The sequence below is a fragment of the Triturus cristatus genome, chromosome 6, assembly GCF_964204655.1.
Source record: "Triturus cristatus chromosome 6, aTriCri1.1, whole genome shotgun sequence".
In the NCBI taxonomy this organism is placed as follows: domain Eukaryota; kingdom Metazoa; phylum Chordata; class Amphibia; order Caudata; family Salamandridae; genus Triturus; species Triturus cristatus.
In genome coordinates, this window is record NC_140589.1 from 1,728,893,831 (window position 1) to 1,728,965,919 (window position 72,089).

The following is a 72,089-nucleotide window of genomic DNA, read 5'->3' on the forward strand; positions in this document are numbered from 1 at the left end:
TACTTTTTTGTGTTTTTGTGTTTTTGTGCTGCATTTATTCATCTGATAGTGAGTTCTACTTTGTATATTGTGTTTCACTCTCGTTTCACTGTTTTGTTCTGTTTTGTCCTGTTGTTTAATTGTGTTATGTTGCTTTGTGTATGTATTGACTTATGTTGTATAGATTTGGCAAAAAATACTACTAAATATCCAGCTGAAAGCAGCGCATGCCTTTAAAGATCCAGTGACAATTAAAGACTTCCCACTCTCTAAGGGGCATATCATCAAGGGCTTTATCTCCGCTTTTCTGTCTTTAAAAGCCAGAAAAGCGGAGATAAAACCAACGCCCTATCAGCAAGAGGGTGCTAACATGCGTATTCGCATGTTAGCACCCTTTTACACTACGCCCACCTTTGTATCTCTAATGAGATGCAAAGTGGGCGTTCCTGACATGCAATACATGTCAGGAGAGCAATAACGCGTCTTTGTGCTATCAGCAAGGATGCCCTTGCATTTTAGCAGACGTTAGTTTTTGGAGAAAACTGCTGTTTTCTCCAAAAACTAACATCTGCTAAAATCCTGACTAAGCCACCCCTAACATTGGGGGTGGATTATGCTGATACAACCACAGGGTCGTTTCAGCAAGGTTATCGCCCTTTTGCAGGGAACATCGCTGGGAAACCAGCGATGTTCCCTGCAAAACGGCGATAACATTGCTATCTCTGGAATTTTTATCGCCCTGGAGCAGCGCGTTGATGATAACGCGCTACCAGGGCGATAAAAAGCAGAGATAGCCAGCGATAAGAAAATTATCGCTAAGCACGGCTGGCGATAATTATCACTGGCTGTTGCTGATATGGCCCTAAGGTGGTAAAGTGGCGCTGCTGAAGTTGTTCAACTATTAAAGACACTAGTCAGCCCAAACCCATGGAAGGCACCTGTCTTAAATTAGCACTCGCATTGTCCACTTTAGGTGACAAGGTCCCATATTCTATAGTTGATATTTCTTTCTAAATTACTGCAAAAGTAGTTACTTTAAGGAACATGTCTGTACTTAAAAATATGATCACTGTCATCCACCAGCACATGCATTATCTGGAGATATTTTTATTTATTTATTTAGTTGTAGAGTTTTACATAGCGCAAACTAGACCCGAAGGCATCAGAGCGCTTCACAAAAATTGCATAGCAGTAGTTATAGGTTTACAGATTAAAGTGGACATAGAAGCCAAGCAATGACGGTACGTGAGTGAGACATAAGACACCATGATTTTCAGTAGCCGGCACAGTTTTTGAGGTAAAAACAGTACAAGAACGACAAGTATGGAGACATTAGGATCAGTAGCTCGTACATTTTTCAGGTAGATAGAGCACATATATAAAATTACTGCTTAGCATTGCGTAGACATATTGGTACAGGGTTACACAGGTAATAAGTAGACCTCTATAAGACCAAATAACCATGGGCTGTGGTATATAGTCGAATGGAGGGAATACATTCTAGAGGTAGAATATAGAAAGTTGTTATCAGCAGCAGTCACGGACTGGAGGCCCACTGGGGTTTTTTAATGAACTTTATTGTTGTCACAGATTCAATGGAACCCACGGAGGTAATATATGCCTTTATCATACTACAAGCACCAGCATGCCTTTCACGGAGCCCACCTGGGAGTAATAATTAGCGCATGCGTATAAGTGCTGCAGGCAGCCATTCCTTGATTTTAGTGCCTTTCCTCTGATGAAGAAGCTGCTAAGCTTTGAAACGCGTAAGGAAGGAATGGAAATAATTACTTTGGACTGTGCATGCTGTATGAATAAATTCGTGGTGAAAGCCACCCTGCAAGCTGGCTCGTTCTTGCCTCAGGGCAATTTGTGTTGGATATATATATATATATTATCTACTGGCGGTCGCCAGTAGATAATATATCCTACCCTGAAAGTCTCGGGGTGATTCGTCAAGCAGGGGCTGAGAAACAAGGGGGGTCCCAAAACGCGTTTTCCCCATGCATTTTTCCATAGGACCTTTAGACACAGCTACAGCCCGAACGGCTGAACAGAATTACTTGAAATTTGGCAGAGAGGTAGCCCTCAGGTCAGGCATGTGCCTTTTGAAGGTCTCGTGTAAATCTGTTCAGTATTTCCTGAGAAAATAGCATTTAAATCAATATAAATATCTATAGGCGCGCTCCGAGCGCGTACCGTAAGCTTACCGTACGCGCACGCCGCCGTGCGCGAGCGCGATTCTGATTGGTTGTTAGATCTTAGTAAACATTCGAATCGGTCGAAACCAGGAAGTGGCGGCCGCCATTTTGTCTCTCGCAGTCTGAGGGGGTGAAAAACAAAGGTGGAGAACGTGAAAAGGGGGCAGGGTGGACAGTTCCTGACCCCCTAGCCTTTGTCAGGGGGTCCCAGAAGGACCCCCAAGGGCAAAAATTAATTGTAATTTTTTTTCGAAAAATCGCGGAATGCGCGTAGCGTACGCGCACGGCGTAAACGGAAAAATTCCGGAGCGCGTAGCGTCAGCTTACCATACGCGCATCGTATCACGTAAGCGCACCGTACTTATGACGTACGGAGCGCGTAGCGTCAGCTTACCGTACGCGCACGGCAAAAAATGCATAAAAAAAAAAATACAAGTTTCAAGAGTTGTAGAAGATAACAACTGTATGTAAACATTAATTTAAAAAAAAATTAACCATTCCATAATGCAGGATATAGTACATATAATATTTTATACATAGGTTGGATATTATTTTTTACCAAAAATCTCAAAAAAAAATTTGCATTTAAAAAACCGTACAAATTCACTGAAAAAAGCATAGGTTTCACACACGTTATAGTTAGGAATTAGCATTTAAAAAACCTTGCAAATTCACTGAAAAAACCATAGGTTTCACACATGTTATAGTTAGCAGGACATTTCACTCGTGAAAAACCAATGAAATTCCCCCGTTATAGTTAGTGCAGGCAACTATAACTCACGCGACCGCAATCCTCTGCTGATGATGTCAGATATTACATCACTGATGACATATGTGTCTTTATGAAAAAAAATATTTGTAATATATGTATAGCTAAAGATTAATGGAAGAAGACATGGGTAAATAAGTGTCTAAATACAGTGATGTAATATCTGACGTCATCAGCAGAGGATTGCGGTCGCGTGAGTTATAGTTGCCTGCACTAACTATAACGGGGGAATTTCATTGGTTTTTCACGAGTGAAATGTCCTGCTAACTATAACATGTGTGAAACCTATGGTTTTTTCAGTGAATATATATATATATATATATATGTTATCTACTGGCGGTCGCCAGTAGATAGTTATAGTTAGGACCGTGTTTCCATAGGAAATCTGAAAATTCTATTTTGAATAACTTTGGCGCCGGTTGACGAATCCTCGCGAATTTCTCAAAATAGGTGCGCTCCGCTCCGCTCTTACCCTGAAAGTCTCGGGGTGATTAGTCAAGCAGGGGCCGAGAAAAAAGGGGGGTCCCAAAACACGTTTTCCCCATGCATTTTTCCATAGGGACCTTTAGTCCAAGGTACAGCCCGAACGGCTGAACAGAATTATTTGAAATTTGGCAGAGAGGTAGTCCTCAGGTCAGGGATGTGCCTTTTGAATATCTGAAGTAAATCTGTTCTGTAGTTCCTGAGAATATTTCAGTTAAAAGTACATATATATCTATAAGCGCGCACCATGCGTGTACGGTAAGCTTACCGTACGCGCACGCTGCCGTGCGCGAGCGTAATTCTGATTGGTTGTTACATGACAGTTAACATTCCAGTCGGTCGAAATCAGGAAGTGTCGGCCGCCATTTTGTGTGTCTCACACTAAAAAACAAAGGTGGAGAACGTGAAAAGGGGGCAAGGTAGAGAGTTGCAGACCCCGTAGCCTTTGTCAGGGGGTCCAAAAAGGACCCAGAAGTGTGAAAAATACATTTTTTTTATTTTTTTTAAATTGCGGGGTACGCGTACCGTGAGCGTACGGTAAGCGTACGGCGGAAAAAATAAATAAAAAAATAGAATTAAAAATCAAAATGAAATGTTTGGATGTTGGTTGTCTCTAAAAAGAGCCGTTTTGTTCATGGAGTGTTTTTTCTACCTATAAGTAAGTACCGATGAAGAGTCTAAAGTTCAAGAGGAAGACTCGGTTCCCTTCATCATTGAAGTGTACACCGTCTCCTCTATAAATGTCTTGCATGTTGTAACGCAAGTTGTTGTGGTATATAGAACCCATACCATAGTCTCTGAGGAAAGCAGAAACAGACTTATTGACGTGATTTCTTGCTTTCTCAATCTGCGGACAATATTGGTTGGACCAGTTCCACTTTTGCCTTTGGCATATATTAGAATATACAAAGGCAGTTTGAGGAAAAAGTGACATCAATTGCAGAAAGGTGTCCTTAATAAGCATTTCCAGACCTACCCCAGTTAAAGTGCCTAGGTCATTTCCACCACAGTGCACAATAATAAGGTTAGGCTGTGGGAGATGTAGAAAGGTTTTCACCAAAGGCATTAATTGGTGCCACTTTAACCCTCTCTGACCAATCCATTTAATGTCTACATTTGTTGTCCCTGAAGTACATCGAAGGATGTAATAAATATATATATTTTTTTTTAAAAGGTGCGTGTACCGTACGCGTACGGTAATTTTTTTTTTTAAAGAAAACAGATGAAATAAATAAAAAATAAAAAATTGTGAGGTAGGGTGGCTCTTAAAAGAGCCCTTGTGTTAATACAGGGACAGAGGAAAGAAAGAATGGGAATCTTAGAAGGAACCGCACTTGTGCTGCTCAATCTTATTATCTATTAGAGGAATACTAGATTCCCCCACAGCAATAAGAGAGTAACAAGCGATGCACCTTATTTGTACCCTCTGAAACCGAGGGTAGATGTCCAGAGGAGCAGAAGAGGGTGATGCTCCCACCGCAGAGGAAGTGCTCGGCTGAGCTGCCGAAGATGTACTCGGCTGAGCTTCTGCGGGTGTGCTCGGGTGACTTACTGAAGGGTTTGCTTCAGTATGTCGAGCAAAAGTCCTGGGATGTACATCCCTAATGTGTCTTATCATAGTGTGATTACCAAAGGAATACTTCTTCCTTGGATCACCTCTAGATAAGACACGCTCAAAAAGTGAGCAGGTGACTAATGGAGCATTTACCTTTTTCTGCCCCTCTGGAAAAGTGAAATACTCCCAAACAAAAGAGTTCTTCTGTTTCCTCCTTCTCTGTCTAATGATGCTGCTTCCCTGCTCACTCTCAGAAGAGGACTGCTGCTCTGCCATTGTATCCCAAAGACAATTCAGCTCCTTCTCCTAAGGAATCACAAGCAGTAATGAGGGGAATGGGTGTGGTGTTGGAAGTTTCTGGAAATGAAACAAGTTTAAACCAATGAAAAGTGTTATTTCTGGATCACATGACCTAACGTGCGCGCTCCGTAAGCTTACCGTACGCGCACGGTAAAAGTACGCATGCACGTACGTAAGACGCGCGCACGCGCGCACGCACGTACGGCGGTTCCGCGTAACGTGCGCACGCGCATAGGGAGCAAGCGCTTACGCGTCGCATGCAAATTACGGACGCGTACATAAATTGCGTACGCATGCGCACACGGAGCATAAACATTACGTACGCGCACCGTACATAAAACGTACTGTGCGCGGACGGTAAGCTTACCGTAAGCGCACGGTAAAAAATTCTAAAAAAAAAGGTTTGCAGAAGATATTAACTATGTTATTCAACTATATCTAACCATTTTTTTAAAAAAAGGTGAACCTTTCTATATTGCAGGATACAGTAAATCAATGATTATATACATAGGTAGCATATTGTATAAAAAAAAAAAAAGAAAAAAGAAAAAGAAAAAAAAAGGATTTAAAAAACCTTACAAATTCACTTAAAAAAACCATAGGTTTCACACACGTTATAATTAGGAATTAGCATTTAAAAAACCTTGCAAATTCACTGAAAAAACCATAGGTTTCACACACGTTATAGTTAGGAATTAGCATTTAAAAAACCTTGCAAATTCACTGAAAAAACCATAGGTTTCACACATGTTATAGTTAGCTGGACATTTCACTCGTACAAAACCATTGAAATTCCCCCGTTATAGTTAGTTCAGCTAACTATAACTCGCGCGCCCGCAATCCACTGCTGATGACATCACATATTACATCACTCATGACATGGTCAGTGACATCACTCATGACATCACTGATGACATCTCAAATGACATCACTGATGACATCACTGATGACATCATCCATGTGAAAAATTACCACATCTTCTCACACCCTAATGTAACCTTTGATACACCGACTCAAAATTTAAGAGTTCCATTCTCAAAACCATATATACTGCAATACCAATCATTACATACCCACTTATTAACTCTTAGGTCTTCATATACCTCCACTCACTCACCTGTACAGTCGCTCATACTTACAGTCACTCCAAAACTATCATATACATTTATACACTTATATAGATAGACACTCACACACTAACAAGTATCCATAGAGCTACTCTTACACCTACTCAGTCATGCAAATAATCACACTCCCATTTACTCACCTATGCAGTTATACACACTCAAGTTCACTTACTCATAAAAATAGTATCACATTCTTACACTCTTATAGAATCATTGATACAAGCACACACTCATCCATACAGTCACTCTCACAATCACACACTCACACATCTACCCACTTATATACTCTTACACGCATATATACTGCCTTTCACATATGTAGTTAGTCACAAATGTACCACTGAGATATAGATTCAACCCCTAACACACCCATACATACACTCACTCAACCATACTGTCCATCACAGATGCACTCTTAAAACCATGCACCCATAGAATCACCCAGTCACACATCTATGCATAGAGTCACACACACCCTACCCACACAAACACTCAGGAACCCATACAGATACTGAGACAAGCAATCAATAACTCATATAGACACTCATATAGCTATTCACAAAACCATGCAGCCACTTATACACCAACATACAGATACATACAAACATTTACACAGTTTAGTCACTAGTCTGCAGTAAGATACATTTAATGGCTCACTTATAGAATCATGTTACGCACCACAGAAAATCATCCATTTACACACTTGTACACCCACTCATTCTTCAACAGGCCTTTCCCTATATATATTAAACATATTAACATTTTTCAGAAACACATACTCAATGGATGATGTCATCAGTGATGTCATCAGTGATGTCATTTGAGATGTCATCAGTGATGTCATGAGTGATGTCACTGACCATGTCATGAGTGATGTAATATGTGACGTCATCAGCAGTGGATTGCGGGTGCGCGAGTTATAGTTAGCTGAACTAACTATAACGGGGGAATTTCAATGGTTTTGTACGAGTGAAATGTCCAGCTAACTATAACATGTGTGAAACCTATGGTTTTTTCAGTGAATATATATATATATATTACCTACTGGCAGTCGCCAGTAGGTAGTTATAGTTAGGACCTATTGTCCATAGGAAATCCGCAACATTCTATTCCCAATAAGTCTGGCGCCGGTTGACGAATCTTCACAAAATTTTCCCAACTTTTGGCCTGCTCCGGTCCGCTCCTATCCTAAAGGTTTTGTGGTGATTCGTCAAGCGGGGGCCGAGAAAAAAGGGGGGTCCCAAAACGCATTTTCCCCATGCAATTTCCCATAGGACCTGTTGACGCAGCTACAGCCTGAACTGCTGAACAGAATTACACCAAATTTGGCAAAGAGGTAGTCCTCAGTTCAGACTCGTGCCTTTTGCATAAATGGTGTAAACCCGTTCAGTAGTTCCTGAGAAAATTAGAGTTAAAAAGATAGATATATCTATGGCCTCAAAGGATCTGCGCACCCTAAGCGCACCCTGAGCGCACCCTCTGCGAACCGAGCACGCACCCTTCCAATCACACGCTGAATGCTAATTGGCTGTCAAGTGTCTGTCTACATTCGAAACCAGGAACTGTTGGCAGCCATTTTGTGCCTCAGTTGAAGCAAGGCTGATTAAGTAAGGGAAATAAGTGTGTGAAAGATGTAAAGGGGGCAGGGTAGAAATATTCTGACCCTCTAGGGTTGCTTAGGGGGTCCCAGAAGGACCCCCGGGCCCCCCTTTTTTTTTTTAAATGGCAAAATGCGCGCAGGGTGTGTTAGTAACTACATATGTGAAAGGAAGTATATATGTGTGTAAGAGTATATAACTGGCTATATGTGAGAGTGTGTGATTGTGAGAGTGACTGTATGGATGAGTGTGTGCTTGTATCAGTAATTGTATAAGAGTGTAAGAATGTGGTAGTATTTTTATGAGTAAGTGAACTTGTGTGTGTATAACTGTATAGGTGAGTAAATGGGAGTGTGATTAATTATTTGCATGACTGACTAAGTGTGTGAGTACCTCTATGGATGATTGGCGGTGTGTGAGTGTCTAGATAGGTGTATAAATGCATATGATAGTCCTGTACTGAGTGACTGTAAGTATGAGTGACTGTACAGGTGAGTGAATGGCTATGTGTGTAGACCTAAGAGTCAATGAGTGGGTATGTAGTTATTGGTATTGGAGTATCTATGGTTTTGAGAATGGGCGTCTGAAATTTTGAGTGGGTGTATCAAAGGTTATATTAGGGTGTGAGAAGATGAACTAATTAATCACATGGATGATGTCATCAGTGATGTCATCAGTGATGTCATTTGAGATGTCATCAGTGATGTCATCAGTGATGTCACTGACCATGTCATGAGTGATGTAATATGTGACGTCATCAGCAGTGCATTGCGGGGGCGCGAGTTATAGTTAGCTGAACTAACTATAACGGGGGAATTTCTAGGGTTTTGTACGAGGGAAATGTCCAGCTAACTATAACGCCCCTGAAACCTATGGTTTTTTCAGTGAATATATATATATATATATGTATATATATATATATATATATATATATATATATATATATATATATATATATATATATATATATATTGTTTTAAAAAAGCATATTTAGCAGAACATATTGGGGAGGGCACACAGACACAATGACAGAGTGCAGGCGAAGTATAGGAAAGCATTAGGTTTATTAGATTCTTGGTTTAATTATTGCGTTTCTAAACAGGCAGTGTCAATGCAAGCTGAGGCGCAGACCTTTCAAATATAAACTGATAATACACTGGCTTGTGTAAACACACATAGTACAAAGCTGTAGTGAAGGAATGTATTCAAAGACTGTTGGAATTAGTAAAGCTACATTAATAACTGTGTTTGGAGCCAACTGCATTCCTTCCTGCCACATTTATACTACTGGAGCTTAACTCCAGTCTGCACACTGATTACCTGTCCCAGGCGGGGCAGGAGCCCTGAATCAAGTAAACCTTGGAGCATATGTTAGTGGAATATCTGAACAACCTAGCTGCCAGGGCCAGTAATGTTCGAAATACAGCTAAACATACTACTTCCCGTCAAGGCCTTTGTAGGAAAATGGACTCTGTCGCAGTATTCCCCTCCCCTTTTTCTGCCTGGTATCTAGTGCAACTTTGAATGAAAGTGTTCTGGGTTCCTACTAACCAGGTCCTCAGTACCAGTATTATTTCCCTAAACTGTACCATTGTTCTATATTTGGCATCCCTTTAGGATTCCTGTAAGTTCCTAGTAAGTGGTACCTCTGGTACGTAGGGCCTTGGAACTAAAGAATTGTTCCACCCGAAGGGGCCCCTCTCCAAGCTCATACAAACTGCCATTGCAGCCTGCGTGTCTTGATGCAGAAAAATGAAGAGTCGATATGGCACACACCTCTGTGTGCCATTCTAGCAAAACACTGCATGTAAGGTGGGGTGCACTACACCCTCTGTATGAGCATATCTGCATACTTGGATGTGTCCCTGTGATATCTAAGCAGAACCGTAGATATTACAAGTACACAGGGAAGCCACGAGGAGTACATGGGCTGGACACTCATGATTAGTAATTGCACAGCTACATGATGGCTTCATTGTTCCCCAAGGTGTTTGGTACAGAACACCTCATCTTGATAAACCAACAATGATTCCAGTGGAGGATTGATTAAGCAATGCACCCAGAGGGCACCTTAGAGATTCCCCCTGAAAACATACCGACCACTAGTGTGTTGACTGACTGGTCTGGACCAGCCAGCCACCATAGACATGTTTCTGACCTTCTGAGGTGAGAGCCTTCACTCTCAGAGGCCAGGAACAAAGCCTGCTCTGGGCGGAGCTGTTCACACCTCCTCCACGCAGGATGTGCATTCCAGGGCAGGAAGCTTCAAAGGCCCTGCCCCCTTTGTTATGCGACCCTGGCCTCTCCAGATAGTGAAGATGCCCACCCCTGTCTTGCTTCCACTTTTGGCAGCAAGACAGGAGGGAAAATTAGTAAGATTAGGAGGTGTGCCCACATTCAGCCAGCACCACCCCTAGGGCAGACCAGCTGATGTGGATCCCACTTTTCAGATTCCTCCTTCTTGTTTTGGATGGAATTAACATTCTGGGGTAAGTGCTATGCCCACTTCCCACAGGAAGTGGTCAAATAGAGGGTGTCGACACCCTAAAGGTAAGTAGCCCTTTGGCTGCTACCTGTCACTCCCCTTAAATGCCCCTAAATTGAGTATTTAGATGGAACCCAAGAACTCAGATTAGACGGATCAAGAGAATATGGATGAAGAAGAGTCACTGCCTAGTGAGAACTGTGAACTTTTGGATTGAATCCCTGCCCATCCTCAGCCCTCTCTCGATAATTTCGACAGAGTTACTCATCCTGCGATCTGGAGAGCTCTCAAATCCTTGGGTAGCCTGCCCACCCTTCAATAATCACCTACAGTCTCTGTTGGAGTAGCAGAGCTACTCCCCTGCAGTCCACAGGCACCAACAAGCAGAGTCCGGTCCACCACCTTGCATCTCCTTGGCCTGACCCACTCTGCGGACAACCAGGAGCAAGTACTCATGCTCTGGAAGGTCAGATCTATCTTCCCACCGAGTGGAAAGACCCCAGGACTAAAGGGAGCTGTCCAATTCAAACCCCAGGGTACCGAACAGCGTACACCAAACACCAACAGTGAGAGTCCAGTTCAGATTCCCATTGCACCAGGACCAAGCAGCCATCGAGGGGAGGAGATTGGTGCCCAAGGTGGGTGGGATCCCGTAGAATTGACCCTTGTCTCGCTAGGAGACTTTGAGAAGGTCCCTAACCCTGCACTGCCTGCTAACACTAAGAAGTACAGGCAGTGGGTGACTATCAATGGCCATAGGGTGGAGGCTCTGAGGGACACAGGAGCTAGTGAGACTGCTGTCAGCTCCCGGTTCGTGTCCAAAGAGCAGGTTGTCCCCCATGCATTCTGCCCTGTGGTGTCAGCAGGCAACTCTGAGAGCCAGTGTGAGGTGGCTCAAGTTCCCTTTGAGTGGGGCGGGGGTCTCTGGAACTCTTCAAGAAGCTGTGAGGCCAGCCATGCCGGTAGACTGTCTGTTGGGCAACGATTTAGAGAACTCCCCGTGGGCTACGGTGGAGAGGAAATCTCACTTGGAAATGTTGGGTCTGCCTGAGTGGGCGTGCGCGACCACTCGGTGCATGGCAGCCAGTAAGGATGTTCAGAAGGACATGGAGCCTGAAAGTATGGCCTAGGCCTCTGCCTTAAAGAGAAGGGGTAGGGGGCGCGGGAAACCGTCCTTCATAGTTCCCATGGTCCAGGAGGGAGCAGACCTTGAGGGGTATGCCCTGGAGCCTACAGGAGAACAAGTAGCCGAACTGGGAGACCTGCCTGAGATGACCCAATGGCAGCAGGAAGGAGGGCCAACCAGGGAAGAATTTTGTGAACAGCAGAGAACGTGCCCTTCTCTTGAGGGGCTGCGGCGACATGCTGCAGCCCAGGCAGCAGGTGATCAGTCAGGGTCACATCAGATCTATTGAGAGAATGACCTTCTTTACAGCCTAAGATTGCTGAGACTGGGTCAGCCCGTGTGCTGGTGGTACCCCAGCGCTTCAGAGCCTTCCTACTGGGATTGGCTCACGATGTGCCATTGGCCGGACATCTGGGGCAGACCAAGACCTTCGAGAGGCTGGTCACCCACTTTTTTTGGCCCCAGATATGCAGGAGCTCTGATGCTCACTGCAGGACATATGAAACTTGCCAGGCAAGTGGGAAGAGTGGGGGGGGAAGATCAAGGCACCACTCCAGCCCTTTCTAGTAGTCAGTACCTCATTCGAGTGAGTGGGCATTGACATTGTGGGCCTCTGGACCCAAAGACAGCCAGGGCAACAGGTTCATCATGGTCTTGGTGGACCATGCCACCCGGTACCCTGAAGCCATCCCACTCAGGACAGTGATGGCCCCGTGGTGGGACGTGCTCTGATGGGGATTTTCTCCCATATGGGATTCCCCAGAGAAGTGGTGTCTGATAGGGGTACTAACTGTATTTCCAAATATATGAAGTCTCTGTGGGAGGAGTGTGGAGTGACTTACAAGTTTACGACTCCTTACCACCCCCAAGGTAATGGGCTGGTTGAGAGATTCAACTGGACCCTTAAGGGCATGATTATGGGCCTAGAGGAGCCCATGAGGCAGAAGTGGGATGTCCTCTTGCCATGCCTGCTGTTTGCTTACTGTGAGGTGCCACAGAAGTCCTTAGGGTTCAGTGCCTTTGAACTGCTCTATGATCACACGGTAAGAAGACCTCTGAGCCTGGTCAAGGAAGGCTGGGAGCAATCTCCCAGGAAACCTCCCCAGGGCGTGTTTAGTTACATGCTGGCCTTCAGGAACCAGACTCGGCGTTTCAGAAAACTTGCTGAGGAAGCCAGCCAGGAAGAGATGAAATGCTGGCACTGAAGAACCAGAACCTTTTGGGCCTGGCGGCGCAGGGTACGCCTTAATCTCCTGGGTTCCTCCTGCTCAGCTACACAGAGACACGGGACACTCTGTTAGGCGTTAGAAGATCAGATTTATTAGCTGCAGCTAGTACAGTTGTCCCAGAAGTACACAAGGTAGGTTCTCAGGAGACTGCCACTTCACTCTGTGGCGCACAAACTTTTATACCATATAGATACTATATACATTAACCAAGTATACACCCAGTAAATACGAGAAAGAGCCAATAAGGAAAGTTGAAAAACAGGACAGAACCAATAGGAGAGATTTGAAAACAAAAGTGTCAGATGACTCAAAGAAACCTCTCCTCCAACTGTGTTTGTCACCCCTCCCTCAAACTAATTTATTAACGGATTTGTAACAAACTTGCAGGTGGCGAGATACGTTTGTGTGTGTTGGAGGACAGTTGTGAAACGAGAGAATGCTAGCAGAGGACAGTGAAGGCCAGACAATAAGATAAAGTCAGGAAAGACTAGTGTGAACCAACAGATAGTTGAGACGGGGTTTAGAAAAACCAGACAGGGATTAGTATACTCGGCTAAACCTAACACCAGCTTCGCAAATAGAGGCAGAAAGACCATTTTAACACGAAGCTGCAGGAAAAGCAGAATAGACTTTGCTCGCCGTGCTGCCTGAGTGATGGCAACACAAAATGGCGGCGGAGCACAAGATGGCGGGTCGCTTCGATCACGATCGAAAAACGAAGTTCCTCAGACCCTCCTTTTTGCCAGAACTCAGGCAAGGTAGACTCATGTTAATCTGATTCAATGTCGATAGCCATGAGGTCATCGAGCTGTTGCTGTAACATCATTCTTAAGTTTTCTGTTCTTGCCGATTTGGGCTTAGGGATGCACATAGTAGCACATAGGTCACAGGTGGCGGGACCACAGTGCATACAAAGGCAACAGGAGAAAATAATGGTCAAAATTATTCCGAGAAATGTCAATGCTTTCCAACCCCATTTGGACAGTAGTCCCCAAAACCACTCCGAAAAGGACCAATCTCCTTCGTCCTGGTGAATCGACTCAGAGATTATATGCAACTTGGAGATAGCTTGGTATACTGTCGGAGCGTCATTAGGTATGAAAATACAGCAACTTGACCCGATCAATTTGCACACTCCACCACGATCTGCAAGAACAAAGTCTAAGGCAACCCCGATTTTGTAAAGTCATAAGACGGTCCGCCTGTAGTTCTGCCGTGATATTACTTAAGGCTCCTACAGTGATGTCTATTGTGGTCTCTACGACACGGACTAGTTGCCTTATATTTCTGCTGTTGGCCATTGGACCCCAAAAAGGAAGAAATCCTTTGAGGAAATCTCCCTCTTGTCCTGCTGTCTTTTGAATCAATACTCCCTCTGCCATATCTGTTTCGATGATAGTTAGCAGAAGCGGTGTATGTAGGGGGAAGAAGGAAAGCTATATAACAGGTGCCAGAAAAACCCGTGGGTAACCATGTGTAAGCTCTATTATAGCAAATGAAATAGGTGCCTTGAGACGGCACTAGAGGAAGCGAGTTTTGAGAGGAATAAACGTACATGTGGGAACAGTTATTTCTTTGTATGGTGTCAGAAGAGCGATCATTAATTTGCAGACAGAAATTTCCCTGATGTGGAATCATCCAAATGGGCGGAGATTTTCTTTGTTTGATTTTATCACTAAGACTAGAGACATAATGGGTGACGTTCCAGTTTGTATACGCTTTTCTTTCATCAATGGAAATCTTACTATTTTCCATGATTTTAGCCATAGCTACCATTCCCTTAATTAATGAGCTATGACTAAAATCCGGACCACCAATATATGAACTAATGGAGCGTTTGAACTTACTTTGGTAGGCATTGGAGAAAATGACAAAATAAGCCCAAGCGGAACCCTCATAAGAGAACGGGAGGACCAAATATGGCATTCCTTTCTCTGTGGTATGTGGCATAAGTCCACACACCCAACAGTCAGTCGTATTGACCACTAACTGGTGTTGATGCAACAACTGGATAAAGGAATTGTTGTAATATTCAGTTCTTCTAATGAGTTCATGTTGAGGAAGGGTATAAAAGAGATGTGGAGAGACAGTAGAAGAAGACGAAGAGGAAGAAGGAGAGACAACTTTTTGCTGCAAAGCATAAACAATCCAACCTATAAACGCCAAAGCAATACACAATAATATAATAACACATAAGGTTATATTAAAACGACTGTACATTGATTTACAGGATTCTTTCTTCATTTCATCCTTTCTCTCTCTTTTGTCTTGTATAGTTTCCATCTTTCTAATGGATGCTCACGGCAATCTTCCTCGATCACTCAATTATGATTATCTGCCGTCCTATGACACTGCAAGTCCTGCAGGCCTATTGCCACTACTCAGGTCACAATTAAGACTCCTACCGTGACCCTGCAACCGGGACAGAATACTACACAAGAGAGGAAAAAATCTTAAGTGTTCTTTTGTCTAGGTCTCAGATTGTATCGTTCCTTTCCAGTAGTGTTCTGATTTTGAAACAATGTTCGTGGATTGGTTGTATCTAATCGACGATGCGATGGTATTGCTTCCTGTAAAATATCGTCGTCCTCTTTCTCAGACAGTGTCCCATTCAGGCGTGCATCACTAAAGGGTACGAATCGTGGAACCTTCTCGCTCTCAGAGTCACCAATGCCCCTACGCACCCATTGATTGTAAGGTAATGGCAAAGGCACTTTCTTGCAATGCACGCCGTGAATCCAATTCTTCTTTCCTTCGACTTTAACTGCTGTTCTCGGGGCTCTCTCCATCTGGGCTCCAAATTTCTTGTTCTTATGAAGTTTTTGGTGCAGACCCAGTCACCTGGTCGGATGGAATGACCTGGGTCTGTGGAAGCCTCTGGTAAAGCACTCTGAACCTGTTGATGGAGAACACGCAATTTAGTTGTGAGATCATGCAAGTAATCAATCAACATAGGATATGGCAAGTCTGAGTATTTCTTAGGGCGAGGGACTCCCCATACATTAGCCGGGCGTCCAAAAACCACTTCGTAAGGGCTAAGTCCCAAACGAGAGTGTACTGCAGTTCTGGTGGATAGTAGAGCTAATGGTAAAGCATCGGGCCAATTGAGTCCTGTACTAGCCTGATTTCAACTTCAATGTACCGTTGTAGCATTCAACTAAACCCGCTGATTGTGGATGATTTGCCGCATGAAACTTTTGTTTGATACCAAGACCCGCACAAACTTTCTGCATGACTTGCCCAACAAATTCGCTCCCATTGTCACTCCAGACAATGCACGGCAAACCAAACCTGGGGAAAAATTCTTTCAATAGAATTTTAGCTGTGGATAAGGCTGTGTTGTCTTTTAGAGGGTATGCTTCTATCCATCTTGAAAAGGCGCATACTACCACCAGAACATATTTGAGGTTATTGCATCGCTCCATATGAATAAAATCGATCTGCAACACCTCAAATGGATATGTTGGAGGAGCAAAGTGACCTGTTGGAGTTGGGGTTCCCTTTCCCGGATTGTACATTAAACAAACAATACAATGTTTCACTATATTGTCTGCACATTTTGGGATTTGTTCATTTCGCCACGCTGGAGCTAGAAGTTTGCATATACCTTTTGCACTTAAGTGGGCTGGACCATGTGCCATAGTGACCACTGGGAGCACATAGGCATCTGGTAATAGCCAACGTTGGTGTTCAGATAATTCCACCCAACAACCCATCTCATCTAACATTCCTGTACTTTCTCTCCACTTGCTCAACTCTTTCTCTGAAGCCTCGCTCTGAATAGCTCGTACACTTTCCACTGTATCCTCATACATTCCTCTCTCTCTAACCCAATTTGCAGGACCCGCCACATACATTCGACTTGTTGCATCTCTTGCTGTCCTTTTCGCTACCTCGTCTGCGAATGCATTTCCTCGACCAACGTCATCCGTAATCTTTTTGTGTGCACTACATTTCACAATCGCTATTTGGGTAGGTAAGGCAAGTGATTCAAGGAGATCAGTCACTAACTGACCATGTTGTATTTTTGTGCCATGTGAAGTGAGAAATCCCCTTTCCTTCCAAAGACGCCCAAAGTTGAACGCTACACCAAAAGCATACTGGCTGTCGGTGTACACGTTCACTCTCTTCCCTTTCGACAACACACATGCTCTTGTTAAAGCTATCAATTCTGCTGCTTGAGCTGAATTATGCCTAATACATTCTGTTTCCACAACTGTATGCAAAGTAGTTACAGCATAGGCTGAAACTGTATCCCCATTAGGCATTTTAAAACAAGAACCATCTACCCATAGAGTTCCATCTGGATTCTCTAGCGGTGTGTCTTTCAAATCAATTCTTCCTTTAGTCTCTTCCTCAGTATGAAAGAAACAATCATGTTGCTCCTCAACACTTTTCTCATCTGGAAGGGGCAACAGAGTGGCTGGATTTAGGGTATTACATCGTTTGATCTGTATGTGACTAGCCAACAGTGTCAGCTCGTATCCAGTTAGACGAGCGCTCGTAAGATGCTGCGCTTTCGTTCTATTTAGTAAGGTATCCACTGAATGTGGTACCATGACAATGAGAGTGTTATCCAATACCACTCCCACAGACTGTCGAATAGAAATTGCTGCTGCTGCTGTCGCTTTCAGGCAACTGGGCAATGCTTTAGCTACTGGGTCTAACGTAGCTGAGAAATAGGCACATGGCCGCTGTTTGTCTCCAAATCGCTGTGTTAAAACTGACAACGCACAACCTTCTCTTTCGTGAACATAGAGCGTAAAAGGCTTACTGTAATCAGGGGTACCCAATACAGGAGCGGAACACAGAGCAGTACGTAATCGGAAAAACTCTTTTGGCACTCATCAGTCCATGGAAGGGGGTGAGGCGTATCTTTCAAAGTGAGGGCCAACAAAGGTTTGGCTATCAGAGAGAAGTCAGGGATCCATTGCCTACAATAAGAGGTGATACCCAGAAAGGCACGTACCTCTCTTTGTGTGGATGGCACAGACATTTGCGTAATTGCCTGAATTCGTTCTGGCGTTAATCGTCGTCCCTCCTTTGATAGGAGATGACCCAAGTAGGTAACCTCTCTACAAACGTATTGTAGTTTGGAGGGTGAAACCTTATGATTCAGATCAAACAAATTGCGTAACAATGCAACAGTGACATTTTTGCAGATCTCTTCTGAATCAGCAGCTATTAACAAGTCATCCATATATTCGATAAGAGCAGCGCCAGACGGCAAATGAAAAGTATCAAGATGACTTTTTAAAGCTTGGCTGTAAATAGAGGGACTTTCACAATAGCCTTGAGGTGCGCGCTTAAACCGGAAGCTTCGGCCTCCAAGAGAGAAGCCAAAAATGTCCCTACTCTCTTCTGCAATAGGAATACTAAAGATGGCATTCCTTAGATCAATAACAGAAAACCAGGTCGCTGTAGAAGGTATCATTGTCAACAAAGCAGTGATATCTGATACTACGGGAAACTGTGGTACAACAATTTTGTTTACCTCCCGGAGAGCAATCACAAAACGATATACAGGTGGCTGAGAAGGATCAGTGCGTTTAAGAACAGGAAGAATAGGACTATTGCATGTGTTACCTCTCGTTTCCTCAACCACACCCTTCTGAATCAAGTCATGAATGATTTCCAAAAGCGCTTTTTCACCTTCAGTGGAAATCTTATACTGCGGAATGCGTGGCAATTCAACATTAGGCTTGAGAGTGACAACATAAGGTGGAATCTCAAGACAACCCACATCGTTCGGACCCGTGGCCCAAAGTGTTGCTGGAAGAGAAAGCAATTCAGGTGGAAACTGATCTTTGGATAAATACATTGGAGAAGTCAGTGTCTGTCCTAAAGTAAGATGTACACCAGAAGGAGAACAATATATCGTAGCATGCATTCTTTTCAATAGATCTAAACCCAACAAATTCTCGCCGCAACCATTCGTCAAGAGAAGTGGAGCTTCCAAGTCATAAGGGCCAATTGTAATAGGCAAAGGACAAGAAACTGGGTTACGAACAGGGGCGCCAGAGAATCCTACAGAAACATTCGTTAAGCCAGACAAAGGTGCCCCAGGGAGTTTGGAATGAATGATAGAACTTCTCATCGCCCCAGTATCTAGAAGAAATGGCTCTGAAATACCCATTGTAGTGACGTTAACATAAGGTCCATTCTGGTCAACTGGAATCGACATAACTCCCTTACTTTGTCCATGGCTGTCCTAGTTAGCATGAAGATTTTCATTTCCATTTTCAATATAATGATCTTCATTATAATATTGCGTAGACCTAACATTTTGCTGATCAAAATAGTTCACGGAATTGGGAGAAGGAAGGGCACGCTGTTCTTGAGTCAACATACCTCGACCTCTACCTCTGTTTGCTGACTGAAGGCCAGCACGACCTCGTGGAGCAGATAATGCTCCATTGCGCTGTAATAAAACCGGACAACTATTCTTAAAAGGACCTTCTTCTCTACAATAGGCACATTGATTAGGTCCTAAGGTCGCGGAATATATGGCTCAGGTTTTTGATACAACCTCTGAAACTGCGGAGGTTGTTGAAACTGAGGCCGAACATAACGAGGAGGATAAGCTTGTTGCAAGAGAACCTTTGTTTTTAATTCTTTCGTCTTTTTCTCTTGCTTTTCCTTTTCTTCTTTGTCTCTATTCTCATAATATTGTGCAGTAGCCAATATCTGGGCAGAAGAAGAAACAGCCCATGAACTTTCAGAATCTTTTAATTTGTGTGACAGCTCGGGAAGCAAATTAAATACGAATTTGTCCACAAATAATCGCTGTCCGCCCTCTGTAGCCAGATCCTGACCACTGTGATCGATAAATGTCTCCTCAAAACGAGTAAAGAAATCAGAGACACTCTCGTCTTTCTTTTGTTTACATGCTGCTAATTTATCCCAGTTAACTCTCAATGCAGGCATCATCGTTTTCATTAATGTAATAATCCTACCAGGGAGTTCCGAAATCAGAGCTTCAGGCTTTGCACCACCCACTTGGTCTCTATCTGTGGTAGTTATAACATCCCAAATAGCACCTAATTTTTGTGCATGATCCTCCTTACGAATCTTAGCCCATATTGTCTGTGGGACCACATTTCCCATCAACATGTGATATCAGCTAAATTCATGATGCAGGCATCTACTGTCTGCGATAATTCTTTGTAATAACCTGCAGGGTTCTTACGGGGATCTGGTAGAGTCTGCTTAAGGGCCAAGACTTCAGATCGTTTCCATGGAACATGTACCCATATACATTGAAAGTGAGCAGGAACAGCTGAATTAGCACCTACTGCTGCAACCGCTTCCTTCCATACTGGAGGAACCTCTCTCATGGGATAGCTTTTCTGAGTTGGTCTAACCGACGGATCAGAATCAAGAAAAGCCTGAGAGAACAACAAGGACCTATAAGAAATAAGTGTCCTTACAGCTCTCTCAACCTTGGAACCCACAACAAGTCCTTTATCAAAATCAGTCTGGACATCTAACAAATCTTGTGGGATCGGACTCGAATCCACATCTTCCCATTCTTTGATGAGAGTATCGCACATTACATTAAAAACATATCTCTGCGTAGGCGCATTCCATTGTGAGAAAGTAGGCATAATATCGGACACACTGTATTGAGGACCCTTCTTGATCCATTTACGTGCGAGAGAGTCTAGCCTTTCTCGTTCTTCAAAATCTGGGAACTGACTACGAGACTGTCTTCGACCAAAGGCCGGAGACACACTTAAAGCTCCAAAGAAAGGAGATAGAATACCAGTGACAGTGTCTGTGAGACGTTTACGCACAGAGGAGAATTAGACATAAGAATTGGAGACAAAGTATTAGGACAACTGACAGGAGGAGAAACGATAATTGCAGGGGGAGCAGAAGGCGAAGGAGATCTAAGATCAGGAGATGAGGGCAAAGAAGTTGAAGTTAATGGTAAAACTGGCGGAGGCGGTAATACTGGAGGAGGCAAATGCGGAAGAGCCGGAACAGGCGGAGGTACCGCTGGCGGCTGAACAGGCTGTAACAATTGGGGTGCATTGGCACTTTGTGCATAGGGCGGAGGCAACCTCAATAAATGGGACATTAGGGGATCTTCTTCTATATCTTTCTTGTTTTCAGAAGGGGAAACAGGCAACACCGGATAGCATTTATCTATCGCCATTCGATGCTGTCTTTCTGAAATTTCAATCGCATTATCAATTTAATCATCTTTGAATTGTTGAGCAGCCTGTATAATCGTCATACCCTGTGCTTTCCTATCTCGTTTTGCTTGCTTAATTTCTTTCTGTTTGGCTTCCTTACGCCAAAGGCGGAAAGAGTCAAACATTGCCGGCCGGGCTTTTCTTTTGAATAGGACTGCTTCCAAATTATCTAGCACATTAGAATCGAAACTACCATTTTCTGGCCATTTTAAAACACCATCTTTCTTCGTGTATCGGGTCCATGTCTCGTTAAAGGCAATGGGGCCAATACCATGTTTCGAGTAGAGCTCATATGTGGGAGTTCCAACTGAAGGAATCGGACAAGAGTCCTCAAGTCGGGAATCCCTATTACAACCAAAACAACAACATTTTCCAAACTTAGCCAGACCCGGCATCTCACGATTTTACCTGACTGTTCACAAACTTCAAGGGAGTAACACTCAGTTTACGCAGCACAAATGCACTTACCCTTGGTTTCGATTATTGCAATAGTTGAAGACTAAGGACTACAAATACTAAGAAAACAAAGGACAAAATTTGTGGGCGCGACCCACGAAGATACTTAACTAAGGACGTCTTCTTACACCAACAGAGGCCCGTCTATCGTCTCACCTTACCATACATCATCAAAGAAAGGGCCAAGGCAGGGCAGCAGTCAGGGCAGCGGTCGTTAGTAGCCGTCAGGAAGGAGTAACCGCGCTGAAAAAGACCTTTGGACCACTTTCGACATACAGGGGTCGCTTGAGGTGGCTCGCGAACCCTCCGGACTTTTCTTGCGGGGTTCCTCACGACCTTCAGGCAGAACCGGTACCACTGAAGCCGCCCCACGTTGGGTGCCAGTTGAAGAACCAGAACCTTTTGGGCCTGGCGGCGCAGGGTACGCCTTAATCTCCTGGGTTCCTCCTGCTCAGCTACACAGAGACACGGGACACTCTGTTAGGCGTTAGAAGATCAGATTTATTAGCTGCAGCTAGTACAATTGTCCCAGAAGTACACAAGGTAGGTTCTCAGGAGACTGCCACTTCACTCTGTGGCGCACAAACTTTTATACCATATAGATACTATATACATTAACCAAGTATACACCCAGTAAATACGAGAAAGAGCCAATAAGGAAAGTTGAAAAACAGGACAGAACCAATAGGAGAGATTTGAAAACAAAAGTGTCAGATGACTCGAAGAAACCTCTCCTCCAACTGTGTTTGTCACCCCTCCCTCAAACTAATTTATTAACGGATTTGTAACAAACTTGCAGGTGGCGAGATACGTTTGTGTGTGTTGGAGGACAGTTGTGAAACGAGAGAATGCTAGCAGAGGACAGTGAAGGCCAGACGATAAGATAAAGTCAGGAAAGACTAGTGTGAACCAACAGATAGTTGAGACGGGGATTAGAAAAACCAGACAGGGATTAGTATACTCGGCTAAACCTAACACCAGCTTCGCAAATAGAGGCAGAAAGACCATTTTAACACGAAGCTGCAGGAAAAGCAGAATAGACTTTGCTCGCCGTGCTGCCTGAGTGATGGCAACACAAAATGGTGGCGGAGCACAAGATGGCGGGTCGCTTCGATCACGATCGAACATCGAAGTTCCTCAGCACGATCAGAATGCCACTCTGATTGAGTTTCAGCCTGGTCAAAAGGTTTGGGTCATGGCCCCAGTGGAGCCCTGTGCGCTCCAAGATAAGTGGACTGGCTCCTTTGAGGTGGTGGAGCGCAAGAGTCCTGTTACCTACATGGTGGACTTGTGGTCTCAGTAACCCCTTGCAGGTCCTGCATGTTAACCGCCTGAAGCCCACTATGAGAGGTCTGAAGTGGGCATGGTTCTGGACACAGATGCTGGAATGGAAAATGAGAGAGAGCCTCTTCCTGACCTTCTGCGTGCAGAGGAGCAAGATGGCTCAGTGGAGGGTGTGGTCCTCTCCACCACACTGACCCCTGAGCATCAGAGCGATGATCGCCAACTGTTGGTGCAATTCAGTGACCTGATCTCCCTGGTGCCTAGTGTCACTGATTGGTGCGTCCATGACGTAGACACTGGGGACAGTCCTCCTGTGCAACACAAGGCTTACAGAGTGACTTACCGGGTCAATGCATGCATTAAGAAGGAGGTCTCCAAAATGTTTCCTTTAGGGGTGATTGAGTCCTCTAGCAGCCCTTGGTCCAGCCCTGTGGTCCTGGTACCAAAAGCTGCAGCGCCTGGTGCCACCCGAGAACTTCGGTTCTGCGTGGACTGCCGAGGTCTCAATTCAGTCACGAAGACTGATGCGTACCCCATCTCCAGAGCTGATGAGCTTATAGATCGGCTAGGGGCTGCACGGTACCTCAGCACATTTGATTTGACATCTGGGTATTGACAGATCGCCTTGACTGATGGGGCAAAGGAGAGGTCAGCATTCTCCACCCCTGATGGGCACTACCAGTTCCGGGTGATGCTCTTTGGGATGAAGAATGCCCCTGCCTCCTTTCAGAGGTTGGTCAACAGGTGTTGGTTGGGCTCGAAGATTTCAGAGCCGCCTACCTGGATGACATTTCAGTGTTTAGCTCCTCATGGGAGGACCACCTGCGCCACCTCTGGGAAGTGTTGATGGCACTGTGAAAGGCAGGCCTCACAATCAAGGCAAGTAAGTGCCAGATTGGGCAGGGTTCTGTGGTGTACTTGGGACACCAGGTGGGGAGCGGCCAGGTGGCGCCCCTACAGCCCAAGATTTAAACCATCCTGGCTTGGGAGCCCTCAAAGAGCCAGACACAGGTGAGAGCCTTTTTAGGACTCGTGGGTTTGTCAAGGGGTATGGCAACATTGTTGCACCCTTGACTGGGCTGACTTCTAAGAAGCAGCCAAAGATTGTGAACTGGACTGACACCTGTCAGAAAGCTTTTGACGCCCTGAAGACTGCCATGTGCACAGCACCGGTACTTCAGGTGCCCAACTTTGCAAAAGAATTTGTTGTCCAGACAGACGCTTCCAAGCATGGTGTGGGGGCCATTCTGTCACAGATCAATGAGGAGGGCCTAGACCAACCTGTAGCCTTCATTAGTAGGAGGTTACTTCCACGGGAACAGAGGTGGAGTGAAATTGAGTGTGAGGCATTTGCTGTTGTCTGGGCACTGAAGAAGCTGAGACCATACCTGTTTGGGACTCAATTCCCGGTTCAGACAGACCACAGGCCCCTCAGATGGTTGATGGTTGAGGGGAGAGAATCCAAAGTTGTTGAGGTGGTCCATTTCCCTACTGGGTATGGACTTTACGGTTGAACACCGCCCTGGTACAGTACACGCCAATGCTGATGGTCTGTCCAGATTGTTCCGCCTTAGTGATGAGAACTCCCAAGTGGGTGGGTAGTTCTCCCCACATTTCAGCTGGAGGGGACGTGTGTTAGACCTAGCATCATTTGCTTGGGTCTTTCTTCCATTTTTCGCTTTTGTCTCCTCTGTGTTTGCTGGTGTTAGATGTTCTGGGCGCTGTGCCACTGCCATTCAGTGCCACAGCGCGAATGCTCCCTATTGTAAATTAACTGTATGAATTAGTATAATCCTAATTGACCTAAGGGACATGATAGGAAAGTCGAATTTAGTATGCCTGAGCTCCAAATATTAACATGCATCTTTTAGTGACGATTATTTCTATATTCTGTGTTTAAAACTACCACTTTTGGGAAGTAGGTATTTTCTTGCCTAAGCCTTCCCATGTGCTCTGCTGTTATGTGTATTGGCTGTCTGGTTTTGGAGGATCATGGCAGGCTGAGACCGACATGGACCAAATAGAGAGACCTGCAGTTGGAGTATGGGGAGGGGTGACCGTGTGATCTGAGCAGGGCTGTGCCTGGCAAGGTGAATGATGGCTCCACCTCCCACTGTGCATCTGATGGCAGACCCCCTCTCCCTGAAAGGCAGGATGTAGCCTTGTAAATAAAGTGCTCTAGGACGACACCAAACTGATTCTGGCTAGGTTCAGTGATTTGTGACTTTTTGAGAACAAAGACTTTTGGGATATAAAGATCTGTGCTAAAAACCCCTACACAGTGTGTTACCTCTGGATGTCAAGACGAACCTCTGTCCATGTAATGAGAGGGAAAGAACTTTGAAACTTTTATCCATCTTGCTGAAGCAACTACCCAAGGGTCTGATTTGAGCTTGCCTCCTGATGAAGTCTCAGGGACATTAGACTTCACCCATCAGCCGTCCGGATTCCTATTTGAGAGGGATTCTACTCGCAGGTGAGACCTCTGTTGAGAATTCCAGAGCTTCTGGTTCTACTGCGGGGAATGCGGGCTGAAAGTAATCGAATCGCTATTGTGGGCCGCCGCAGCTGTGGAGCTGTTGTCGCTGAGAGCCCGCATTTGCCTGTGTGGCCAAAGTCATCGTGATAGCTATTGTGGGCCGCCGCAGCTGAGGAGCTGTTGCCGCTGAGAGCCCGCATTTGCCTGTGTTACCAAAGTCATCGTGATCGCTATTGTGGGCCGCCGCAGCTGAGGAGCTGTTGCTGCTGAGAGCCCGCATTTGCCTGTGTTACCAAAGTCATCATGATCGCTATTGTGGACCGCTGCAGCTGAGCAACTGCTGCAGCTCAGCCGCATTTGCCTGTGTTACCAAAGTCATCGTGATCACTATTGTGGGCCAATGCAGCTGAGGAGCTGTTGCCGCTGAGAGCCTGCATTTGCCTGTGTTACCAAAGTCATCGTGATCGCTATTGTGGGCTGCAGCAGCTGAGGAGCTGTTGCCGCTGAGAGCCCGCCTTGGCCATTCTATGAGAATCATCGCTATTACTATTGTGGGCCGCTGCAGCTGAGGAGCTGTGCCGCTGAGTGCCCACATTTGCCATCCTACGAGAATCGTCGCTATTGTGGGCCGCTGCAATGAGGAGCTGTGCCGCTGAGAGCCCGCATTTGCTGTCCTAGGAGAATCATCGCTATCGCTATTGTGGGCCACTGCCGCTGAGGAGCTGTGCTGCTGAGTGCCCGCACTAGTCACCACTTCGAGGATCTTATCATCACCTGCAGTGCTGCTGGGTGCCTGCCTTTAAGCCCCATCCCAGGATTATCGTGCGTGCATGCCGCGGACCGCTACAGCGGGGAGCTGTGGCCACTGCGAGTTCACCTGTCATCACCGCAGCTTCCTTGTGAGGCTGCGTGCCGAGCCCCTTTAAATCTCAGGTACATTGTGCATCACCGGGTCGTGTGGACCCCAGCCTCGAACTAAGTTCGTTCCATGTGCTTTTTGAGTGCCTCTATTGTTTTTGAAGTGAGTCTGTAATTATGTGCATTGTGGTTTCTCGATCGCTTTTGAGCCTTGTGTTAAGCCTATATAAAGATACTTATTTTTCTATAGCTACTTGTGTTGTCCCTTTGTAGTGTCTTCACTGCGTTATTGTGTATGGTAGTAAATGCTTCACACACTGCCTCTGAGATAGGCCTGTCTGCTGGTGCTACGTTACCACAGGGTTGAGCAGGGGTTATCGAAGGGTGTAGCCCCTTACTCTGACTTACGAAGAAGGATCCCTATTTGGACATCGGTGCCAGCCGCTGCTAATTAGAGATCCCCATTTCTAACAATAAGTCACATCACAAAATCGTCAATGAATAACACCGATGATTATAAGTAAATACCTTGTAGGTGCTTCATTGAGTATAAAAGGTGAAAGGCAGGTGATATGGTTCAACACCTATATGTTGATTTATTTAAATGTTTTACAACAAGCAAAGAATTGTACGGAATTTGGAATATGAAAGAGAGCACATGATTTAGCCATGCCTTTTACCACTGTATACAAGAGAATAGCACAGGAAAGAATGGCCAGCGCAGCGTTCACAAAGCATGACCAAATACACGGTCACCGGGCATGAGTTTGTGGGATGCTCTGTATATTCAGGGGCAGAGGGAAAACAGGGCATGCACTGTGAGCTAGAGTGTATGTAGCACCCACAGGTATGTTTTGTTGCCCTGCGTTCAGGACACATGTGCATGATTGCAAGGCTCAATCAGACATATACGTGCATGGTTTCAAGGCTCGATCTGACATATATGTGCATGATTTCAAGGCTCAGTTGGACATATATGTGAATGATTTCAAGGGTCGACCAGACATATATGAGCATGATTTCAAGGCTCGATTGGACATATATGTGCATGATTTCAAGGCACAATCGGACATATATGCACATAATTTCAAGACCCCTTTGGACATATATGTGCAACCTGATGAGTTAAACCCCATGACTATTCTCCATTCACAAAAAAAAAGCTGCGGTCCGAGAAAGGTTATTTAATTGAGGCCATATGCCAGATACCTCAGCAGCCTCTGCCAGTACCTGAAACATAGTATTCTTTTTGATATCTGGTGGTCAATGTAGATCAAAACCCTACACTTGTCTAAGAGAGAAGTGAACAACAATAGTATATTGTAGCAAATCTGTCTTTGCTACATGGTCATCCCAGATTATTCATCTTTTTCTGGAACCTATTTTTGCTGGTTTTTTAACTCTGTGCACTTTACCTATGCGAAGCAGCGTCTCTGCTCCCCCTTCAAAAAAATTTAAATTAGCTTACTCCTGTTGACATAGTAACTTGCTTGTACGTCCTTAGGACATGGTGTAGGAAATACACCCAGTTCCTAAAAGTTAAGTGACACCTCTGGACTGCAGAACCTTTGGCTTGTAAAACATGGCTTCTGTCCTACCATGTGTAGCCTGATTACAACCGCCTAAAAGCCTGCTATCAAACCTGCCTAAATAATCCTTTTTGATAGGCCAGGAACCCTGCTTTTAAGTATAATGAAGTCCCCTCTAAGTACACCTGGTCATCCTAAAGGTTGAGTACCTAATATTTAAATTTTTGAACATGTGCTAAATTACACTTGGCATGATCCTCCCACGACTAGTCTTCAAAAGCTATTTCATGGGTTGAGCTGTAGCTGTATCCTGGAAAAGGTTAAGAGACTTCTTTCTGGATACAGCTAAAATTATCATTCAAAGATGATTTTACATATTTAATAAAAGTACAATTCATTGGTGAATTTTAAAAATATAAGAAATATTTAGGGAAGGTCGCTTTTAGAAAGTTACTTTTTTCCTACCTGAAGCTCCTGGAGGCTGAATTGCATTAGACTGCCAGCAGCTGCCGAACAAGCACTTGGCTTTATTGAGGTGTAACAACTGCTCCTATGGCAGAATAATGGCTGAGGCCTGGTGGCCGGACTGACTGGATTTGGGGCATTTAATCCATATGAGCCCAGGAAGGGCAGTTTGGTTGGACCCAGGAACTTCGTTAACCTTGATGGGACAGAAGTGAGGCCTGCCCATTCATAGTTTAAAGTATGGAGAAACCTAAAGGGAAAGCCTTTGTTCCCAAAGCCGACACTAGCTAGGCTGGCTCTGAACCCATTGGGAGGGAAACTACCCCAGGACTGCTTTGTAGTGGATGCAGGGAAGAGGATTGCTCATTCCGGTCATCACACCTCTAGGTGGACACACCAGCTCTGTACAAAGGAGAAAGAGTTTTGTCACCTTTAATTGTAGGACTGAGGGGAATTGTGAGGTTACTGCAAGCAGGGTAAACAGGAACTACTGAAAAAGTGAGTAGATAATATTCCACCGGGAACATTTTTTGTATTGTTTAGAGTGTTATATACTGTACAAATATTATTGCAATGTATATTTTCGCGGGTTAATGGATTAATTGGGTTATTGGGTGGGTTGTGCTTTTAATCAGATGGTAATTATAGTTCTCAGATCCATGTGTTAATTATGTTATATACTTTATTTTTTGTTATATGGTCAATTGGTTAATGTATTTTTAAATGATGTGTATTTTCTGGTTCTGGTATTTACTGAAGAATTATGTGGGTAATATTTGTTTAATTTTATATTAATTATTGCTAATTGACTTTTCGCTATTTTAAAAAATGTTTTAAATTGTAAGTTATATGCTTAAATGTACAGTATTTTTATACATTATGTACTACATTTTAATTTTGGCTTGAAGGGTTTAATGCAGGATTGTGTGGGTTGATTTTTTATTAAAAGCTATTTATACATTTTGAGTTAAATATATAGATTACATTAATTTTTAAATTGGCAAATGATATTTTAATTTACAAATAATTTAAATATATATACTTTTTTATAAAATAATCCAATCAATTATTAGACTGGAGTTAGAATAGTACATCTTCCTCAACAATGAATACTCTTTCCCCAATATTTATAAGATTGGAGTTAGACAAGCAAATCTGATCCCCTCAGTGTTTAAATGTTTCCCAATGTTTGTTAGACTGGAGTTAGAATAGTAATGGTTACCCACCCCTACTCCTCACTCCATACACTTTCTCCATGTTAGGCTGGAGATAAAATACTAAGGCCCTTATTATGACTACAGCAGTCCATCGGAACTCTGTAGCCATGGTGGCGGTGCGGACACCACCGCACCGGGGGTCTGACCACCCCATTGCAACTTGGGTGGACAGACCGCATTGGCACCAGCTCAAGGTTCGCGGTGGTTCGCGGTGGTTCGCGGTGGTTCGCTGTGGTTTGCGGTGGTATTGAGGCCGCAATATGCTTGGCGGGGCCGCTGCGGCCCTGCCAAGCATATTACAAGTTTCCTCTCTGCCACGGCTGTCATGGTGGTGAGCCTGCCATGAAAACTGTGGCACAGAGGAAACAAAGGGGGCCCTAGAGGGGCCCCTGTTACCTCTAGGCCATGGGGTGCATGCATAGGGGAAAATGGTGTGCCCCCCTGTCTGCATGCATGCCCAGTTCCTGCACAGCATGGACTTAACAATCCATGCTGTGCAGAAACCTTCTTTGGCGTTCCCATTGCGGTGCCAATTTCAAAGGCACTGCCAATGAACTGCCCACCAGCGACTTAAAAAGTCAAAATCTGGCTGGCGGTCTGTTTTGCCATTGGCAGGGTGGGAGCGGGGCGGTGGCATGGCTGCCCCGCTCCCAAACCCGCCAGTAAAAATAAGGCCCTAAATGTTTCCTTCTTATCATTTTTGTAGTTATTTTAACTTTTTGGTGCACTAGAGTTAGAATAGTCTGTCTGGCCACCCTCCCCATGAATGCATCATTCCTAATGTTTGTCAGATTGGTTTTGAAATAATGAATTTGGTCCACACTAAGGGGTCTATTAGTATGTCGTGCGGATAACCGACATTATCCCCCGCCCGCTTCCCATTTCCCCCCGCCATATTATGATGGCGAGGGGTACCGCGGCGGACGGGAAGACCGTCCGCCGTTTTTCCGCCGGGTGGAAAAGGGTTGCATATGGTGGTGGTGTCTGCTAGACACCGCCATCCATATTACAATGGCAGCGGGAAGCAGCCTTTCCATGGTGGCGTTGCCGCCACGGAAAGACATGCGGTCTTCTCAGTTGGGGGCCCGTTGCGGGCCCCCAGGGAGTTGGGGGGGTGGAGGGTGCACTTGGGGGTACCATACTATGGTACCCCCTGCATTTGCAGGCACAACGTGGCAGGCACCACGCGATGCCTGCCACGTTGTGCATGCAAATGCACAAGGTGCACATACAGGATTGTGGCTCACAGCTCCGCCCGCCACAATGTTGTGGATGGGGGATGCCACCACCACCATGGCATCCTAATTGCTGGTGTGGGACTGCAGCACCACTGGTGGCCAGACCTAGCACCGCTAGCATGGTATGCGGACGAAAGTCCACCCGCCATCCTAATAGGCCCCTAAGTCTCAATGTATATATTTTGCTCAATGTTCATAGGTTTGTTGCAGTGATGTAGTTGAAGGGTTTCTTATTTTTAAATGCTTTTCCATCGGAGTTAGATTTTTTATTTACGTCTGGATTTTTTAATAAAATATTTTGAGGACATTTTATCTAAAAATATATATATTTAAAATAATAATATTTATTTTATTTTTTGCTTTTGTTTTGTTTAAAAAATTGGTTTATATTTTTCAGTACTTTAATGTATATTATGGGTTTAATTTAGTAAGTAATATCATATTATTTTATGTTATCAATGCATATATATATTATCTACTGGCGGTCGCCAGCAGATAGTTATAATTAGGACCGAGTTTCCATAGGAAATCTCAAAATTCTATTTTGAATAACTTTGGCGCCGGTTGATGAATCCTCGCGAAATTTTCAAAACTAATGGGGCGCTCCGCTCAGCTCCTACCCTGAAAGTCTCGGGGTGATTCGTCAAGCAGGGGCCGAGAAAAAAGGGGGGTCCCAAAACGCGTTTTCTCCATGCATTTTCCCATAGGACATTTAGTCGAAAGTACAGCCCGAACGGCTGAACAGAATTACTTGAAATTTGGCAGAGAGGTAGTCCTCAGGTCAGGCATGTCCCTTTTGCAAATATGGAGTCAATCTGTTCAGTAGTTCCTGAGAAAATTGCAGTTAAAAGTACATAAATATCTATAGCCGCGCACCGTGCGCGCACCGTGCGCGCACCCTTACGTGTGCGAGTGTAATTTTGATTGGTGGTTACATGTCAGTCAACATTCGAATCGGTCGAAATCAGGAAGTGTCGGCCGCCATTTTGTTTGTTTTGGGTCCGACACTGAAAAAGAGAGGTGGCGAACGCGAAAAGGGGGCAGGGTAGAGAGTTCCTGACCCCCTAGCCTTTGTCAGGGGGTCCCTGAAGGACCCCGAAGGGTGAAAAAAACATATATATATTTTTTTTTTAAATCGCGGGGTGCGCGCAAAGGTGAAAAACCTTAAAAAAATATATATAATAATACATACATAACTTAGCATTTAAAAAATCGTACAAATTCACTTAAAAACCATAGGTTTCACACACGTTATAGTTAGGAATTAGCATCTAAAAAACCTTGCAAATTCACTTAAAAAACCATAGGTTTCACACATGTTAAAGTTAGGTGGACATTTCACTCGTAAAAAACCAATGAAATTCCCCCGTTATAGTTAGTTCAGATAACTATAACTCGCGCGCCCGCAATCCACTGCTCATGACGTCACATATTACATCACTCATGACATGGTCAGTGGCATCACTCATGACATCACTGATGACATCATCCTTGTGACAGAGTGGCGGTCGCACGAGTTATAGTTATCTGAACTAACTATAACGGGGGAATTTCATTGGTTTTTTACGAGTGAAATGTCCACCTAACTATAACATGTGTGAAACCTATGGTTTTTTAAGTGAATATATATATATATATATATTTTTTTTTTCACCAAACAGTCCATTATTAGTACACTCATCTTACAGCTGGTGCCGGTGTCGAGGATGGACTGTACCTTGCATGAATTTCTGGATGAAAAAAAAAAAAAAAAATATATATATATATATATATATATATATATATATATATATATATATATATATATATATATAAAACACCAAAACCGCTTTTGCCTTTGAAAACGGGTCAGACACATGCTGGAGGTGCTCTGCAGTAAGTTTTAATGCTACCATTAGCACTTTAAAAACAACACGTTGTCCTCATATAACAGCTCCTGGTAGACGCGTTTTGGCAGATGCCTTTATCAATGCCAGTTTTCAGCTGGATGGTTCAAAAGTGAGGATTTTGGCTGGGTGGTGTTTAAATGTCTATTAAATATATATATATATATATATATATATATATATCCTACAAAGCTCGTCCAATACTCTTCTTGAAGAAAACAAGAGTAGACCCAGTTTTGTGCTGATGCAGTGTACAACACCATGCTGCCATGACGCGTTTTGGCCGAACAACGGCCTTGATCACATGACAGCGCCTGGGGGTAGAGGTTCCCCTTTTAAAGTGACAGTGCAGTATAGCAGCAATAGACATAGAAAACATACTTCATTGTTTTCTGAAATGTATGCTTAAATGCATTAATATTATTCAATGTCAATATAAAAGGGCATCAATGTTAAAACAATATGAGATCAACATGGCTAAAATCAAATATACTTGTATAAATACATAAAATTTGATTGATTGCCTCGTTGGCTAGTATCTTGGCTATTTGTTTAAACTATTTCTCTGCTATTATAATGTTAAAGTGACTAGTGCATAAAATACCCCCTATCCTAAGTGCAAGTCTATAAAACTCTCTATGTGCAAAATGTGCAACTTGTGCAATATGATTTATAAAAGGGTATAGCAGCAGTTTATTATTTGGCTAATGCCTTTCATCCATCACATCTCGAAAACCATCTTATTTACAATCTTGGCAGTCATAATCACCAATAGCCATTATATCTAAGTATCTATCTGTTGTGTACAGTTGATTCCCATAAATGAGGATATACAATATAGTACAATGTATAAAATATTATATAAAATCATTTCAACCTAATAAAACCAGATAAAATTAGCTAAAATGTGGCAAATAGGACTGTGGGTTATAAAATTCCTGTTGAGAAAATTTTCAAGAATAAATTCATACTAGGTTGTGATAAGACTGCACTTATTTTACACCTTAAACTTCAAGTGAAAAATTTCATGATATATACAATGTAAAGATTTTGATATACAAATACAGTGTCTCCATATGAATATCTATAAATAAGTGTGCATGTCTTCGCTCGTGTTAAGCCCACCCGGGTGCTTTGTATCCATTTCTAAAATATACCTTGTTTCTAGGCACCTTAGCTTAGTCTCCCTGTTGCCTCCTCTTTTGTGTGGTGGCACTGCGTCTAAAACAAAGTAATTAAAATGCTTCAGACTGCTGTTGTGTTTTTCTTTAAAATGCCTGGCAATAGGGTAACTTGGATCATTGTTTAGAATGGCTTGTGTGTGCTGTAATATCCTTTTATGCGCTGCCAGTTTTGTACTGCCTATATAATACAGGTTGCAGCTACAAACTAGTGCATGTACAGCAAATTCAGTTTTACAGGACAGATACTGGTTTATCATTTGGGTGTGGTCACTAAAAGCTGTTTTATAGGAGGTCTTATTTATTCTGAACGGGCAGGCCGTACAACTCGAACACCTATAAAATACCTTTCTGGCTGTAAGCCATGAACCTGTTTCCTGATCTTCTGGGCTGTTTTTGACCAAGGCGTTACCCATTGACGCGGTTCTTCTAAATGTTGTTGCTGGCTTTTTGAGAACCAACGCTCCAATTATTGGGTCTTCCAATATTATAGGCCAGTTGCGTCTTATGATAGTTCTTATCTGTCCTTGAAGCCTAGAATACGAAAGTATTAGCCATGTAGGCTCATTTGGTGTATTGTCTTTTGCATCCCGGGTTTGTGATCTATACTTGAGTAGATCCTGCCTGGCTTGACTTCTCGATTTCGATATTGCTGCCTCTATGGTTCTCAAATTGTAACCTCTTTGGAGGAATCTGTTTTTACATTCCCTCTGCTTATCTTGTGTGTCAGTTTCCTCACTGCAAATACATCTTATCCTCAGCATCTCCCCGTAGCGGATGCTGTGTATAAGGTGAGGAGGGGGGGAACTTGATGCATGCAGCACTGCATTACCTGCAGTTTCTTTACGAAAAAGAGAAGATACTAGTTTGTTGTTCGCTATGTACACTTTTACATCCAAAAATGTTATACTTTCACAACTGATGGAATAAGTAAACTTTAGATTCACATCATTTTTGTTGATTTGCGAGATAAAGTCGTGAGCACTCAGCTCTAAGCCATTCCATACAATAAATAAATCATCTATAAACCTTAGCCATATTATTGCTTTTTCAGTATAGGTGCGGGCATATTAATGCATGAGGACCAGCTCCTCCCACCATCCCATAAACAAACAGGCATAGCTGGGGGAGAAGATGGCCCCTATTGCTACACCCTGAATTTGCTGATACATCTGATTTTTGTACATAAATAAATTGTTTTCAAGACAAAATATTAACATATATATCAACATTTGATTGTGTTTAGCAAACCTCATAGGCCTGCTGGCTAATAAATGTTCCACTGCTTTAATGCCATCACTGTTTCTTATGCATGTATAAAGACCGGATAAATCAAGTGTTATTAAATGATAACCAGCTTGCCATTTGATCATATAAATTTTTCTTATGAAATCACTGGTATTCTGCACATATGATTAAAGGTTTTTAACATGTTCTTGTGAAAATGAATCTATATAGATGGACATATTTTCCAGTGGCCCTTCGCAAGCTGAAATGTATATATCTTCAACCAAAATGCCCGAACGCTTGGGGGCGCACTCGATGGTGAATGAACCATTCGGTTTTCAGCAGGAAACTTGCATTTTATTACTGAGTAAACTATTTCTAGACCTAAAAATATATATGTATATATACATATGTATATATATTTGTGAGGCCTGCTGATGTAGTGTAGACCAGAGGTAGTGGTGAGCAAGGGCCCACAGCCACGTGCATAAGTTGGTGGCGTCACCGGCCTGCGTAGTGCAGGTTCAGTGGCACCGCTTGTCGCCAGCCTTCAACATGAAAATACTCATCACTAATCGAAGGGAGTGTGGTGGTGTGGTCGCTGCCATGAAGTTTTGGGTCACTGTATAAGGAAATATGTCTAACTGATCAAAGAGAGTTTGCTGCTGTGGTGGCTGCCATGGACTTGGTGTCACTGCCATTCAGGACTCAGGACACAGTTGCACATGTGGGATCGGTTTGTGTTGGACAGTGTTAGTTGGCACCACGTGCCCAAAATTCAAATTGTGAGGTCTGCTGCCCGCAGTGTATACTGCTGAGTGTTCGTTTGTACTTGAAAATGAATTTGGTGATTGTACTAAAGCTATAACTGATATAAAATGGTAAGAGAGGATACTAAAAGGATATTATGTAGATTTGAGGATTGTAATAGTTACTTGTGTAGTGGACTCTGTAGTTAGTTAATGAATGAAGAAATAATTTCCATTGGGAGCCCTAGTGAGTGCAGTGTAGGCATATGATGAAAAGATGAAATAAGTATAGAATACACTGAAAAGTGTTGTATTTTCTGAGTACAATCTTGTTGTTAGAAATTATCATTTAAAAATGGAATTGCGAGCTGTACTGCCTACAGTGTAGACTGCTATTCCATTTTAGTTTCATTTGAAGATTAATTTGGTCATTGTAGTAAAGCTATAACTGATATAAAAAAAACTTCTTGAAGCAAGGATACTAAAAGGATAATATGTAGGGTGTAGGACTGTGATACTTACTTGCCTACTGGAGTCTGTAGTTGCATATGGAAATACTCCTCACTGATCAAAGGGAGTGTGGTGGTATGGAGTTGGGGTCACTGCCATTCAGGACTCAGGACACACATACACATGTGGGATCGGCTTGTGTTGAACAGAGTTATTGGCACCCCGTGTCGCCGCCGTTGCATATGGAAATTTGTCTAAGTGATCAAAGAGAGTATACTGCTGTGGTTTCTGCCACGGACTTGGGGGTCACTGCCATTCAGGACACAGTTACACATGTGGGATCGGCTTGTGTTAAAGAGGGTTAGTGGGACTACGTGTCACTGGCCTTGCATATCGAAATATGCCTCAGTGATCGAAGGGAGTGTGGTTCTGTGGTCGCTGCCACGGACTTGGGGTGACTGCCATTTAGGACTCAGGACACAGTTACACATGTGGGATCGACTTGTGTTGAACAGGGTTAGTGGTAGTAACTCTACATTCCTAGTTTGAATTTTATAATGAGTATGTCGGCAATAAATACAAACATAGTTGGGATTTTCACCAGAAACTACTTTAAACTTTGTTATTTCTTTTTCAAACTTCACAACAGTATTATCTTCCATTTGTTGATCAACACCTAGACATATCCAACTGTTATTTTCTGTACAGTTCTCTTGACTAGCAAAGAAAAGTAAGTCTATATCATCACAAATTTGTTTTATAACATTTATATTAAAACTCGATTTTGTGCCGCAGGAAAACCTAGACTTATCCAGATGGTTCCTGTTGAGTTTGAATATAAACTTGCAGATTTCTATCGATACGGACATTGGTAGGATCCAATTTCTCGATGTGAAAGTATCTTCAAACTAAAGCTGTACATTTTTTTCCTAAGTGTCTTCTCCTGTGAAATTTCTTCCCACATTTCTTTCAATTCTTTCTTCTCAGAGTTGGTAATATATGACGTGACATAGTGAGAAACAGCAATTGAGTTATGTGCATCATATTGTATGTTCATCTTTGCATTTCACATCTTCAAAATCTCTGTATTGTAATCATTATTGTACTTCCATGCTTCTGCTCTTTTTAAATTATAAGTATTTTGGGTGATTTTTGAGCGATGGTATGTCTCATTGCTGACATAAAACTGTTCACTCTTCCTTTGGAAATTACTGGACGTGGAAAGGGAAATCGACAGTTTGTGTAAAATGTATCTTTTGCGTTATTTTTCCGTCAGCAATACTTTCCACATTGATGACTATGATATACAAATATGCCACATTAATCGAAGCGAGTCTGGTGCTGTGGTCGCTGGCAAGAAGTTGGGGTCCCTGCCATTCAGGACTCAGGACACAGTGCCACATGTGGGATCGGCTTGTGTTGAAGACGGTTAGTGGTACCATTTGTCGCCGGTCGCCCACAGTGTAGGGCAGAGGTAGAGGTGAGCTAGGGTCCACAGCCACGTGCATACGTTGGTGACCCAAACAAACCTTGCGTAGTACCGGTTCAGTGGCACCACATGTCGCCGGTCTTCCAGGTGGAAATACCCCTCGGTGATCGAAGGGAGTCTGGTGCTGTGGTCGCTGCCATTGAGGACTCAGGACACAGTTACACATGTGGGATCGGCTTGTGTTGAACAGGATTAGTTGGCACCATGTGTGCCCGATCTTCCACAGTGTAGGCCAGAGGCAGCGGTCAGCAAAGGCCCACAGGCAGATGACGTTGACTTGAGCTGCACTGATTGGGAGCATTTGGTCTTCTTAAGCCATTATAGTCTCTTAAACAATATGCGTCGCTACTAATGTTGAATTGTGAACCATGTAACTCCAGTGTAGGGCGGAGGCAGCGGTCCGGATGGGCGCACAGCCATGTGGCATTGAGTTGAGCTGCACAGCTAGTGGCACCTGGAGTACTTAGCGTGTGCGCACCCTGCGATGAGAAGTGGTCCCGGCGGGCCACACTGGGAGCAATGTGTTTTGTCTAATGAATTCTGCGTTGATAAGGTCACATGAGGATGACTTATGGTGCAGTGAGTTAGTAACACCTGAAGCACACAGCGTGTGCACAGCCTGCGATCATGTGTGGTCCATGTGCGCCGCACTGGGAGCAACGTGTCTTGGGAACTGGACTGCGACATCTGCAATCGCCACTGCATCTGAATTGTGAGCCGTGCTGTCCGTAGTGTAGATCAAAGGCAGTAGTCGGTACAGACATAAGTCTGCGGTGCTGTGCCGCTGGGTTCGCAGGGGTCCTGTGTCAAGGAGGCCCGCGGGTATGGCGGCTGCCACGTGCCAGGGTGAGGGCTGCTGTTCTGACAGACTCATTGGTCTTCCCACAAGTGAACCACGCCTAGGGCTTGGTCCATTTATTCATACTCCTACGCTGGAGTGGCATACGTTGGAGCAGCCCACACCGCTTCCGCTTCCAGGGGGGAACAACACAGCTACATGACCGAGATCTTCTCCATTTCCTGAGGTAACATGGTTGCGTCCACTGTGCACTACACTACAAGTATCAATAGTATATATCCACATGGAGAGGTTTATGCTTTGCATAGTGAGGTCTGTGCAGCACATGAGCGTTACACTTGGCATTGTGTGCTTTATCATTGATGGGCGACTTGCCTCCTCCATATATAGTTGGTTGCTCATCTCCCAACATTCAGCTATTGTGTGGCTGTGGGGCATGGCATTTTGGGAAGGTCCGTTGTTCTGTTTTGTGCTGCCTCTGTGGTTGTAGGGGGTGGTCCGGGGGGAGGTTCTGGTGGTGATGGGGCTGGGAGTTGTGGCATTGTTGGGTGTCGGAGCTGCATGATCAGTAGCAGTATCATGTGTTGGTCTTTAGATGTGGCTGTGAGTTGGGTCGAAATAACGGAGTAGATAGTCAACCTCCTAACACCAGTTAAAGGTTGATGTTAATTTGTTACTGCTAACTCGGCTTATCGCCTGTTTTTTGGATCTCATTGCAGATTGGGCTGGTCGTTGAAAATATGGGGAAGTGGTGTTTTCGTGCTTTTTTTGCACGGGAATGCCTACTGTGCATTTCATTAGCATTAGATGTGGCTCTTGTTTGTGGCGATTTTGTTGGTGTAAGGTATTGATGGAAGAGTGGTGCGATTTACAGTTTTTACCAAGTTGAGAATGGGATGATAATTAAAAAACACTGAAAAAAGGTAGGTTTTATGAACGTTATAAATAGAAATTAGCATTTAAAAAACCTTTGAAATTCACTGAAAAAACCATAGGTTTCAGGCACGTTATAGTTAGAAATTAGCATTTAAAAAACCTTTGAATTTCACTGAAAAAAACACAGGTTTCAGGCACGTTATAGTTAGAAATTAGCATTTTAAAAACCTTAGAAATTCACTGACAAAACCATAGGTTTCAGGCACGTTATAGTCAGAAATTAGCATTTAAAAAACCTTAGAAATTCACTGAAAAAACCATAGGTTACAGGGACGTTATAGTTAGGAATTAGCATTTAAAAAACCTTAGAAATTCACTGAAAAAACCATAGGTTACAGGGACGTTATAGTTAGGAATTAGCATTTAAAAAACCTTAGAAATTCACTGAAAAAAACCATATGTTTAAGGCACGTTATAGCTAGAAATTAGCATTTAAAAAACCTTAGAAATTCACTGAAAAAAACATAGGTTTCAGGCACATTATAGTTAGAAAGTAGCATTTAAAAAACCTTAGAAATTCACTGAAGAAAACATAGGTTTCAGGCACGTTATAGTTAGAAATTAGCATTTAAAAAACCTTAGAAATTCACTGAAAAAAACATAGGTTTCAGGGACGTTATAGTTAGTTGGACATTTGACTCGTATGAAATCAGAGAAATTCACCTGTTATAGTTAGTTGGGCTAACTATAACTCGCGCCCCTGCAATGCACTGCTGATGACGTCACATATTACATCATGACATGATCAGTGACATCACTGATGGCATCACTGATGACATATCAAATGACATCACTGATGACATCACTGATGCCATCATCCACATGAAAATCAGATGCACCTGATCAGACCCTAATATAGCACCTGGTACACCCAGTCTAAAATACAGACTATAATTTTCGAAACTGTGAACACACCAATACCATTTCGTGCATATCCACTCTCTAATTTGTAGGTCTACACACATCCATTCATTCACCTATACACTCACTCATACATACAGTGAGACACTGCCTCTCATTCTTAGAGTTGTTCACACACCTAGTCAGCAATGGAAGTAATCAATAACACTTTCATTTACTCACCTGTACAGTTATACACATACCACGTCACTTATTTAAACATATACTAACACTTACTTACACTCTAATGCAATAACCAATACAAGGACACACTGATCCATACAGGCACTCTCACAATCACTCATTCTCACACATAGTCATTTATATAGTCTAACACTCATATATACTGCCTTTCACATATGGAGTTACTCACATGTACCATTGAGGCATCCATTCACTCACCAAGACACTCATAGACACACTCACTCAGCCATACAGACCTTCACAGATACAGACTTGAACACATATAACTAGTGAATTAGCCACTCACACATCTATGCAGATATTCACACCCCCCACCCACCCATGCAGACACTCAGGTTCTCATACAGGTACTCAGACAAGCAATGAATAGATCATATAGATCATATAGATCCTCATTTAGTTGCTAAGCAAACCATGGAACTGCTTACACACCAACTAACAACCTAAACTGTGTGAATGTCTATATCAGTTGCTAACACATGCATTAAGCAAGACACAGTTAATTAGTCACTTATACAGTTAGTCACACACCTACTTAATTATCCATCCTGAGTCTTATAAACTCATTCATTCTTCAATACACCTTGGCATATATATATATATATTTATAAAACATATTTATACTTTACAGAAACACACATTCACTGGATGATGTCATCAGTGATGTCATTTGAGATGCCATCAGCGATGTCATCAGTATATATATATATATATATTACCTACTGGCGGTCGCCAGTAGGTAGTTATAGTTAGGACCACGTTTCCATAGGAAAACCTCAACATTCTATTTTGAATAACTTTGGCGCCGGTCGACGAATCCTCGCGAATTTCTCAAAATAGGTGGGGCGCTACGCTCCGCTCCTACCCTGAAAGTCTCGGGGGGATCCGTCAAGCGGGGGCTGAGATAAAAGGGGGGTCCCAAAACGCGTTTTTCCCATACATTTTTCCATAGGACCTTTAGAACGAGCTACAGCCCGAACGGCTGAACAGAATTACTCAAAATTTGGCAGAGAGGTAGTCCCTGGGTCAAGGAAGTGCCTTTTGTAGGTTTGGTGTAAATCTGTTCAGTAGATTCTGAGAAAATAGCCTTTAAATCAATATATATATCTGAGCCCGCTTACGGTACGCTTACCGTACGCTTACAGTAAGCGTACGGCGGCGTGCGCGAGCGCGATTCTGATTGGCTGTTAGATCTTAGTAAACATTCGAATCGGTCGAAACCAGGAAGCGGCGGCCGCCATTTTGTGTATTTCACTCTGAAAAAAAAGAGTGAAAACAAGGAAAGGGGGCAATGAGGAGAGTTACAGACCCCCTAACATTTGTAAGGGGGTCAAAGAAGGACAGAAAAGTACAAAAAAAACATTTATTGATTTAAAAAAAAATCACGGGGTACGCGTACGGTAAGCTTACGGTAAGCGTACGGTAAAAAAAAAAAAAATAGATAAATGAAAAGCAGATTTAAGAGTTTAGAAATTAGGGAGCTCTAAAAAGAGCTGTTGTGTTTATGAAGTCATTTTTTTAGTGGTACCTACAAGTAAGTACCGATGCAGAGTCTAAGGTTCAAGAGGAAGACTCTGTTCCCTTCATCATTGAAGTGCACACCATCTCCTCTATAAATGTCTTGCATGTCATAACGCAAGTTGTTGTGGTAAATGGCACCCATACCATAGTCACGGAGGAAAGCAGAAACAGATTTGTTGACGTGCTTTCTTGCTTTGTCAATCTGTGGACAGAAATGATTGGACCAGTTCCATTTTTGCCTTTGGCATATGTTGGAAAACACAAAGGCAGTTTTAGGGAAAAGTGTAAACAGTTGTGCAAAGGTGTCCTTCATAAGCATTTCCAGACCTACCCCAGTCAAAGTGCCTAGGTCATTGCCACCACAGTGCACTATTATGAGGTCAGGGTGTTGGATTTGAATGAAGGATTTCACCAATGGCATCAATTGGTGCCACTTTAACCCTCTCTGACCAATCCATTTAATGTCTACATTTGGCAAAGCAAGGTCTCTCACCATATCTGTTTTCTCTGCAAACTTTTCACTCCAGAAGACATAGCTGTGCCCTACAATCCACACTGTGAACATCTTCAAAGGAGAACTGGATGCACTCAGGAGGTGTCTTTCAGTAGAATGGCAATATGAAAAGAAAGACAGTTTGGAAATGGAGGCATACATATTTTTTTAAAACAAAAAGAACTGATTGGCTGTTTCATACCATTCTAGAATAAAAACTAGGCTGTATGTGAAAATTAATAGAAGCATGTTTTGTATTGGTACAAAAAAATGTGTAACCAAAGAACAGTACTATGGATTTGCTGTAAGGTTTGAAAAGTCAAGCACTCTTGCTCTGTGGAATTGAAACATTGTGTGTCGAACTTCTGACCTAACTGCACACAGCAGTGTTCCATGAGCTGTTGCTATGGTAGCAGGCAGAAGTCAAGTTGGGGGAAGGGTACTAGGCAGAAGTCAAGTTGGGGGCAGGGTACTTTTGGAAAAGGGTTGGTTTTCAACCAATAGAAATGTGTGATTACATTTGAAAAAAAGGGGGAAGCACTGAGATTTGAAACTTACATGTATATGTGTGGAAAAATAGAGGGAAAGTTTGCCATTATCTGGTTCTGCTGAGAGGAGAGAGGTGAACACAACAGAGATCCTGGCTCTGATAATCTGCTGTTTGAGTGTCACATTTCTTTCACAACTAACTAATTTTAAAGGTGAGTTTAGAGTTTGAGAGGGGATGTATGTGGTAACTTAAGAAATGAATAATAGAAATGGGAATTGTTTTTGTTGTAGTTACACATGGTGGTTTCATAATGTGTCAGTCTGTAAAAGTGATTTTCACTCGGCCCGAAAAAAAAAGAGCAGTAAGTGTGCTTTCAAATTGGCAAAGAAATTTCGTTTTGGGACTAATGTGAAAACATGACTCTGTGTGCATAGAAGAATTATAGGCAGAGATTTATTGCGTCTTGCTCTGGTGATTTCACAGTTGCATTAGATGGAAAGGGGGAGCGAATTTTTTGGGGAAGAAGCAGAGGCTTAGCACACACCCATGTGCTTGCCATGTATAGTCATGCACAGTATTTAGAAGCCACTGGGGTTTTCAGGTTTAAGTCTGTAATGCAAATACATTCAGCATCACTAAGGCTGGTTGCCCTTGCTGGAGTGTAGGCAGACACAGAGAATGCACATGGTGTTGGTCTGAAAAAAAAACAGCTTGGACACGTGCAATTAAATAAATCAAAAATAGTGGTTTCATAATGTGTCAGTCTGTAAAAGTGATTTCAAATTGTAAAAAGAGATTTTCACTTGGCCCTAAAAAAAAAGAGCAGTAAGTGTGCTTTCAAATTGGCAAAGAAATTTCGTTTTAGGACTAATGTGAAAACATGACTCTGTGTGCATAGAGGAATTATAGGCAGAGATTTATTGCGTCTTTCTCTGGTGATTTCACAGTTGCATTAGATGGAAAGGGGGAGCGAATTTTTGGGGGAAGAAGCAGAGGCTTAGCACACACCCATGTGCTTGCCATGTATTGTCATGCACAGTATTTAGAAGCCAGTGGGGTTTTCAGGTTTAAGTCTGTAATGCAAATACATTCAGCATCACTAAGGCTGGTTGCCCTTGGTGGAGTGTAGGCAGTCACAGAGAATGCACATGGTGGTGGTCTGAAAAAACAGCTTGGACATGTGCATTTAAATAAAAGAAAAAAAAGTGGTTTCATAATGTGTCAGTCTGTAAAAGTGATTTCAAATTGTAAAAAGAGATTTTCACTTGGCCCGAAAAAAAAAAGAGCAGTAAGTGTGCTTTCAAATTGGCAAAGAAATTTCGTTTTAGGACTAATGTGAAAACATGACTCTGTGTGCATAGAGGAATTATAGGCAGAGATTTATTGCGTCTTGCTCTGGTGATCTCACAGTTGCATTAGATGGAAAGGGGGAGCGAATTTTTGGGGGAAGAAGCAGAGTCTTAGCACACACCCATGTGCTTGCCGTGTATAGTCATGCAAAGTATTTACAAGCGAGTGGGGTTTTCAGGTTTCAGTCTGTAATGCAAATACATTCAGCATCACTAAGGCTGGTTGCCCTTGCTGGAGTGTAGGCAGACACAGAGAATACACATGGTGTTGGTCTGAAAAAAAAACAGCTTGGACATGTGCAATTAAATAAATTTTTAAAAAAGGTTTCATAATGTGTCAGTCTGTAAAAGTGATTTTCACTCGGCCCGAAAAAAAAAGAGCAGTAAGTGTGCTTTCAAAATGGCAAAGAAATTTCGTTTTGGGACTAATGTGAAAACATGACTCTGTGTGCATAGAGGAATTATAGGCAGAGATTTATTGCGTCTTGCTCTGGTGATTTCACAGTTGCATTAGATGGAAAGGGGGAGCGAATTTTTTGGGGAAGAAGCAGAGGCTTAGCACACACCCATGTGCTTGCCATGTATAGTCATGCACAGTATTTAGAAGCCAGTGAGGTTTTCAGGTTTAAGTCTGTAATGCAAATACATTCAGCATCACTAAGGCTGGTTGCCCTTGCTGGAGTGTAGGCAGACACAGAGAATACACATGGTGGTGGTCTGAAAAAAAAACAGCTAGGACATGTGCAATTAAATAAATTTTTAAAAAAGGTTTCATAATGTGTCAGTCTGTAAAAGTGATTTTCACTCGGCCCGAAAAAAAAAGAGCAGTAAGTGTGCTTTCAAAATGGCAAAGAAATTTCGTTTTGGGACTAATGTGAAAACATGACTCTGTGTGCATAGAGGAATTATAGGCAGAGATTTATTGCGTCTTGCTCTGGTGATTTCACAGTTGCATTAGATGGAAAGGGGGAGCGAATTTTTTGGGGAAGAAGCAGAGGCTTAGCACACACCCATGTGCTTGCCATGTATAGTCATGCACAGTATTTAGAAGCCAGTGAGGTTTTCAGGTTTAAGTCTGTAATGCAAATACATTCAGCATCACTAAGGCTGGTTGCCCTTGCTGGAGTGTAGGCAGACACAGAGAATACACATGGTGGTGGTCTGAAAAAAAAACAGCTTGGACATGTGCAATTAAATAAATTTTTAAAAAAGGTTTCATAATGTGTCAGTCTGTAAAAGTGATTTTCACTCGGCCCGAAAAAAAAAGAGCAGTAAGTGTGCTTTCAAAATGGCAAAGAAATTTCGTTTTGGGACTAATGTGAAAACATGACTCTGTGTGCATAGAGGAATTATAGGCAGAGATTTATTGCGTCTTGCTCTGGTGATTTCACAGTTGCATTAGATGGAAAGGGGGAGCGAATTTTTGGGGGAAGAAGCAGAGTCTTAGCACACACCCATGTGCTTGCCGTGTATAGTCATGCAAAGTATTTACAAGCGAGTGGGGTTTTCAGGTTTCAGTCTGTAATGCAAATACATTGAGCTTCACTAAGGCTGGTTGCCCTTGCTGGAGTGTAGCACTGTGGACATGGGCTTTTTAAAAAATCTGAAAAGTGGTTTCATAATGTGACAGTTTGTAAAAGAGATTTTCACTTGCCCAAAAAAAAGAGCAGTTTGTGTGCATTCAAATTGGCAAAGAAATTTTGTTTTATGACTATTGTGAAAACAAATGTAGTAATATATTTAAATACAATAAAGGATTTTTTTTTTAGTTTTTTTCAGGTATTGCTGAAGAACAGTAAACAAAATTTAAGATGCCTACAAAATCTCGAGCTCAAAAAACGCTAAAAAAAAAACTATATTTGAAGACAACTGGAGGACCAAAGTTAGTAGAAGATGCTCATGTTGGGAAAAAGAAAAAATCTTCTGGTAAGCAGAAAAAACAATTTCTTAACAAAATATTCAAAACAAAGAAAAATGTACAAAATGTCTGTCCTCGGAAAAATGTAACAAAACATAGAGAACAGCAAAAAATTGAGAATTTAGTTAATGCAAATATACCTTCTGCAATTGAAAAGTTTAACATAAACAGAAAAACAGTGTTTAAAGAGATACGTAGAAAAATGTTTCAGAGAAGAGTTATGTCCAATTTGATAAAGGATGTAAAGAAATATAAGCAAAAGGCAAAATATTACAAGAGAAAAAAAGAAATTGAAGCCATTGCAGCAAAAGCATTAGAATTAAAAAGGAAACTATTCATATTAATTTTGAATAGGATGCGTACATTAGATACAATGGTTAATGTACTGAAATCACAAAGCAAAAGCAAAAGAGTAGTGAACAGAACAAACTTTTGTAAAGTGTTTTTAGGAAAGTGGATGCATAGTTCAAGTAGTGAACCTTTTTTTAATGAAGAGAGCTATTTTCAAAGTAATAGTTTGCTGCATGCAGTTGACACCAGAGGTCGTTCATACGAAGTAAAAAATGGTTGCATAATGGAGAAGGAGATAATGGTTCCAAGAGATGAGGTACAAGTGATGGCAGATGAGGCAATGGGGAGACGTCCTAAAGCCCCAGTGTACACTTGGAATTGTAGTAGTATTTGCACTGTGCGTCAGGAATCTATTGACAGATTTCGAGAGTTTCTAAGAGAATATAGTAAAAAAAGTGTAAAACAAAAGATTAAGGTGCTTCAAAGTCTGGATCCATGCAGAGTGAGAGAGAATACTGGTTTGCAGGGTCATTCTCTTGCTTGTCTATCTAGAAAAGTGTGCAATAGTGTTTTCCATCATTTTAGGATGCTGGCTGTTCATCATACTGAAATGAGAAAGTTTGTGAGACGGTTGTATTTTGCCAAAAGTCCAGCAATAAAGTTAAATGAATTGAATAGGGCTCTGTTCCGAGGAACGGTATCAGATGTAGAGAAGGTTGTTGATGAAATTCAGTTTTGTTACTTTGGTCCTGAACAAAACAGTGCAGAGAAGGACACAGTAAATGAGGCAGAAGTGGAAGAGAATGTAGAACCCTCTGTAAGTAACACATTTAATGATCACATAACAAAATTTGCAATAGTCTCTAATGAAAGACCAAATGTTACTTGTATTTGTTGCCGCAGAACTCATTATAGAAAACAAACTAGGAATGTTGATCTCTACAGAAAGAGTGAAAATGAAGATAATTATAAGTGGATGGATTTTGCCACATATATATTTCTTGAAAATTGTTTTGAATTGGGTGAAGATCAGCGTATTTGTAAATACTGTTACAACAAGTTAGAGGAAAATAGAATGCCGACCAGAGCTGTACATAATAATTTAGAATTGGATGCTATTCCTGCTGAACTTTCTGAATTAAATACATATGAGTCTATACTCATTCAATGTGTTCATCCGTTCCAGACCATAGTACGTATGGAGCCCAAAACTGGTAAATTACCTCCTTCAGATTTACTGAGAGGTTTAAAAGGTAGAGTGGTGTATTTGCCCTTGGATTTGAAAAAAAATATGGAAACTATTGATGCGGATACTTTGGAAACTGAACCATTAATTATTCTGGTTAATGGTGTACCTACAAAGAATAAGAAGATTTGGCAGGAGCTGGTAGATGTGCGGAAAGTACAAAGAGCAAATTTGTATTTGAAAAAAAATAACAAATGGTATGAATCAATTTATATAGAAGAAGAAGAAGAAGAAGAAGATTTTCAAGAACACACAGAAACACCAACTGGACAAATTGAAAAAGTGGACAAGTCAAAGGAAGAAGAAATGTATGAACATTTTAGCATACATCCTCTCCATTCGAAAGAAGTTATGGGAGACAATATTGATCTCTTTCAGATGAAGAAAGCAAAAGGAAATCCCGTGAGTGTATGGGAGGAGAGCTTGGAAGCTCGATGTTTTCCCCAGCTGTTTCCTAAAGGAAAAGGAGGACGATACGATGAACGTCCAGAACAGATTCCAGCTTCAGAGTATCGGACTACAAGACTATATGCTGAAGATCCCAGATTTCGACAAAGTATTCCTTATTTGTTCCATCTTTTATTTGAAAGCGACTTGTCTGCACTGTCTTATGCAGTAAATCACATTTTAAAAAGTGGAGTACATTTACAAAATGTGTCTGCTAAGGATTTTATGGAGAAAGTGCAGCACCGAGATGATCATTTGGAAACACAACTGATCAATCTGATGGCTTGTCAGCGTGGGACAAATGAATATTGGTACCGACGCCATGGTGAACTAAAATGCATGTTACGCAATTTAGGAACACCAACATGGTTCCTTACCCTAAGCTGTGCCGAGTACGCTTGGGATGATTTACTGGATTTTCTACGAGAGGCCAATTCAAACATTAAAAACATCGAATACAAGACAGCAGGAGAACTGTGCTCATTGGATCCGGTTAATGTTTGCAGATATTTCAATCATAGATTTGAGGCTATGATGTCCTTCATCTGCAATAAAAAAAATCCACCCCTTGGAGAAGTAGTGGATTTCTTTTGGAGAAACGAGTACCAGGCAAGAGGTGCTCCTCATATTCATATGCTGCTGTGGATCAAGGATGCCCCAAAGTTTGGAACAGATACTGATGAAGCAGTGTTATCTTACATTGAAGAATATGCAACATGTGGTATACCAAAAAGCAAAGAAGAGAACAAGTTAAAGGAGCAAGTTCTACGTTTCCAAAGTCATCGGTGTGGAAAATACTGTCGACGGAAATACAAGAGCAAAGAAAAATACTACACTAAATGTCGATTTGGATTTCCTAGACCTGTTCTTTCAAATGGAAGAGTCAACAGTTTTATGTCAGCTGTGAGACATACTATCACAAGAAAATCACCTAAGAATACCTACAACCTTAAAAGAAAAGAAGAATCAAAAAATATAAATGACTACAACCCAGTCATTTTATCCATGTGGAACGCTAACATGGATATACAGTATGTAGCTGACAATTCCATTGCTGTTGCACGATATGTAACGTCTTACATTACGAAATCAGAAAAAACAGAATTGAAGGAAATGTGGGAAGAGATTTCTCACGAGAAGACTGTCAGTAAGAAGCTGTACAGTTTCAGTTTGAAGATGTTATCGCATCGAGAAATTGGATCCTACGAATGTTCAGATAGGTTATCTTCTGCAAGTCTCTACTCGAAGTCAAGAAGAATAATTTGGGCAAGTTTAGGCCTTGCAGCAATGAGAAATCGGGTACTGAAATCTGTTGGAGAAATTGAATATTTGGCCGAGAATGACCCAGAAAGTACAGATATATTGAAAACAAACATGTTGGACACATATTATCCCAAGAGAAGTCATCATCTGGAGAACATGTGTCTCTATGAAGTGCTGCAGAACTACATTTATTCACGGAAAGCTGCAGAAGACATCAACAGTGGAAAATATAAAGTTGTTGGTGAAGAAGGATGTTTGGTGAAGCAAACCAAAGGAAGTTTGATAAATCACCGGAAGCTGAGTTGCGACACAACCGACAAGAAAGAATTTTACTACTTGGCTCTTTTACAGTTGTTTAAACCATGGCGTACAGAGGATGAACTACTGGGAGAATTCCAGAGCTATGAAGATTCTTTTAATGCTTGCAAAGACAGCATACAATGCAGTACATTCTCAACTTATCTGCAAATGTTAAATGAAGAAATAGAACAGGAAACTACAATTGCAGCAGAAATAGCTAGAGACAGTTCTCAGGACAGCCAAAGTTCAGGAACATACAGTCAAGATCCCCTAGGACAACCAATCGTTGAAAATGAAGCATCAATAGCCATGAATGAAGTGGAAACGGCTATGAATCAATCTCAAGAAGAATTTATAGACTTACAAAATTTGGAAAGACAACTGAATCAAGAGCAGCAACACATTTATGAAGAGATCAAAAACAAAATTGATCACGGATTTCTACATATAAAAAAAGAGTGCTCATGCACATCATTTCATCCAATCAGGATGTATGTAAGCGGACAAGCTGGCACTGGAAAAAGTTTCCTAATTAAAGTCATCAGAAGCTACCTAAAGCAAAAAACGGATTCTACTTTGTCTTGTGTGGTTACTGCTCCAACTGGGTTAGCAGCATATAACATAAAAGGAATCACCTTACATCGTTTGCTAATGTTACCAGTGGAGCATGAGAACAAAATACAATTCAACAAGCTAACTGGAGAAGCATCCTTGGAAGTTTCAAGAGTATTGAAGAAGATGCAAGTTCTCATTATTGATGAGGTGAGCATGGTATCAAACTTAATGCTTGCCTTTGTGCATTTAAGAATGCAGCAAATTTTGAAGACAGACTATGACGTGTTATTTGGTGGAAAACACGTCATAGTTTTTGGGGATCTTTTGCAACTTACTCCAGTTAAAGGACAACCAGTGTTTAATACTGTGACACATGAAGACACGAAGAAGTCATTGGGAAGCATTGGAAATACAAATATTTGGTCCTTCTTTGAGTACAAGGAACTTACAACTAATATGAGGCAAGCAAACGATGAAGAATATGGAAGTATTCTGAAAGATATCAGAATTGGACTACTCACAGAAGTTGGGAAAAAAGCATTACAGAGTCGGCTGCTACATAATTTATTTCCAAAGGAAGAAATAGTTGCAGAGAAAATATACAAGAATATTGCAGAAAACAAAAGTGTCATCTGCTTAATGCCAACTCTACGTGAATGCTCAATATTTAATGAGGAGCTTTTGAAATTGGAAAAGGAAGAGATCAGGAAATTGGAAGCAGTGGACAAAATTGAGGATGGAAGAATTACTGTCACAGTAACAGGCAAACTGAAAAATAAATTGGACTCACTAGAGAAGAACATCTCCAAAACAGCAGGATTAGAAAAAAATCTATATGTTTGCATGAACTGTAGAGTATTTTTAAGGAGAAATTTGGATGTTGAGAAAGGCTTAGTGAATGGAGCGATGGGAAGAGTTGTGGGTTTTATTAATTATCAGAAAAAAGAAGGAATTGAATGTTTACAGATAAAATTTGATCAGATAGATGAAGTTAAAGATATTTGTCGTTGTACAGTTCGTTTTATGCTTGTGAAAGACTTATATGTACGTAGGAAGCAGTTTCCGTTTTCTCTAGCATATGCTGTAACTATCCACAAGTCTCAAGGATTGACTGTAGATTGTGCATTTGTGAACATTGGTTCAACTGTGTTCAAAGAAGGTATGGCATATGTAGCTTTGTCACGAGTCAAAACATTATCAGGTTTATTCATGATAGACTTTGATGACTCAAAAGTTAGTGCTGATACAAACTGTGTAAAGGAGTATAATAGATTAAGAAGAAGCTATGCTCCTCATTTAGGTCAGTATCCTGTGTTGGAGAAACGTGTAGTTTCTCGTAAAAGGAGAAATGAGAATATCTGTAATGAAGATATAGAGAAGAGGAAAAAAAAGAGGAGTGATGTAATTGCAAGCAAAAAGAAAAAGGACAATGAAGAACAGGTTGTAGGATGTCATTTTGAAAATAGCTCTGGTGTCAACTGCTACGCTAATGTAGTGCTGAATGTTGCATTTTATCTGGAAAGTTTGCAAGAGCAGATAATAGTAAATCAGGGAAAAAGATTCTGTTCAGAGCTGAGTCTCCTTTTTCAAAAGCTGAGTAAAGATAAAACTCAAATAGAAAGTGCTACTGATATTAGAAAACTTTTAGATGTATGTTCAGGACGAACACAGTTTTCTCAAAATGAACAGCAAGATGCACACGAATTTTTGATGTATTTTCTTCAGGTAGTGGAAGAAGAAGGAGTTCCCATTGACATTTTTTTTGGTCTCTCTTATAAATGGGAACATAGTTGTGATAATTGTTATAATATATGTGGCTCTATTGTTGATAATGAAAGGTTTATTTATTTGACATTGCCAGAGAGTAAAACAGTCACTTTTGCAAAATTAGTTAAAGATGCTAATCATAGCATGAAATGTGGTGAGTGTAATTCTGACATGTTTTCAACATTAATTTTAAGGGAATACGGACAGTATGTAATTTTAATGATGCAACAATGTAGAGCTGATGGTTCAAAATTGGATACTTTAATAAAGAAGTTTACAGGACAGCAATTATCAATTTCAGGAAAAACTTTTGTAACTGTTGCAATAATTTTCCATGATGGACCTACTGTTACTTCTGGACATTACACAGTTTATCTAAAATGTGAAAAAGGCTGGACACTGTGTAATGATTCCCAATTGATTTTCAAACAACGTTTGCCTTTTGATTTAGCAAATTCCTATCTAATCTTCCTGAAACCTAAATTTTAGAGAGACTTGGCAAGATCTGGACAAAATAATTTTACCATTTTACTGGATTACCATTGCAATTTTGTAGAAAAAATATTTTTAAAATTATCATTTGGCCTAAAGGAAAGATAACCAATTGTAATGTGGACTTTTTAAATTTTTAATGCAATTTAGAAAAACCAATAATTTTTAGATAATCGGTAACTTCTGCATATTTTAAATTTTGGAATGCTATTGGACTGCCATTGGAAATTTTTTCAAAAATGATTTAAAAAATTACTATTTGGCCATGTGGAAAAGTAAGCAATTCTATTGTGGACTAAATAAATTATTCAAAAAATTTTCGTGAACCAAAATGTTACAGAGAATCGGTGAGATCTGGACAGATTAAACTTTAGAATTTTAATGGATTTCCCTTGGAAATTTATTCCAAAAAAAAAAAAAAAATACTATTTGGCCTAAAGGAAATGAAATCAGATGTATTTTGGAGTTATTTGAGATATAATATTGTGATTATACTTCTGAAACAAACATATCAGACGGTATTTTAAAGAAATAAGTATTGTTTTTAGATGATATTTTTTTAGAATAATATGCATTTCTGTAATGATAAGTTTAAGTGAGAAGAGATTCTGGGCTTTTTTAATACAATCTTTGAGATTGTTATTTTTTTTTGCCCGCTGTAAAATGATGAATGCAATTGCTTTCACAATTTATAGTGAAATGCAATATATTCTGAAAACAGCAAAAATAAGGCAAAAATATTTTTTGGAAAAAAATGTAAATATGTATACTGTATTATAAATTGTTAAAAAAATATTAATACTTTTTTCTTTTTTTTCAGATCGATATAGAAAATTTTCGAAAACTACAACCATTTTTAAAACTATTTTTTAAAAAAACAAATGAATAAATATTTTTTTGAGTGAGTATGGTAAGTCAATAATAATAATTGTAGTCTCTCAAGGACCTTGTAATTTGATAATTGATTTTTAGTGTTTTTTTTAAAAAATAAAAAAAAGGTACGCGCACCGTACGCGTACGGTAAAAAAAAAAAAAAAAGGTTTTAAAAAACATATGTAAAAAAAAAGATGAAAGATAAGGTTGGCTCTTAAAAGAACCGTTGTGTTCATGCAGGGACAGAGGAAAGGAAGCATGGGAAAATCATTCAAAGCTACAAATGTGCTGATCTATTTTGTTGTTCACTAGGGAAACACTGGTCTCCCTATGACAAATTAGACCTTTACAAAATGTGCAATGAATATCAACCTTCCGAAATCGAAGGTTCATTTCCAGAGGGCCAGCAAAAGGCGATTCTCCCCCCACAGATGAAGGGCTCACCTGACCTGCAGAAGAAGGAGTCAGCCCTGCAGATGATGGTCCAGGCTGAGCTGCTGTGGATGTACTGGCTCGTCTTTCTGAAGAGTTACCTCCAAAAAGATGACCATGTGTCCTTCTGTGTACATCCTGGAGGTGTCTCTTCATGGTGTGATTCCCAAAGGAATACTTCCTGTTAGGATTAGCTCTAGAAAGTACACGCTTACACAGCTTGCAAGTAACTAAGGGTGCATTCACCTTTTGCTGGCCTTCTGGAAAAGTAAAATAATCCCAAACATAAGAAGGCTTTTGTTTCCTCGATCTCTGCCTCAAGACAGTGCTGCTGGTGCTAGCCTCACTCTCAGAAGAGCTCCGCTGTTCTGCCATCGTATCCCAAAGACAAACCAGCTCCTTCTCCCAAGGGATCACAAGCAGAAATGAGGGGAATGGGTGTGGTGTAGGAGAGTTCTAGATCTGAAAGTAGTTTCAACCAATCAAAAGTTGTGTTTCAAGATCACATGACCTACCGTACGCTTACGGTACGCTTACGGTACGCTTACGGCAAAAAGTACGCGTGCGCGTAAAAAAGACACGCGCTTGCGCGCATGCGCATAACAGTCACTCCCCGGCACTTCCGCGTAACGTGCGCGTGTGGCGTAAGCGCGCACGCGTCCCACGCGCAGTACGCGCGGCTACGCGAAGTGCATAACTATACGCAAGCAGCGTAGATAGATTACAGACGTTGCGTAAACCGTACGCTTACCGTGAGCTTACGGTACGCGTACTATAAAAAAAAAAAAAAAAATCTGGTAATAAATTTTACATGTTTATTTTAAAAAATATATTAAAAAAAAATATTTAAGGATTTTAAAAATTTAAGCATAGTCTTTATAAAATGAAAGAAAATTAAATTAAAAATATGTTTGAAAAAAATGAAGAATAAAAAAAAAAATAGCATTTAAAAAACCTTGCAAATTCACTGAAAAAACCATGGGTTTCACACACGTTATAGTTAGGAATTAGCATTTAAAAAACCTTGCAAATTCACTGAAAAAAACATGGGTTTCACACACGTTATAGTTAGGAATTAGCATTTAAAAAACCTTAGAAATTCACTGAAAAAACCATAGGTTTCACACACGTTATAGTTAGGAATTAGCATTTAAAAAACCTTAGAAATTCAGTGAAAAAACCATAGGTTTCACACATGTTATAGTTAGCTGGACATTTTACTCGTAAAAAACCAATGAAATTGCCCCGTTATAGTTAGTTCAGCTAACTATAACTCACGCGCCCGCAATGCACTGCTGATGACGTCACATATTACATCACTCATGACATGGTCAGTGACATCACTCATGACATCACTGATGACATCTCAAATGACATCACTGATGACATCACTGATGACATCATCCTTGTGATAGAGTGGCAGACCTCCTCTCACCTTAATATAAGCTTTGATACACACATTCAAAAATAGAGACTAAAATTTTCAAAACAATGGACATACCAATACCAGTTACAACAACCTCTTCAGTAATTCTAAGATCCACATACACATCCACTCATTCACCAACAGTCCTATACAGTCACTCATACATGTACTCACTCATCATATGTACTCATACACCTATACATCCTGTTACATAATGCCACTCATCCATAGAGTTACTCACACACATAGTCACTCATGCTAATAAAGAATCAAACATACATTCACCTGCATATACAGTTATACACACACCACCACACTTACTTCTACGGAAACTTACACATACTTAGTCTTTTAAACAATCACTTATAGAAACACATACTTATTCATACAGGAACTCTTTCAATCTCTCCCTCTCACATATACTCACATATATACACCAATAGTCACATATACTAGTTTAAAACATATGTAGTTACTCCTGAAGACACTATTGGGACAGTCATTCACTCACTAACACACCCATACACACACTCATCCACCCATACAGTCCTGCACACATGCTGTCTTCAACACATACAAACAGTGAGTCACTCATTCATGCACCTATGCACTACGTAATACCCCCCACCGAACCATACAGACACTCAGACTGATACTCAAAAAAACAACTACTAACCTATATAGACACCCATGTAGCTACTCACCAACCCATGCAGCCACTTATACACAAAGTGAGAGATACACTTAATCAGTCAGTTACACAATCAATTTTTTAAAAACAAATCATCCATTTAGACACTTATATACCCATTTATTCTTCCATCGACCTTGAGATATACATATATAAAACAAATTTAATTTTCAGAAAAACACACATTCACTGGATGATGTCATCAGTGATGTCATCAGTGATGTCATTTGAGATGTCATCAGTGATGTCATGAGTGATGTCACTGACCATGTCATGAGTGATGTAATATGTGACGTCATCAGCAGTGCATTGCGGGCGCGTGAGTTATAGTTAGCTGAACTAACTATAACGGGGCAATTTCATTGGTTTTTTACGAGTAAAATGTCCAGCTAACTATAACATGTGTGAAACCTATGGTTTTTTCACTGAATTTCTAAGGTTTTTTAAATGCTAATTCCTAACTATAACGTGTGTGAAACCTATGGTTTTTTCAGTGAATATATATATATATATATTATATATATATAATATATTATATTATATATATATATATATATATATATATATATATATATATATATATATATTACCTTCTGGCAGTCGCCAGTAGGTAGTTATAGTTAGGACCTATTTTCCATAGGAAATTCGCAACATTCTATTTGGAATAACGTTGGCGCCGATTGACGAATCTTCGTGAAATTTTCCAGACCTTTGGCCAGCTCCGGTCTGCTCCTATCCTGAAAATTTTACGGTAATTCGTCAAGCGGGGGTTGAGAAAAAAGGGGAGTCCCAAAACACGTTTTCCCCATGCATTTTCCCATAGGACCTGTTGACTAAGCTACAGCCCTAACTGCTGAACGGAATTACACCAAATTTGGCTAAGAGGTAGTCCTCAGTTCGGACTCATGCCTTTTGCTTAAATGGTGTAAATACGTTCAGTAGTTCCTGAGAAAATTAGAGTTAAAAAGATAGATATATCTGGGCGGAGCCTAACCATACATCTCATCGTGAGATCTGATTGGCTGTCAGTACTTCATCCAAGAAGTGTTGGCAGTCATCTTGGGACCAATATACATGATAGCACCTCATTATAAAGCTTTGAAGTTAATAGAAGATTTTAAGACTTTAGTTACATTATAAATCATTTGTTGATGGTACCATACTCATTTTAGGAATTGTGGTGTGTTCTAAGGTGATTTTACCATGTGAAAAAGCCTTCTGCTGTGATATCATGAATCATGTTTGAGAGAAAACTATTTTCTCATGCTTTTCCCACAGAGGTTTGGAAGGTGATCTATAAGCTAATCTGAAAGCATATTTTCTGTAAATTCACATTATCTTTCTCAGTCATGTGAGAATGAAGTCTGACATTCTCAGTAAAGCATGTACATCCAACAAGGGCAGAGACTGTCAGTTGATTCCTTTGTGTTCTACTGCAGCTTCCCAGAGTGTTCTAAAGAACAACTAGAGCGCTAACAGTCCTACTTATGACAAATGTATTGCACACCTGAAGCCATCTTGATTGGAATAAAGTGGTAACTCTTAAAACATTTAATTTAAAAAGGAACAAAATGAGGGGGTTAATTTTGCCATAGCAAGTATGATTAGTGCTGCAGAAAGAAAAATTAGGGCACATTTTGAGTGACTTCTCAAATACTCTTCTATTTCATTAAAACATTCTGACATGCAGACTGAAACATGCACATTCAATACCAGCAGCAGACTTCTGTGGTGAGCAGTAGCTTTACTACAGTGATCTAATAAGCAACTAGAGTGCTAACATTCTGAATTTATGGCAAATGTGTGACACATCTGAATGCCTTCTTGATGGAATCAAAGTAAAAAACTGAAAGTGTTTCCTACTGAGGAGACTGTAAGAAATGAGGAAATTAGGAAACTTCATAACAAATAAGTCTCCCAAAATGGCCACCACAGACAAAAGAGCCCAAACGTAGCACAAATATCACCCAGATGTAGCCCAAGTATAGCCCAATGACAGAATGTGCCAGAGTGTTCTAACGAACAACTAGAGCCCTAACAGTCTTACTTATGACAAAAGTATGGCACACCTGAAGCCATCTTGATTGGAATAAACTGGTAACACTTAAAACATTTAATTTAAAAAGGAACACAATGAGGGGGTTCATTTTGCCATAAAAATTATGATTAGTGCTGAAGAAAGAAAAATTAGGGCACATTTTGAGTGACTTCTCAAATCCTCTTCTATTTCATTAAAAAATTCTGATATGCAGACTGAAACATGCACTTTTAATACCAGCAGCAGACTTCCGTGGTGAGCAGTAGCTTTACTACAGTGATCTAATGAGCAACTAGAGTGCTAACATTCAGAATTTATGGCAAATGTGTGACATATCTGAATACCTTCTTGATGGAATCAAAGTAAAAAACTGAAAGCATTTCCTACTGAGGAGACTGCAGTAAATGAGGAAATTAGGAAACTTCATAACAAATAAATCTCCCAAGTTGGCCACCAGAGACAAAAGAGCCCAAATGCAGCACAAATATCACCCAGATGTAGCCCACATGTAGCCCAATGACAGAAGTGTGCAAAACACTTATTTGTTGTGTATTTGCAGTTTTATATAGTGCACACTTGTCAGGTATTGGAGTGCTTTACATCACATAAGATCAAATTCATTTTGGTTGTAGACATGGGGAGATTAACTGATTTGACCAGAAGCACAGAATGTTGAGCTGAAGCAGAAACTCTAACCTGGTTCCCCAGTTGCAAAGTCTGCTGCTCTGGAAGTAACACCACATCCTCTCCCCTAGGTGCAACATTTAATCAAGTGGTCAACTGGATAAAAAACCAGAAAGATTACAAATAATTTAAAAGTTCTTTATCGCTATTTGAAAACTCAGAAAATATGTCCACATTTTAGTTCTTTAGAGCACTAACCATAATTTTGATGCAAATAAGACCCTCTCATATATGTAATTTCTAAAGGAAATGCTCTAGGTATTACAGTTTTGATTACATCAAGATGACGTCAGGCGTTCCACACTTTTGTAATAGATATAGAATGTTAGCAATCTAGTTGTTCATTGGGATACTGTTGAGAGGCAGAGGCCAGGGGCATGGACTCTGAAAATTGAAGGCAGGTAGGAGAGTGTAGAGGCAACAATTTGACCACACTGGGCAGGCAGGAAGGGCAGTGGCAGCACAACAGACTATGGAGGGCAGTGGAAAGGGGGGCAGGGGCAACAAACCAACAATACAGGACTGGCAAGAGAGGCTGTGGCAATATAACAGACCATTGTGGGCAGAAGGAAGAGGCAGTGGTAGTACAACCATACATGCCAACAGACCCGTTTCAGCCAGGAAACGTCCAATGTTTTTAAGCTCAAATGGGCTTTATTTGATCTGTCTCCTGTCTACAATCTCCTCTTTTTCAATGTAACTCAAAGGGAAAAATCAATACCCCAGTTTTTTTCAAAATCTCCCTCTTACCAAGTTCAAAATGTTCGTAAGTATGGTACATTGGATCATGGTAGGCAGGAGGAATTGGGGTAGGGACATGGACTCGGATAACTGAGGACAGGAGGGACATGGAGAGGTGCACCAAACTGACCCTACAGGGCAGGCATCAGGGTTTGCAGCAGCACAATACGCCACACAGGGCATGCAGGACGAGAGTGCAGCACAACAATCCATAAAAAGCAATAGGGATGGAAAGGGCCATGCACATGGACAACAGAGAACAGAGGGGCAAGAGGCAATGGTAGCTAGCTGACCATAATGGACAGACAGGAGAGAAAGCTGCAGCATAACAGACCATAAAGGGCATGAGGGACGGATCAGGGGCATTACAATGGAACAAGCCAGGAGGGAGGGAATTGGGGTCTGCACATGGAAACAGAGGGCTGGGGGCAAGGGGGCAGGGCAAGAGCAGCAAGATGACCATGGAGGTCAGGCAGGATGGGCACTAGAAACAAGACACACCATGGAGAGCAACAGTGAGACTATGATGGCATACACACAGACCATGGATGGAAGGTGGGAGGGGGTCAGGGGCAGCTAGCTGACCACACAGGAAAGGTGGGGAGGGCCATGGCAGCACAGAAGACCATGCATGGCAAGCGGGAGGGTTAGTGGCAGCACAATGGCTATGATGGTCAAGAAGGAGGGTGCAGGGGCATGCACAAAGGACCATGAAGGATAGAAGGGAGGGTCAGGACCTGGGCACAGACAAGAGAGTCTAGGGGAAGGGGCCTCACAACAGACCGCGTGAGGCAGGCAGGAGGAGCAGTTACAGCACAACAGACCAGGGAGGGCAGAAGGGTGTGGCAGTAAAATGGACCATGAAGGACAGGAGGAAGGGGATAGGGGCATGGCATGTGGACAGGCAGGGTGGAGGTGGCAGGGACAGGTTCTGACATTGACATCTAACAATACTAGGCAGGTGGGAGGGGAGTGACAGTTTAACAGAACACTAAGAGAATATAGGAGTGGCAGGTCCATGGAACATAGTGGGCAAAAAGGATGGAGCAGGGGCATGCACAAAGACATCGGAGGGCAGGGGGAAGGAGAATAGGGGCAGCAAGCTAAGCACAGAGGCTAATCAGGAGGTCAATGATGGGCCATAGAATTGGGCAATGGAGGGCAGGAGGAGTGGACTGGTACATCATGCTAAATGAAGGGCAGTGGCAGCACATCAGACAATGCATGGCAGGAGGGAGGAGGCTAGTCCATGGATTCAGACAACAGAGGATAGGGAGGAGGTAGATGGGGCAACAAGCTAACTGTTCAGAGAAGGTGGGTATTAGGAACTTTATTGTTTTTAAAATGTGTGTTGTGTGAACTACTTAAAATATGAACAAGTATGCAGCATAATCTCACTTTTATTGAGGAAGAAGAGGACGTTTGTGACTGTGACTCCGGGCTCACTAGGCAGAAACACCCCCTGACCCTCCACCCCCTATCGCAAAATGTAAAGCCCGTGAAAAGGGTAGGTGGACGCAGTGTTATATAGAACATAGTCCTGAGAGTACGATTGAAAATGAAAACTAGATATACTATATGGTATAAACTATGCACCAAAAAGTGTGATATAAGATGAACCGGGGCGTGAAATATAATATGCAATACATTGTGCGCAATGACAGATTCATTGGAGAACGCGAGATAGCACAGGCACTAGCGCGTGCTATGCCTTATGCGCCTTGGAGTGTAATATGCACAGGGCAGTGTTGTGTAACCTAACTAGTCTCTAAAGATGTAATATAAAATATGTGCTGGGGAGTGTAACGTTGCATATGCACTGTGACAAAGATATGGATCCCAGATTGTAATATGTATGGAATAGCGCTGTGCGTTATAACATAGGCATCGAGGAAGGCACGTTAGATGGGGCAATATAACCCGTGCGAAGGCAATTGTGGCATGACATATTCACGGGGTGGTGTTACAGTGCACATGGGCTAGAGAGTGTCATAGCATATGCACTAGCTGGTGGAATACAACACAGAGGTGTGTGGCACTCGGCGGGCACTGGTTGGTGTAACACAGCATTGGGCTCAGCCAGGAGCACGCTGTGATTCTCAAGTGAGGTTTGTCTCCTTTCCAGAGAGTAAAATAAAAAGTGTTACACATCCGGTGGTGGATGCGTTTTTTATTAACCGTGAGGGGGGTTTCTTGCATAGTTTGGTCGAATTTTTGTCGAATCCCCTTTGAATGGCTTGGTGTGTGTGTGTATTAAATGTGCCCGTCAATAGCTACCCATGTTTGTATAAATAAACGACAAGGGTGTCTACATTGAGAGTACCCACCGGCAGGGGCCCCGGGATTAGGCACGGTAGGGCGTCAGACACGTCAGAGCTTCACTAGCGGTATAAATACATTCCACGTGGATTCATTGTATGTCACCTTTTAATGAATATCACGCAAATCGTCATGGTGATAGGTACATACGGTTTGTCCAGCATGTCCTAGGTGTTTCTATAAATATATATATTTTTTTAAAATAATAAAAAACAAGGGCCGGCCCCGGGGGATGGGGTCCCTGGGGCCATAAGTGGACTGAGGAGAGGGGCAACGCAGCCCCCCTCTTAAAGAATAAAAAAAAAAGGCCATGACCCGGGGTTTGGGGTCCCCAGGGGCCGATTAAGGCCTTGGGAGGGCCAAATTAATTTTTTTCAACAAAACAAATTAGGGTGCAGGCCCTGGGGGATGGGCTCCCCAGGGCCAATACATTAGAAAAAGAAGGGAGGCCACACAGCCCTCCTTCTTGAAAAAATAAAATAAATAAAAGACTGGCATCGTGCCGGAGGCCACGCCCCCTCCTTGCAGCACTCTGCAAACGCACCCCCTGGCCAGTTGTAAGTTGGGGAATTAATTCTCCTTCAATACTGAGGGTCCCTGAGGGCCAACTATCCCAACAGGTATCTCCAGTATGCGCCAGGGAGCTGTGTTGCAGACAGGTGTTCTGAGGCCACGCCCCTTTTTACACCTCTATGCAACGCAGCTCTGTGGCGCTTACTGGAGGTACCTAGTGGGCTAGTTTGACCCAAGGGACCCTTAGGATTCAAGGGGACTTAATCTCTCAACTTAGAACGGCCACAGGGCGCGTTTACACAGTGGTGAAGGAAGGGGACGGGGCCTGAGGTGACGTGTGCAAACACGCCCTGTGGTGCGTTTTAATTTGGGGAAATAATTCCCTTTCAATCCTGAGGGACCCTGGGGGCCAACTAGCCCACCAGGTGCTTCCAGTAAGCGCCACTGCGCTGCATTGCAGAGAGGTCGTCTAGGCTGTGCCCCTTTTTACATCTCTCTGCAACACAGCTCTGTGGCGCTTACTGGAGGTACCTAGTGGTCTAGTTGGACCCTAGGGACCCTCAGGATTCAAGGGGACTTAATCTCCCAACTTAAAATGGCCACAGGGCGTGTTTACACAGTGGGGAAGGGAGGGGACGGGGCCTGAGGTGACGTGTGCAAACTCGACTGTGGCGCGTTTTAAGAGGTAGTTTTAATCCCCTGCCCTATTTTATACTAGGGGCTTACAGAGGAGGTCATGCTAATCACAGGGGGACAGTAGCGGTCCGTGGAGGGAGTTCGGTGGGGCAGTGAGGCGGGGCGGGGGAGGGGCAGGGTGGGGAAATGTAAGCACCGGAATATGGATGAATGGAGGTAAGTACACATTTAAATAAATAAAACAAATTCCTTTGTGCGCGCTGCATCGCAAAATGCAACGAAATTCGTTTTATTTATTTAAATGTGTACTTACCTCCCTTCATCCATATTCCGGTGTTTACATTTCCCCATCCTGCCCCTCCCCCGCCCCGCCTCACTGCCCCACCGAACTCCCTCCACGGACCGCTACTGCAGGGGGACCCCAACGCATAGTGTTCCCTAGTGTACGTAGGTGTTTTCACTGTATTCTGAGTGTCTTTTAACATAGCACTGGCTCTAGGACTAGTTAGTCAGACTCAGTTACCACCAGTATCCGTCTGAAAAAGTTGAGGGTACAGGATGATTTTGCAACAAGGCTTCTTTCTGCTCTTCTGTTTGTTCTTTCTGCACGTTATCCTTCTTCCTGCACTTTTCTTCGTCTTTGAGGACTTCTGTTGCTTCTTTCTGCATTTCTTTTTTTTCTTTCTGTGCCTTTTTTCTTCTTTCTTCACATGTCCTATCTCTGTAGGCATAGTTAAAAATTAGCATTTAAAAAACCTTTGAAATTCACTGAAAAAACCACAGGTTTCAGGTACGTTATAGTTAGGAATTAGCATTTAAAAAACCTTAGAAATTCACTGAAAAAACCATAGGTTTTCAGGGGCGTTATAGTTAGCTGGACTTTTCACTCGTACAATGTACTGCTGATAACGTCACATATTACATCACTCATGACATGGTCAGTGACATCACTCATGACATCACTCATGACATCTCAAATGACATCACTGATGACATCATCCTTGTGATAGAGTGGTAGATTTCCTCTCCCCTAATATAACCTTTGATGCACACATTCAAAAATAGAAAATAAAAATTTTAAAACAATGGACATACCAATAACAGTTACAACAACCTACACACCCACTCATTCACCAACAGTCCTATACAGTCACGCATACATGTACTCACACACATAGTCACTCATGCTAATAAAGAATCAAACATCCATTTACTTGCATATACAGTTATACACACACCACCACACTTACTTCTACAGAAACTTACACATACTTAGTCTTTTAAACAATCACTTATAGAAACACATACTTATTCATACAGGAACTCTTTCAATCTCACACTCTCACATATGCTCACTTATATACACCAATAGTCACATATACTAGTTTAAAACATATGTAGTTACTCATAAAGACACTATTGAGACAGTCATTCACACACTAACACACCCATGCACACACTCATCCACCCATACAGTCCTGCACACATGCTGTCTTCAACACATACAAACAGTGAGTCACTCATTCATGCACCTATGCACTACGTAATACCCCCCACCGAACCATACAGACACTCAGACACTCATACTGATACTCAAAAAACCAACTAATAACCTATATAGACACTCATGTAGCTACTCACCAACCCATGCAGCCACTTATACACAAAGTGAGACACTAATTCAGATATTTACATATTTAAACATTACTCACTAACCCATGTATTCACTAATATACACTTAACCAGTCAGTTATACAACCAATTTTTCAAAAACAAATCATCCATTTAGACACTTATATACCCATGTATTCTTCCATCGACCTTGAGATATACATATATAAAACATATGTAATTTTCAGAAAATTCACACATTCACTGGATGATATCATCAGTGATGTCATCAGTGATGTCACTGACCATGTCATGAGTGATGTAATATGTGACGTCATCAGCAGTGCATTGCGGGTGCGCCAGTTATAGTTAGCTGAACTAACTATAGCAGGGGAATTTCAATGGTTTTGTACGAGTGAAAAGTCAGGCTAACTATAATGCCCCTGAAATCTATGTTTTTTTCAGTAAATATATATATATATATATATATATATATATATATATATATATATATATATATATATATATATATATATATATATATATATATATATAGTTCACCAAACTCTCCTCAAAAAAGAAAGCAACTGGCTAGTGAACAAGCCTGCACAAGCCTGCAGGACATGCGAAACGCGTCTAGCATTTTCAGCTGACATTAAAGGAATTCTGCGCACAGACATGGCGTCGATTGCTTTCTTTTTTGAGGAGAGTTTGGTGAATTACTTCGGACAGTGATTGGGGGTCCAGACTTCGACGTGCCCTTTGGTTTGGAGGCAGCGGGTGTTCCCAACCATTTGTGGACTATATATATATATATATATATATCCTCCAGCTCGGTTCCACTTAACCGGATTATGCAGCGCTCAGTGTGGGTGCAGTCCCCTGCGGCAGAACCACGCCACTCAATATTTTCACCCAATCCTTCCAGCTGGAAGGAAAAACGTTTCACACTCCCGTAGTTCTTTTGCAATTTTTATTTATTTTCTTTACTCCTTCATTTGCAGGGATATAGGCGATGAAAGCGATCTACGCGCTTCAGTATCTCAAATACCTTGCTCACTATCAACTAACTGCTTGTTTCCACCCCATACAAGTATTCAAACAGTTGTTACATCATTTCCTGTCGGTGTTGCAAGCGCCCCTTTGCATTCTGGAGAATGCAGTTTTTAGTTACCACTCTTGTGAAAGTGAAGTTTTAAAAAACAACAATACTATTACTGTTGCTTTATTTTCCCAAGTGATACCAACTAGTGCAATATACATTAAATATTTTGTTACAAAGAAAATGATTGAAAATTGTGCAAAAAATATAATCTTGTGAAATATTCGTGAGGGACTCAATTGGCCAGTCTGTGTTTTCCTTTTTGGTTATAGAGTCATTCTTTCTTCGTGTTTTTTATTTTCTATTCCCGTCTTTCATTTAATCCCTCCAGTGGGAAATTATTTATGTCCCTCCAGTGGGGAATGCCTTCCACGACTCCATTCGATCTCTGTTTGCCCCTTATATTCGTGTTACTGTGTTTTGTTTTTTATTTCTTCCTTTTTTCCTTCATTCACTTTCTTATAACGATCCAAGAATATTACAGAGAAGCTATTTTTCGTTACAAATAAATATACAGTTCTTCCGATTGATTTAGGCCATGGGTATTTAATGTTCTCAGATTTAAAATTTGGCGCAAGTCTTTTTGCCGCAGCAATTTTCTCTATCCCCACCACGTTCCTTTTTTGGGACTTTCTCCATTCCGAAGAATTTCAGTTGTTTCCAATCTCTTTGATGGTATTGGTCCATGTGTTTTGCCACAGCATTTGTTCTATACTTGTGTATGGTTGCCCTCACATGCTCCATTATTCTTTTTTTCAGCTCACACATGGTACTGCCCATATATCTTAGTGCGCATGGGCATTCCACTACATACACCGTGTATTGTGTCGTGCATGTGATTATTTGTCAAAGTTCCCACATTTTGTTATTAGCCATTCTCACTTCTTTGGTTTGTTTGGCAATTTGGCAAGCTTTACATGTATGGCATTTTAGGAAACCCTTTGTACTTAGCCATGTATCTTCCTTTTTCTTTCCTTTGAAGTGACTATGAATTAGGTGGTCCTTTAGAGTTTTTTGCTATCCTGTAGGTCCCCGTGGGGTGTTTCCCTACCATTTCTTTCACAGTACTGTCTAGTTGTAAAATTTTCCAGTTTCTCCTAAACATTTTCACTATTTGGTTACTTTCCTGTGAATAATCTGTTATTAACCGTATCAGTTCTGGATCCACCTTTTGTTCTTTATGATTTTAAACTAGACATTCCTCTCGTGATTTTCTGTTTGTTCTGTCCCAACATTATCTGATCGTGCCGGTATTATATTTTCTTCTTTTGAACCGATGTATTTGCACTATGCTTCTTCCATTTCTCTTCCTCACTACAGATTCTTCGAATCCTGAGGAATTCCCCATATGGGATCCTTGAGATCAGCGACAGTTGGTGAAAACTTGTCGCTTCCAGGGTGGCATTAGTTGCTGTGTTCTTTCTATGCAACGTCGTATGGATTTGGTTATCCTTGATATACATTTCTGTGTCCAAGAATATCACTCTTTCATCACTTATTTCATAAGTAAATTTCAGATTCGTAGTACAGTTGTTGATTATTTCAAAGTATTCTTGGAATGCCGATGTAGTGCCATCATCCCATTTGATTAATAAATCATCAATGAATCATTTCCAATTGATGATTTTATTCATTACATGATCGTTCCTTGTGCTCCAAGCCACTTCTTTCTCCCACCATTACATGGCTAGGCAAGCATAGCTGGGACTGAATGAAAATCCCATCATGGTCCCATTATTTTGGCGATATACTTCCTCACCAAATACAAAGATATTTTGATTCAGACAGATTGAGAACATCTCTAGTAGCATCTTATTATGATCACTGTATTTAATGTTCCTTTTGTGTAAAAAGAAGTTACATGCTTCCAATCCCATGTAACATTCAGATAACTATAACTCGCGCGCCCGCAATCCTCTGCTCATGACGTCCCATTTTACATCACTCATGACATGGTCAGTGGCATCACTCTTGACATCACTGATGACATCATCCTTGTGATAGAGTGGCGGTCGCGCGAGTTATAGTTATCTGAACTAACTATAACGGTGGAATTTCATTGGTTTTTTTACGAGTGAAATATCCACCTAACTATCACATGTGTGAAACCTATGGTTTTTTAAGTGAATTTGCAAGGTTTTTTAAATGCTAATTCCTAACTATAATGTGTGTGAAACCTATGGTTTTTTCAGTGAATTTGTACGGTTTTTTCAATGCTAAGTTATGTATGTATTTTTTTTAAATATTTTTATTTTTCACTACGTATTAATTTTTTTAATGGTTTTTCACCGTGCGCGCACGGTGCGCGCACCCCTGCGATTTTTTTAAAAACAAATTTTAATGTTTTTTTCTGCCTTCGGGGTCCTTCAGGGACTCCCTGACAATGGCTAGGGGGTCAGGAACTCTCTACCCTGCCCCCTTTTCACGTTTGCCACCTTCCTTTTCCACTCTCGCACTGAAAACAAACAAAATGGCGGCCGAAACTTCCTGATTTTGACCGATTCGAATGTTGACTGACATGTAACAACCAATCAGAATTACGCTCGCGCACGTTAGGGTGCGCGCACGGTGCGCGCACGGTGCGCGGCTATAGATATGTATGTGCTTTTAACTGCAATTTTCTCAGGAACTACTGAACAGATTGACTCCATATATGCAAAAGGCACATCCCTGACCTGAGGACTACCTCTCTGCCAAATTTCAAGTAATTCTGTTCAGCCGTTCGGGCTGTACCTTCGACTAAAGGTCCTATGGGAAAATGCATTTTCTCAGGCCCCCGCTTGACGAATCCCCCCGAGACTTTCAGGGTAGGAGCTGAGCGGAGCGCCCCATTAGTTTTGAAAATTTCGCGAAGATTCGTCAACCGGCGCCAAAGTTATTCAAAATAGAATTTTGAGATTTCCTATGGAAACACGGTCCTAACTATAACTATCTACTGGTGACCGCCAGTAGATAATATATATATATATATATATATATATATACACTTCACTGATGAAGGCAACAGAGTCTTCCTCTTGAACTTTAGACTCTGCATCGGTACTTACTTGTAGGTACCAAAAAACAAACAATAAACACAAGGGCTCTTTTTAGAGCCACCTTATATCTAAACACTTAAATGCGATTTTTTATTATTTTTTTAAAAACGTTTTTTTTCGGGTGCGCGCTGGGTGCGCGCACTCGGCGATATTTTTTTTCAAAATATAAATCTTTTTTTTTGCCCTACAAGGTCCTACTGTGACCCCCTTACAATGCCTAGTGGGTCAATATCTCCCCACTCTGCCCCCTTTTCAAGTTCTCCCCCTTTGTTTATCACCCCCTCTTTATGCGAGAGACAAAATGGCGGCCGCTACTTCCTGATTTCCACCGATTCGAATGTTTACTGACATCTAACAACCAATCAGAAGTGCGCTCGCGCACGGCAAGGTGCGCGCACAGTACTTGCTCAGTGCGCGCACGCTGCGCGCTTACAGATATATATATTGATTTAAATGCTAATTTCTCAGGAAATACGGAACAGATTTACACCAAACCTGCAAAAGGCACTTCATGGACCTTATGGCTACCTCTCTGCCAAATTTCACATAATTCTGTTCAGCCGTTCGGGCTGTAGCTGCGACTAAAGTCCCTATGGAAAAATGCATGGGGAAAACGTGTTTTGGGACCCCCCTTTTTTCTCGCCCCTGCTTGACGAATCACCCCGAGACTTTCAGGGTAGGAGCTGAGCGGAGCGCCCCATTAGTTTTGAAAATTTCTCGAGGATTCGTCAACCGGCGCCAAAGTTATTCAAAATAGAATTTTGAGATTTCCTATGGAAACACGGTCCTAACTATAACTACCTACTGGCGACCGCCAGTAGGTAATATATATATATATATATATATATATATATATATATTACCTACTGGCGGTCGCCAGTAGGTAGTTATAGTTAGGACCACGTTTCCATAGGAAAACCTCCACATTCTATTTTGAATAACTTTGGCGCCGGTCGACGAATCCTCGCGAATTTCTCAAAATAGGTGGGGCGCTACGCTCCGCTCCTACCCTGAAAGTCTCGGGGGGATCCGTCAAGCGGGGGCTGAGATAAAAGGGGGGTCCCAAAACGCGTTTTTCCCATGCATTTTTCCATAGGACCTTTAGAACGAGCTACAGCCCGAACGGCTGAACAGAATTACTCAAAATTTGGCAGAGAGGTAGTCCCTAGGTCAAGGAAGTGCCTTTTGTAGGTTTGGTGTAAATCTGTTCAGTAGATTCTGAGAAAATAGCCTTTAAATCAATATATATATCTGAGCCCGCTTACGGTACGCTTACCGTACGCTTACGGTAAGCGTACGGTGGCGTGCGCGAGCGCGATTCTGATTGGCTCTTAGATCTTAGTAAACATTCGAATCGGCAGAAACCAGGAAGCGGCGGCCGCCATTTTCTGTGTTTCACTCTGAAAAAAAAAGAGTGAAAACAAGAAAAGGGGGCAATGAGGAGAGTTACAGACCCCCTTACATTTGTGAGGGGGTCAAAGAAGGACTGTAAAGTACAAAACAAACATTTATTGATTTTTAAAAAAAATCACGGGGTACGCGTACGGTAAGCTTACGGTAAGCGTACGGAAGAAACATGGCGTGCGCGAAGGAGATTCTGATTGGCCCATAGATCATAGTAAATATTCGAATCGGCCGAAACCAGGAAGCGGCGGCCGCCATTTTGTGTGTTTCACTCAGAAAAAAAACAGAGAAAACAAGGAAAGGGGGCAATGAGGAGAGTTACAGACCCCCTAACATTTGTAAGGGGGTCAAAGAAGGACAGAAAAGTACAAAAAAAACATTTATTGATTTTTAAAAAAATCACGGGGTACGCGTACCGTAAGCTTACGGTAAGCGTACGGTAAAAAAAAATAAAATAAATAAATGAAAAGCAGATTTAAGAGTTTAGAAATTAGGGAGCTCTAAAAAGAGCTGTTGTGTTTATGAAGTCATTTTTTTAGTGGTACCTACAAGTAAGTACCGATGCAGAGTCTAAGGTTCAAGAGGAAGACTCTGTTCCCTTCATCATTGAAGTGCACACCATCTCCTCTATAAATGTCTTGCATGTCATAACGCAAGTTGTTGTGGTAAATGGCACCCATACCATAGTCACGGAGGAAAGCAGAAACAGATTTGTTGACGTGCTTTCTTGCTTTGTCAATCTGCGGACAGAAATGATTGGACCAGTTCCATTTTTGCCTTTGGCATATGTTGGAAAACACAAAGGCAGTTTTAGGGAAAAGTGTAAACAGTTGTGCAAAGGTGTCCTTCATAAGCATTTCCAGACCTACCCCAGTCAAAGTGCCTAGGTCATTGCCACCACAGTGCACTATTATGAGGTCAGGGTGTTGGATTTGAATGAAGGATTTCACCAATGGCAGCAATTGGTGCCACTTTAACCCTCTCTGACCAATCCATTTAATGTCTACATTTGGCAAAGCAAGGTCTCTCACCATACCTGTTTTCTCTGCAAACTTTTCACTCCAGAAGACATAGCTGTGCCCTACAATCCACACTGTGAACATCTTCAAAGGAGAACTGGATGCACTCAGGAGGTGTCTTTCAGTAGAATGGCAATATGAAAAGAAAGACAGTTTGGAAATGGAGGCATACATATTTTTTTCAAAACAAAAAGAACTGATTGGCTGTTTCATACCATTCTAGAATAAAAACTAGGCTGTATGTGTAAATTAATAGAAGCATGTTTTGTATTGGTACAAAAAAATGTGTAACCAAAGAACAGTACTATGGATTTGCTGTAAGGTTTGAAAAGTCAAGCACTCTTGCTCTGTGGAATTGAAACATTGTGTGTCGAACTTCTGACCTAACTCTACACAGCAGTGTTCCATGAGCTGTTGCTATGGTAGCAGGCAGAAGTCAAGTTGGGGGAAGGGTACTAGGCAGAAGTCAAGTTGGGGGAAGGGTACTTTTGGAAAAGGGTTGGTTTTCAACCAATAGAAATGTGTGATTACATTTGAAAAAAAGGGGGAAGCACTGAGATTTGAAACTTACATGTATATGTGTGGAAAAATAGAGGGAAAGTTTGCCATTATCTGGTTCTGCTGAGAGGAGAGAGGTGAACACAACAGAGATCCTGGCTCTGATAATCTGCTGTTTGAGTGTCACATTTCTTTCACAACTAACTAATTTTAAAGGTGAGTTTACAGTTTGAGAGGGGATGTATGTGGTAACTTAAGAAATGAATAATAGAAATGGGAATTGTTTTTGTTGTAGTTACACATGGTGGTTTCATAATGTGTCAGTCTGTAAAAGTGATTTACACTTGCCCCGAAAAAAAAAAGAGCAGTAAGTGTGCTTTCAAATTGGCAAAGAAATTTCGTTTTGGGACTAATGTGAAAACATGACTCTGTGTGCATAGAAGAATTATAGGCAGAGATTTATTGCGTCTTGCTCTGGTGATTTCACAGTTGCATTAGATGGAAAGGGGGAGCGAATTTTTGGGGGAAGAAG